General features: G+C 28.4%; 1 protein-coding gene across 1 annotated transcript; it reads right to left on the bottom strand.

Annotated features, from left to right (window-relative positions):
• Positions 1-25,699: 25,699 nt before the first annotated feature.
• LOC129976356 (thyrostimulin beta-5 subunit-like) lies at positions 25,700-63,812 on the bottom strand. Its single transcript, XM_056089883.1, has 3 exons — positions 63,608-63,812; positions 29,710-29,931; positions 25,700-26,702 (listed from the first exon to the last, which is right to left on the bottom strand). The coding sequence occupies exons 2-3, from the start codon at positions 29,929-29,931 to the stop codon at positions 26,442-26,444; spliced, it is 483 nt and encodes a 160-aa protein (XP_055945858.1). The 5' UTR covers positions 63,608-63,812; the 3' UTR covers positions 25,700-26,441.
• Positions 63,813-72,089: the final 8,277 nt, after the last annotated feature.

Genomic DNA, 72,089 nt, shown 5'->3' with positions numbered 1-72,089 from the left:
TTAACGTGATAAATCAAAAACGCAATGATTTAAATATATGAATTGCAATATGACTACAATTGTAGTTCTTTGTCAGATTTCGATTTCAATTGGTCAGGAAACACACACCCACCCACCCACACACCCACCCACCCACACACACACACACCCAAACACACACACACAAAACACACACACACACACACACACACACAAAACACATTCAATGTTCTGATTTATTGATCACTTAGTCGCAAAAAAAAAATCACCAAAGATCGCAAGAATAGTCTGTTTCTCAACAACTGTTCTCTAATTGCTAGGGAGTAATATTACACTATTTTAATTATGCTTATTAATGTGTATACGGTAAAGATTCGGGGAAGCCAGTTTTAATGGTTTCTTAAAATAGATGATTATGTTGAAAAATCGATTATTTATAAAAGTATTAAATATTTTTTTATTCAGTACTAGCCGCCTTTGGCGACCAGCCGGTTCGCCAATCTTAATGCTCGTTAAAATTTAATAATTAAATATTATATGTAATTCTTATTTAAATAGCTTCTTCATCAAATTTTGATAATCATATAATTCAATCATAATATTATAAAGGTCTTTAGTCATAACGTAATATGTATCTCTCTAATTTTCTGTTAGCTCCCATAGAATTTATACTTTAAATTAAAGTGGAAATGATAAATCTGCAATTAATATAATAATATTTTTTACTGAAACAAAGCATTTTTTTATAATATGATTACTGAAAACAGAGTCACTGAGCTTTTAAACTTTATGGGCACTAAGGAATATCTTTCTTAATTTATGTAATATCTCAAGAATTTGTCAAGAAAATTTTCTCCGATTCATCTATTAATTAACGATGTTTAATTTTAAATGCATCAAACATTAAGAAAATAAACAGAATCGTTTGAAATAATCAGCCGAAAAATGTTAAGCGTAGCCTCATTAGCGTGGGGAAAAGAAAAAAAATGACGCCTTACTTATTTGGCAGTGGGGAAATGAAGATTTGTTTGGCGGAAAAGTTAGTTTTTAATTAATAACTCTAATTCTAATTAAAAATTCAAAAAAGGGACCCCAGGTGCACATTCCCGACCTCCAAGGTATACATGTACCAAATTTAGTAGCTGTTGATGAACTGGTCTGACCTGTAGAGCGCCAACGCGCACACACACACACACACACACACACACACACACACACACACACACACACACACACACACACACACACACACACACACACACACACACACACACACACACACACACACACATTGTTTGGGAAATTAATTTGCGTTATGCTAAATTTATTATTTAGGTTTATTATTTGGGAAGTTGTTTGCAAATTGCATGCGTTAGTGCTATTTTACAAGTTTAAATCTGTTAATTTAAAAATATTGTATCATTATTTTAATGCTTCAAAATGCCACCCTCCCGAAATTGCATATCATTTATTAGTCGAATTTCAACATTTAAAAATTGAATTGAAGGAGAGTTTCTTGTTTAATTTATTAACTAGGAAACAAGATTTTATAAATTATTAATTGGAAGGATATTGCTTTACAAGTTTTTAGTCCCCAAAAATCCGCATTTTTTTCTAATTAAAAAAAAAACTCTTGGCCTATTAACTGGTATATTTTGGTTTCAAGGTTTATTTTTTCAATCTATTTCATGCAAAAATTAAAAAATATTACAATTTTGCTGCTTTTATTAAAACAATTTACCCTGTTCGTAGATCTTAGTGTAATAAGAAGTAACAGTATTTAGTGGATCACGAGAATGTATTTAGGTTCCATTAAATTTTTTCTTGACTTACAATACGTCATTTTAGGTTTAAAAATGTAAATGATAACTATAGTTGATATGCCGAATATGCTGTATATTGATATATCATTTCTAAATTGCGTTTCTCTTGTAATAACTAAAAGCGGCGTTCTCTTGTGCCTTCTGGTGGTAAACTCCGGAACTATTCCTTTTTAAAATCTTTTCTTATTATCTCTTATTATTCACAAAAAAAACTATAATTTTCGATATAATTAATAGAAAGAAACAGATGGACTTCCGTCATGCCGTTTGTCTTTTTTTTAACTTATTCTTGCAACGTTTATAATAACATATTTAAAGATTCATTAATTCAAGTTGCAATATAATATTTTCTAGAATAGATGAAGAAATAAAGGAAAAAAGAAATCTAAACGCTCATTATATCGTTCAAAATAACCACTTCCATCGTTTTGAAAAAGAAAGTGGTCTATAATTGTAAAATTTCAACAATTCATGATCTACTTGAAGGATATTCCGTCATTAGTGTATTTATAAGATGCTTGATATCCAAATAAAGCGATTAACAGTTATTACATTACGCAACGAAATGAAATCAGTTTATAGATTTCATATTTATAAATTTCAAAGAATGATGCGATTATTATGTGCGTCATTTAAGTAGATTTACGTCATTCGCCTTGCAACTTGGATTTCTCATAATTCTGATTTTGGATTATATTTCTAATTTGAGGGCAAATATAACTGTTAAATTTTAGCTTATGTTATCCCTTCATTATTTCAGAATTATATTCGCTATAAGTTTAAGGCAAATCGTAATCTTGCAAAATCTATTTATTTTGTAGTATCTTCATCTGGCTTTGAAAATTCTTATTTTATGAGTACTACAATGAATACGCCTTAGTGTTCGGTGAAAAAAAAACTTTCTCGAAACTTAATGCCTTAATGATAAATTTTAGAACTTAATAAAGAAAACAAAATGTGTGTGTGTTTTAAATTTAAAATACGGATGTCCAAATAAAAAAGACAAGCCACTAGGTGCATCTAAAAAATACTTCCAATAAATTTGCAAAATCGCCAATATACCCGACATTGCACTGAATTTAAATGCTTTCACATGTAATGTTTTGAATGTATTTTTAATTTATAAATTAACCTTTTATTAAATTGCACCAATTGACTGCTTGCCTTTGTCTACTTGTTATCGCTTGAAATTGAAGGTTAGATAAGGGGGGGGGGGAGGATAGATTGCACTTCCAAACTTTTGAAAAAATATTTTTATCTTGATATAATATATTTTAAGTTTAAATTTTAACTAATTTACTCTAATAAAATAAAAATATGGATATCACAAACATAGCTATAAATGCCTGAAATACATATAAAATTACTCCAAGTAAATTTAATTTAAATCATTTATAGTACAAATGACATCTAAGGAAAATTCCATATTTTTTTATTATGTTTATGTGTTTTTAATTTCATTACAATATTGCTTGAGTTTTTCATTAATTTATTTCCGCCCCCTTTTTTTTTACTGTTCTAAAGGAAAAACCACAGTTAAAATTTATTTATAAATTATTTTTTACTTTTTACACAAAGGGCGGGATAGCCTGGTTTGTAGGGCGTTGGGCGTGTCGCGTCCCTTGGGTTGTGAATTCGAACCACCCCGGCCGAAGACACTCCGTGTGTGTGTGGGGGGGGTCGAACTCGCAACCTAAGGGATGCGAATCTAACGACCTACCAAATGTTCGCAGACAAGCATAATTTCCCAAAATGCGTTTTTTGAAATCTGGGAGTTCTCTGAAAAGTTTTTGTCAGTTACTTTAATTTTCTTTGCATAATTCGTATGAGAGAATGTATTCGTATTGCATAATTCGTATGAGAGAATGCATTCGCATTGCATAATTCGTATGAGGAGGGGTCTCTCAAAACTTTCTCGCATTCTCTCTTATAAAGATGTTATCCCTGATAACACCTTGCACGTACAATAGTTACGAAATATTGACCTCTAGCATGCATTAAGAAATTTTACTGATTCAAGTGTGACATCCCTGGCTACTTTTTTTGGTTATTAATCTGAAATTAATAGCCGAAAATAGAATTTATATTTTGGACGTGTTATTCCTAACCATATTTAAACAAGAATTGGACCTGAAACTTCATTTGTAGTCAGAAAATCCCTCCCCAAATTTGATATATTTAAATCATTGCATTTGTGTTATCGTGTTTACATATTAACATAAGTACTGACCGACAGGTGATAAACACCTCGGTGGATTCTGTACAAATTTTGGTAGGTATCTACACTACAGATTGAAAATGTGTGTACCGAATTTCATTTATGTAGTTCTGTACATTTTCAATTTATTATATATGATTCTATTCAAGCAACCAGACTCTCACACTTCATCTGAAGGGATTTTGCTCAAAATTTAACAGAAATCTGCAATTTCTCTATAATAACAGTATACGAAATTTCAACTGTCTAGGTCAAAGCGTTTTTGAGGTATCTTTGCCACGGACGGACATACGGATATTTTCTAAAAATGTGTTTTTCGAACTCAGGGTGGTTTAGTCAAAACCTCGAGTTAGAATTTCTTGACCATATCTATACTTTCTCTACACTGCGTATACAAGAAAGTAAAAAGTAGAATTTTTTGATGATGTGAAATAATTTTTTTAGCTAACTTCATACATTGATGGTTAATTAGGATCTCTATACTTATTAAAATATTATATTGTCATCGAACCCAATAACTGTAAGGGATTTCAGAGCTCTACAACATGAGGAAATAACTAAAACACAGAATACAAAACTCCGTCCTTACAAATTTCAAACATACTAATTTAAGTAAAAGTTAAATGGTTATTCTTTTGGCTATCTTTTAGATATTCTAAATTTTATAAATTAATCAAAATGTGGAATTTTTTAAAGTTATAATAATTTCCATTTGTATATATAAAAATGGGAAATATACTTGTACACGAGAATATAACCCCCTGGGAATGGTTTTCCACAAACTTTAAATAAATTTTAATCTCTAATAAATATGTCATCTTGCCTTCAACGTCACAAAATCTTTATTTTTAATTTTGAAAGATTTGAAAAAAAAAGTTCTTTATTTGCAAAATGTTTTTTTTTAATTTTTTTATATATAATCTTATTATGAGCAAACAAAAATTAAACTTCTAATTTTTTTGACAAAATGAATAAATTTATATTTTTCTAGTCTTTGAAACGCATAAGCATATTTTCTGTATCTAAACACGTTGGGGTTGAAATTTTTTTCGAAAAACGCTGTAAATAAGTTAGATTTATGATTTTTTTGAGTAAAAAATTAATAATAAAAATATATGAAATCAAAATATACCAGTTAAGTAACAAAACATTTTTAAAAATTTGATAAAAGGGTTTGATAAAAAAATTCTTCAGTTTAGAGGTTCATTAAATGATCTGCTTAAAATTTTGCGGATAGACAAGAAATATATTGCCTATTTTCTTAACAAAAAAATTAGCTGTATTTCTATCCACCCTTTAAAATTTGGGTTTCGACTTGTAAATCATATGAAATTTTCATTTTTTTTTCGCATTGTAAAACATTAAAATAACTATAAAATATATCTAAATGTATATATTGTACTTCTAAGTGTATGACAAAAGATTTTTAAATATTAAAAGAAAGGAATTTTTTTCTCTTCTTTTTTGGCTAAAAGGAGATATTTCTGATAATTTAAGAAATATATCATCTACTTCAGGAGCTAAGTAATAAACTCTAATTTTATCCATTCTTTAAATGTTGGGGTCGACTGATAAATAATATGAAACTTTCCATTTTTTTGGCACTATGAACCATTGAAATAAATGTAGAATATTTTTAAAGAAATAGATTATTTATTCTCCAGTTCAAGAGCCGCAGAACATATTGAGAAAATATATATACAAAATTTGAACAAAATATATTTATTATATTTTAATTTACGGGGTTTTGGTAAGAAAATTTTAACAAAGCTAGCATTTAAAGATGTTAAATAACATTAAAACGTAAGTAAAAGTATAAGTAAAATTCAGTATAAGTCCTGAAAAAGAGACTTTGAAACAAAATTGAAACTTTGGAACCAAATTTGGATGAAAAAATATGTATTAGATTTTAATTTATGGGGTTTTGGTAAGAAAATTTTAACGAAGGTAGAATTTGAGAAAATAGTATTTATAGATGTAAAATAACATTAAAACGTAAGTTAAAGTATATGTAAAAATCATTATAAGTTCCTGAAAAAGAGACTTTGAAACAAAATTGAAACTTTAGAACCAAATGTGGAATAAAAATATGTATTAGATTTTAATTTATGGGGTTTTGTTAAATTTTTTTTAACAAAGCTTGAATTTGAGAAAATAGCATTTAAAGATTTTAAATAACATTAAAACGTAAGCAAAAGTATATGTAAAAATCAGTATAAGTTCCTGAAAAAGAGACTTTGAAACAAAATTGAAACTTTGGAACCAAATTTGGATGAAAAAATATGTATTAGATTTTAATTTATGGGGTTTTGGTAAGAAAATTTTAACAAAGCTAGAATTTGAGAAAATAGCATTTAAAGATTTTAAATAACATTAAAACGTAAGTAAAAGCATATGCAAAAATCAGTATAACTTCCTGAAAAAGAGACTTAGAAACAAAATTAAAACTTTTTTATAATACCAAATTTGGAACAAAAAATATATATTAGATTTTAATTTATGGGGTTTTGGTAAATTTTTTTAAAGACAGCTTGAATTTGAGAAAATAGCATTTAAAGATTTTAAATAACATTAAAACGTAAGTAAAAACATGCAAAAATCAGTATAAGTTCCTGAAAAAGAGGCTTTGAAACAAAATTGAAACTTTTTTTAATACCAAATTTGGACCAAAAATATATATTAGATTTTAATTTATGGGGTTTTGGTAAGAGAATATTAATAAATGTAGAATTTGAGAAAATAGCACTTACAGATGTTAAATAACATTAAAACGTAAGTAAAAGCACATGTAAAAATCGGTATAACTTCCTGAAAAAGAGAGAAACAAAATTGAAACTTTTTATAATACCAAATTTGTACAAAAAATATGTATTAGATTTTAATTTATGGGGTTTTGGTAAATTTTTTTAAAGAAAGCTTGAATTTAAGAAAATAGCATTTAAAGATATTAAATAACATTTAAACGCAAGTAAAAGCACAGGTAAAAATCAGTATAACTTCCTAAAAAAATGACTTAGAAACGAAATTGAAACTTTTTTATAATACCAAATTTGGACCGAAAATATGTATTAGATTTTAATTTATGGGCCTTTGGTAAGAAAGTTTTAACAAAGCTAGAATTTGTGAAAATAGCATTTAAAGATGTTAAATAACATTAAAACGTAAGTAAAAGCATATGTAAAAATAACTTCCTGAAAAAAAATGAGACTTAGAAACAAAATTGAAACTTTTTATAATAACAAATTAGGACAAAAATACGTATTAGATTTGAATTTATATTGTTTTTCGTAAGAAAATTCTACCAAAAATAGAATTTAAGAAAATAGCAATAAAACGTAAGTAAATGTATATATAAAAATCAGGGTAACTTCCTAAAATATGGATTTAGAAACAAAGTTCAAACTCTTTTTTTATATAGACAGTGTTTAAACATTAAGAATACTAGATAAAAAATAAAATGTCATGTTTTAGCAAAAAATGACTTTTTAACGTAGTCACATATCTTAACCGATACTCAAGTTGCAAAAGCAGTACAGAATCACCATAAAAGAACAATGAAATTAAATCATATTTGGAATATAAGGAACCTCAAAACGAGTTTTTCTGAAACGCATACATTCAACGGAGCTAGTGATATTTTCATTCCATTCTCAAAATTCCAACTCAGAACTGCAGGAAGGTTAATCCAATTCCCAAGAAGCTTACTTACATCCAAACTTGTTCTTGTTTTTATAACAGTTAATTAATGTAGGCTTCATTCGTGAGATGAAAACTTATAACCGTGAAATTCAATATTGGTAACAATGCAGATCGAATTACTCGCAGCAAAATCAAAACGAGTTGTTTTTAGATGATTCATCAGAAAAAAAAATCTTGGATACTCCCATTTTATCATCGTAATAAAATTACTTGAAGTTTATCCTTTTCTATTTTATTCCCAATGCAGTATATACGTACGCCCCCACAATGCTTTAATCTACTTTTTTGCAGCTGTCCGAAGAGTTCTAAATTGATTAATTGTATTAAAAGTTATCATGGAAGATGATAATCAAAATGTAACCATCTGCATGTTAATCCAAGAATAAATAGAATACATTCTTTGAGATGATAACCAGATTAATTTCAAAATGATGATTAATTTTCTTTTTTTATATTCAAGGCATGGAAGTTAAGATTATTCCTTTTTTTACATATTAATGTTACGATCACTTCCACATATAATACTTTATAATTCTTTCAATTTAATATTACGTAATTGCTTTCCTCATAAAGCTCTGTAAATAATAAAAGTAAATGTAGGTGTGTGTGTTGGCGGTCTAATGGACCGGAAAATCGATACAGAATTAACAAATTCAGCACCAATGTAATTTGAAGGGTGATAATAAATGATTCGAATGGAATATGTTGAAACTCTAATTAAAATTTTAATTCATTAAAATGTAAGCAATACTTTGAGGGGGAGGTGGCTCCCTTAACTCCAGGAATATTCATTGCCAATAATTGCTTTTTTACGGTTTTAAAATTAAAAAAATATATATATATTAACTCCATCAATTAAAATGACGAGCAGAATGTTTCTGATTTTTCTATATTTTAAAACTTTTTTTCTTCTTCCAAACGAATTGTCAAAATACAGTTTGCAAGTTGAAAGATATTACTCGAACACTAAGCTTTTCATGATACTAAGACGTCTCAGAATTTAACTGCATAATGAATGTTCACATAATAAACGGAACAATTGCGAGATCATTGAACTATTTTATCATATTTTTCACAATTTAATTCTTAAAAATACGTTATTAAAAGAAAAGTGAACAGCACATTATACATAAGACACATAATTGAATTTTTTTAACAATCAATATTTCCAGTGAAGCAATAGATCATCGGTTTATTTGTAGGTAATAAGGGTTTTATTTTAAAAATTTTGAATTTTATTTTTATAAATAATTAATAATAAACTAAATATTCAAAATGTTTAAAATATGTTTTCTAAAAAATTGTATGTGTTCTTATTCGGTATAATTAAAAGGACAGAAATTTTAGAATGCTATAAAATTCTTTATCTTTTGCAATGTTATTTTCGGATGATATTACAAAAATAAAAGATCTCACTTACTTTGAAGGAATTACAACTTCATTTCATATTTAAATGAAAAATAATTTCGAAATGCACATTCCAACCCTCAAAATTTGTGCCAAATTTGACATCCGTTAGGTCTGGCCTGTGGAATAATTAATATTTTTAAAAACTAAATGTTTGTTATTCTAGCAATAAACGCTATTTAAAAAAATTACGTTAGCTTTTTAAAAAAAAAATTCAAATAGTTTCCAATGGATAAAAATCAAATGATTTCATAATTCCACTAAAAACGCAACTGCGCATGTCTCTAATTTTCTATAGTTCTTGATGGAAGTGTCTTTACAAATTTATTCGGAGAACTCAAGCATAATATGTCGAGCCCAAATTTCAAATGATTTGCTTTGCTTAAATATTGAAATGATCTTTTATTTTATAAGGGTAAATAGCGAAGATGGCAATTATGTTTATATATTGAATATTTCTTATCTTAATAAATCAATTCTAAAATGCATTTTGCTTTCAATTGGTTTAAATAGTATAATTTTGTGGCCCCTGGTAATAATCTCTGAAGCTTTTATTGGCCAGACAATTTTTATCGTTTTATTAAGGCGCTCTAAATTTCATAACTTTCTCAAAAAATAGATATTTGACAATTCTGATTCAGCTGATGAAATTTAGATATGATAAAATAAAAAAAAATCATTGCTTTTTTCAGAGTCTATTTATAATTGTAATATCTAATTTGATTTTTAAAAATTCTAATATCTACTTATAATGACGATAAATATGTGTATGTATGCGTGCGTGTGTGTGTGTGTGTGTGTGTGTTGGTGCTCTATAAGACAAGACTAATTGACTTAGAGCTACCAAATTTGGAACAGATATGCTTTAGAGGGTTGAAATGTGCACTTCGGAGCGAGTAATCTGAAATTTTGGTTAGAATTTTGATTAATTAAAAATTAATGTATATTTTGAAGTGTTTTTGAGATAACCTTCGAAAAATTGAAGTCCAAAAATTAAAGATGCCATTTTAGTTGCTTTAAAATTCATTAGTATATATTTAATAAACCTTTAAAAATATTTTTAATTGTATTTCACAACGATATATTTGTTGTTCTGTATGAAATCCAAGTCGTTTTCCTTTTTTGAAGGAGGATTCTTTTTAATATTATGTTATTTACAAGATTAATGTAAAAGGGAAGTTACAATACCCGCTAAATTTAGAAAAGAGATAAATCGGACATTTATGCTTTTAATAATTCTGTGATATCATAAAACTGGTAATTTATAAAATTCATGTATTCAATAAACAGATCATATGTAAGACAATTAAAATATCACGGCTTTAACGTCGGATAAATCGACGGAGTCATGAACAAAAAATTTCATTTAAGCAATCTAACTGAAATTAAATATGTTCAATATCTCTGGTGAGCCAACTGGTCGCCAAAGGTTTGCCAAGTTGTGAGTACAATATCGTTTGATAAGAACTGAGATTTATAATTCATGATGCTACCTGAAGCGTACAGTGTTGTTGCGTCAGGTAGTAATAATGAGGTTATATGAAGCTTGTTTTTTAACAAAAGACATCGAAGCTCATTTTAATTTATAACGAAATGAGATCAGTTTATAGACTCCCTCTTTATTATTTAACTGTGACGCAAATGATCAAAACTGCGAAAGAAAACATGCGTCATTTGCTTCGAAGTCGGATTACTTATAATTCTAATGTTAACTTATATATTAATTTAATGGTAAAAATAATTTCAAATATCATTTGTTTGATGACCGGAAAATTCTATTATTATGCTTTCATGATTTCAGAATCATATTCTGCTAATGTTAAATGTTTGCTAACAGGTACAAAAATATCTACTTAATTTGTAATATATTCATCTGGGTTTGATATTTTGATATTTATAATTATTATAATGAGCTTTAAAGATATATTAACAAAGTTTTAAAACTCTTCAAAGTGAGATTCGTTAACAAGAAGTATATTCGTAAGAAAAATAAGTTTAGCAAAAGTGAAGTATCCATATAAATTTCGAGGGAAAAAAAAACTGTATCAGGTAATAAAAATATTATTAAAAATCTGGATGCTAAAAATATTGTAAAAATATTGAGGCTCTTGTAAAAAAAAATTTTATTTGAATCTTAACCATTTTTAAAATTAGTCGTCTTTGGCGACCAGCAGATTCACCTAGGATATTGGAGATATTTAATATCAGTTAAATAATTTAAATATAAATTTATAATATAGTGGAGTTGCCAGATATTAAAGACGTGTTACTTTAATTGTCTTACATGCATTCTGCTCACTGGGTACATGAAACTTTCAAATGGATACTAGTCTCGTGATATCATGATGATAATAAAAAGGTAAATGTGTGATTAATCTATTTTATAAATTTCTTGACATTGTAACCACTTTCTTATACATTTTGTAAACGACACAGATATTAAATAATCTCCTTCTTCTTTAGCTTCTAACAATAGAACAAAATTACGCGACTGAGAATTTGACGAAACAAAGAAAACGGTTCGAATTTTTGAGCAATAACTATGCCTATTGTTGAAAATCAGACAAAATGATATTTAAAAAAATTGATGAAATTCAGTGAAACTTTGCACGAATATTAACTGGATGTCATTGAAAAGACAGATATTCAAATTTTGAAACGGTACAAAATTTATTTTTGTGTAGTAATATTATCAAAGTTACAGAGGAAAAATGCCAAAATTCATCTTTTTTAATTAATTAAAATTTTAAAAAAACCGCTTCTGAATGGCAGGCACATTGCCACTCTACAAGATATACATGTACCAAATTTAGTTGCTGTAAGTTAAACGATCTGGTCTGTTGAGTGCCAATATACACACGCACGCACGCACACATTCATTATTATAAATATAGATGAATTTAAAGTTTTTATAATTGTAAGCGCTAATAAATATATTGGTCACAAAAGTCTAATATCTTTGGCTGTTCTTTTCATTCGGAAATCCGACATCAAATTTAATTATGCTATGCGATTGGTTGTTTCATCTTTTTCTTGTTGTTGTATGCATAATTGCTTTTTTTCTGCAAAAAAGCAGTAGATTGAAAAATTAGTTTTTTAAAATTCTTTATCAAAGTTTTTATTTTTAATCTTCAATTCATCTGGTATTTCAATTTCTTTAAAGATACTCACAACATGCTAGCATACGCACGGAATGTTCAGGATTTCGTTTTCAAATGATTTTCATTACGCATTGTATTGTTTTCTTTTTCTATTGTTTTTGTGCCTAACGCTTTTATGACTTTTGTTCTGACCTCATTGTTCTTATATTGATTAGTTTTCTTTTTTCGTTTATTAAAAAACCGTTTTCTTAAAGATTTGATAAATATATTTTATATACACCACTTTCCTGTTTTGCTCATTGTGTAGATGAATTATCTTTATTGCACACACGCACGCTCACACGCACACGCATGCACACATACAGCTATTATTACTCCTTGTCAATGAAGAGGAAGGTATTTATGATTTTGGAATTACTTAATAATTTTGAATTTAAAAATGTCAATTGTTTGATCCTAAGAAGAATATAAAGAAGTTATTCCGCCTTTATATAAAGATTCAGTGGATTTCAATGAAAAACTTGTGTCAAAATTCTGGTAAACAAACAATCATAATGAATTAAATTTGATTTGGAATTTTGTATTTAATATTCAAAGACAATCAACGCATTAGAAGATTAAATATTTTTTGAATTAAACGTGTACATGCATAAATATAAATTGCATAAAATGACTGATACGTACTTAAGATTTGCTCAACATATGAAATTCAATGGCTTTTCTTGCTTTTAGAATAAACATTTAAACTAAAATGTAAAATTTCTTTTCATTTACTATGCAATAATATATTTGTAATTTAAAACTAGCTGTAGTAGTTTCTCCAAAACTCTATATTCTCTTATAAAGGATTTATATAAGAAAACGCATAAGATGGTATTGAAGTACAAAGTGCACTAATTGAAAAATATGACATTAATATAGGATTTTTTGAATTGATCGTGTGAATTTCACAAGTTTCAGGTTTAGTGTAGTTTAGTTATATTAAAGTTCCGTTTTAAAGCAACACTAGGGCTATTTTGGGACGGACCTCGTCATTTTGAACCTCGGTCAGATGACGAGAACGACACATGAGCTGGCACGCCCCTCACCACACCAGCGGGAGGACCTTTCGCCCAGACCGTTTAATGAGCACCAGACCCGCTTATACGACAGTTCTTCGGTGGAATCGGGTCTTGAACCGGAAACCTTCGATTTCCGAAACCGAGGCCTTACCACCAGGCCACCGCGGTCGACTGCAAGGTTCAGGAGATTTATCTCTGGCATGAGATTAATAATATCAAAAATGGAATTTGTATTTTAGACACGTTTTTCTCAATCGATTGAAAACAAAATTTAATATAGAACTGCACTTGTAGCCACAAAATCACGTACTAAGTTTGGTATATTTAAATCATTAAGTATTTGAAATATTACTTTTACTTAATTATAAAATACAGACACACACACAGTCAACCCTTTGCTGGTGTTAGGTCAAACTTTGGCAAGTATCTACGCTATAGATGTTAAATCTGTGTACCTAGCCGGCGTCCTGGCATAGGGGTAGCGCATCTTCCCTGTGATCGGGTCGTCCCGCGTTCGAGTCCCGGTTTGGGCATGGTTTTTCTTCCTGTTCTATCTGTGAGATGTGCTCTCCTGTAAAAAGAGGTTGTGCAAGCGAATGAGTGACGCGTGAGTAGTCAAGTCGTACTCTTGGCCCAAGTTGGCTCTACGATAAAGGCAAGAGACGCTCCCCCTTAGGCTTAAATCGGCTGTCTTTGAACAGCGGGCTTGTCCGTGGCAAGTGCCATAAGAAACAACAACAACAATGTGCGTACCGAATTTAATCTATCTAGCTCTCTTTGATTTATTGATATCCTGTTAAAATATATCTGAACAATCGGACTTCTTTGGAACTGATTTTCAAAAAAAGAATCAGAATTTTGCAGAAATCTACAAATTTGATGTAAAGACCATGTACCAAATTTCATCCTTTTAGCTCAAATCAGTATTGAGTTATTTTCGTCAAAGTTAGACAGACAGACTGATATTTTTCGAACTTAGGGAGGTTTAAAACGTGTGTGTGTGGGGGATCTTTAAAATCTCGAGTTCCAATTTTTTGACGATTACCATATTTTTGCTAAACTACGTATATGAGAAAACAAAAACCTAATAGAATTACTTTTAAATAAATTTACAGTAAATTTGCCATGACGAGTATTGTTTATTTAAAATTTTATTGTAAGTTTTCATCATTTATGTCAGATCCTTAAAACGCATACAAACATGAGATAAGAATTTTACTCAAACCTTTTCTAATGTTTGAAGCACAAACAAAGAATTAAGAGATTTTAAAGCTGCTCTTTAAGTATTCGAGAAAAAGTTCAAAAAGTTAAGCATTTATTTGGGTTCCCCTGAATCTATTTTTAGATACGATTTTACCTATTTCCGTGTTTACGGCATTCGACTGGCTTCCTTCACCGGCGAATTTTCCCCCAAAAAAGAAACGATTTAAAAGAATAAAGTGACCTATTTGAGTCGACGGGATATTTTCGAAAATTTAGCGAGATTTCAACTGGATAAGGAAGCATTCACCTCAGGAGTTTCTTTTCTTACTTTTTCGTACACAAAGTAAACAAAGTGGAAGAATATTGTATTCGAAACTAAATTTTTAACGAATCTCCATGTTTCCTATCTCACAAAATATATCGTTGCGATGTGCAGGTACGGATAGCATCTTTATTAAATGTTAGAAAATATTTTGCGGTGACAACTCTTTTTAGTTTACATAATTGAAAAATACGTAAGAAAAATATTTGTTGTTTGAGAAACTTCTATTTTTTGAAAGGTTTACGGATTTCAATACTGTTTGAAAAAGGAAGAAAAAAAAAAAAAAAAAAAAAAAACACACCAACCAATAAATACCAATGGAAAGTAGTCACCCTGGAACTTTCTTGCATAGCTTCTTATAACGATAGTATGCTAAAACTCATCTCACCATAAAAGTTGCGGGCTTTGGACAAAGCCTTAAGTGACATGAAGGCTCAAACTTTTATCTTTTATTTGTTCGTTTTGCAATATAATAAATAAAGCATTTACTTATGCATTTTAAACACATACCATTTGCCAAAAATTGTTATGAAAGAGCTTATTACCCAGTGACTTTTTGATATTTTTTAGCAATTAATAGCTATGGTGTGGTTAATACACAAGTACTAAAAATCGAATCTGTATTTTGAATGTCTTTTATCGTCCATTTAAAACCAACATTTGATACATAATTATAATTGTACTTACAAGATCACGTATTATACAGTGGTTTCATACGCCCTATTTCATTCCTTGAAGCGTTTTTGAATCAGCCAATATGCATGCATTTGAAAGCATAGACCGGCAGAAAATGATCGTTTAAATGGATGTGTTTAAAATCTTATATGCCTACCTTTTACATGATCAATTTCAGTACCAAATCTTACACTTTCCTGCTTTGTCATTATCGTGTTTCCTTGTGCTTTATCACCAGACAAAGACATTTCCTATGATCTGTTTTTGTTTAAATTTTTTATAGAAATATGCAATTTGGTTCTAAATCCATATGCCTAATTTTATCCTCCCCCCGGGGGCATCTCGAATTGAGGATGAGATGCTTTCGGCATGGTGGTTGGATCTCGCCACCCTGGAGGGTACACAAATAGGTGGGGGGGGGGGGATCTGACACCTCCCATCGCTGAAGGGACGTACTTCCTTCGGGGAGGGTTGTACCGTGGCCGGTGACGGCCCTTAGGATTCAACCACAGTTCCCGCCAATGTTGCTGTTGCGGCGGTCCGGTCATTCAGTTTTTATGGTTTAAATCCGTGTGCCTTCGTGGCGGGTCGGAGAGTTAGATGGCTGATGTCTAATTTTATCCTTCTATCTGAAAAGATAAGTCATTATGATCACAGACAAACATAATTCTAAAAATGTGCTTCTCAAATTCAGAGGTCCGGAATGTATAGATTCATCAAAATCTAGAGTCCAAATTTGTTGACAATTACAATATTTTTTTTAAAAATATATTTCATTTATGAGAGAGTATAAAAATAATCAAAATGCAGGAACATTTCTATTATGTGTACAACTTTTGCTTCCAACGTTTTCCAGTGCAGGTTGCAGCGGTAAGTACTGGTCAAACTAAGCAGATTAAAAATGCCACACGATAATCTCAGACATCTCACAGCATGATGGCAGTATCATATTAGTGAATTTGCATCAGAAATTTATTATCGATAGAAAATGTTACTTTTTGATCCATACTCTCATCATTTCGATTTTTCGCTTCCATAGGAAGAAAACTGCATCTGAGGTACATTGAATATTCTCAAGTAATTAGCTCTTAGATATAGAAAATTTTATGAGTGGTTTCAACACCCCCAGGAGCATTAATTTTTGCGTCGAGAACTTGTATGACGGGGAAGGTAGAAACTTTTCAGGGATTCCGTACTAGAAACATTACTTGATGAAAACTCGAATCAAGCGCAAAAAGAATTGGCGGAATCATTGGAGTGCTTTTATAAGCCATATCGAAACGCATGGGAATGATTCTGGAGTTCTGGAGCAAGGGAATTGGGCTCCCTTTCTCCAGAATGTTGAAGTTGAGATATATTGAATAGCGTTACTTTGTTTGGGAACAGCTGCTTCAAAAACAGAATAAGAATGGGTTTCAACATGGTATTATGCTGAAAATTAGGTTTACTACAATAATCGTAAATTCAGAAAATCATAGTTAATGCCAGGCATCCTCTACATCGTCGGCCAGATTGGACATTACCAGTGTTATACTCTGTGTTTGATACTATCATCTCGATGTAATAAATTACGAGTAAATGAAACTGAGTGAAATCACCATAGGAGATCGGCGTCGAACACAAATGATTCTTTTGACCCTAGCATTGAAAGAGAAAAGGAGGCTTTTTTTGCCGAGGGACGACAAAGTTATTCCACAGCATGACAGCATTACTCAAAAATACTTGGAAATGCTAAAACAGAAGGTCTTACCCATCAGCCATACTCTTCAAATATTGCTCTCTCTGACTACCATTTGTTTCGATCGATGTCACACTGCCTGGCTGATCAACATTTACGTTCTTATGAGGTACCAAAAATGGTCGATCCTTGCAATGTTCCAAGACACGTGTCGTCTTTTTGGAATGGTACTCAACAACCGTTAAAACGATGTTGCTGTTTCTAATGGCACTTGTCATAGACAAACCTACTGACTTTTAGCAATTGCAATTAGACTTGAATCAGAGAACGATCACCCCTGATCCAGTACCTTCAGTGGTATTACGCTCGACATAGAGGGCATTGTGACTACTACCGATTTATATGTGTGCCAGCCACGACACATACGGAGAGTCTTCCACCGACGGGGTTCGATCTTGCAAACCAAGGGACGCAAATCCAGCGCCCTACCATCCTGGCCCGGGGGAGGTGTATTCGATATCGACTGACAATATTGGAATTATAAATAAGTTATCTTTTTTTTTAAATATAAATCTTCAGATGTTAGGGAAAAAATGATGCAAGCAAAGTTATACGCATAATAATTTTCCAAATCTCAATTTGTTAATTTTCTTTCAATCATATCTTTAATACAAAGTATTTATCTATATTTTAGAGCATACCTAGTTAGCACAATTCTCCTACAGTATAACTTCCATCAATTCGCATTGTTAAAGAAAATTCTTCTGTTAGAATTACTGTGAGAAATCTAATAAGATCGGTTACAGATAACGACACTTTATTCCTATAGGTAATAGACAGGCAGCGGAAACATGCTCAAATACAATATTTGATGAAATCAATATTATGCATGATGATATACTGAATATCTTGTATTACCGTGGCCCAAATAGTTAAAAGATGGGCATATATTTCCTCTAGGAAAAATGCTTTAAATAACGGGTAAAAAACAATTAATATTGTTTGATTCAATAAATAAATTTCCCAAAAGTTATACAATTTAACGTTTTATGTATTCTTCAGGTTTTATCAATCATATTTTGTAAAATATTTTTGGCATTGTAAAATTTTTAACAAAAAATAATACATTCTTCTGCGACCAAACTCGTTTGCAAATTGAAAGTATAGATTATTTTATTTTTAAGCTCAGAATTTCTCGTGTGTTTTAAGTGACATTAAGTTATTATTGCTTTCAAAATATTTTCAATATACAATTATTTTTTACTCGAATTTATTTTTATATTTTGTTTTTTTTTTAGTTCTATTCTTTACACACTTTAGTTCAAAGAACAACCTCTCATTTACAAAAATCGCATTTCATAAGCCTATGAATAATTTTTGCATACTATTTAGTAAAAAGTGTGTATTTTTTATTGGAGATTTTAAAACATTTCACTTTGGAAGAAAATTCGAGGAACTCAGCAATTCGTAAAAAAAAAAAGCAAATATTTATGTTTCAAAATACAAAGGATAATTATGTTTAATATTGTACACTAGAGGATAATTGTTTAAAGAATAATTATATAACACACTACTTGCTACAGTCAAGTGGGTAATATCTTCCGGTGGGCAGCAATATGTTTTTTTTTTTTTTTTTTTTTTTTTTTTGTAATTCGAGTTTATTTGGCAACAAATGTTTTATGTGACATATGATTTGTTTAACCCTTTAAAGGCCATTTTTTTTAGTCATATTATGTTTAGATATTTTTAGGCTTGAAATTAGAATAAGGAAAGGGATTCATTTAATTTATTAGATAAATTTAATCTGATTCATTAATTAATTTGGTTAATTAATAATTAAGTAACAAATCAAGACACATCATTTTGTGCGAGATAAAGAACTGAAGCCTCTAAGTTTCTGTCTTTCTAAAAAACACTGTCAGAACTGATGCCAACCTACATAATTTCATACAAAGATTGATAAATTTGGTGGGAAGCATACTTCCCACGGCCCTAGACAGGGTTAATGTTACCATTTTAGGTTATTTTGATATCTTTCATTTATGAGCGGTGTGGTGGGATGTAATTTATTAATTTACATTTGCAAAAGCCACAGTGATGTTAACAAATGAAGAAAGTTTGAAGGGTGCTTTCTTACCTTTTCTTTCGCAATATCATATACTTATATAATGCAAGCGACGCGTCTAATTAATCTAATTTATAATTTTAAAGATATTGCCATTTGTTTGTTTTGTTGTTTTTCTCATTAATTTGTGTGTTTTTGTAGTCAGAACTTTAATTAATTAAATTATTTTGACTATCGTCTGCGTTCTTGAGAAAAATGAATGTTTAATATTCTAATATGTTTTCCGAATTCTGAAGTTGGTATCACTTATTCCATTGTGGCTTTTTTTATGGATCTCAGAGTATTGCCGGGTTTACACTCGGCCAGCATACGTAGAAAGGCTGAAAAATGCTGTTCGGTCGATGATAAGTAATTGCCCCGACGTGACAACTACAAGCCGCTGTATTATATATATATTTTTCTTACTGCGCATGCGTTTGTAGAATTTGGCGGGTTTTTTTGGCGTGAAAAAATTGATAACTTATTATAGATTAATTCCGACTTTTTTTTTTTTTTGCTTTTTGTTCTTTATGATGCGAGGTTGTGTTTTTTAAAATTTTATTTGCCATTTTTTTCTGTAGTTTTTCCAAATTTAGATATGTTAACCTTTTTATTTTTTTATTTTACCATGTTTCTTTCTGTAAATATGCATCATTTTAAAGCGATATGCAGTAAAAAAGAAAAATTCAGGGAAGAAAAATCGTAGTTTGTAGATATGAAAAGGATATTTGAATCTATCTTATGAAATTGTGCCAAACATAAATCAGACATTTTCTGCACATGCTCTGCCTAATGACCATCTTATAATTGGCCGAGTGTAAACCCGTCATAAGAGTATATTATATTTTTTCTCACATTTTAATTTTTTTTTCCTATTTATAATTTGGAGATAAGTTTATATTTCCAAAATGGCAACGACTCCAAACCAAATTCAACTCATTTTCAAATCAAAAATCTTTCAAATTCTATATTATTAGTTAAAAAAAAATCTTTTCTTTAGTTTCATTTTTATTGTTCTTTATCTCAAATTTATTTTAATAAATTAGAATAATTAATGCTCATATTAAATTCATAGATTAATTTTTTAAAGATTTATAAATTCTCATAAAGTTTATTTCATTTAAAATTAAATGTCAGTTTTTTTAAAAGATTTATTTGCGCTCCTGATATTTTTCTTTTGATATTTATATTCTAATGGTATTTCTCTTCTCTTTTGTTGAGTTTTTTTTTGTTTTGTTTTCTCTTCTCTTAAGTTGATTGATATTCTACTAAAGAAATCTCCTTTTTCAGGTTTTATCAAAAGCAGATTTTGAAACCTAAATGAAATGACGCAACAAATGCCGTAATATTTTTTTCTAACAAACGATATGACATATTCTTATTTATATTTATAATTTTAAAAATATTGTTTCCAATAGTTTTCTTTTTATTAACTTTCATTATTTTGCAATGTGAACTATAAATTTAAATTATTTTAAATATCGTCTGCGCTTTAAGAAAAATGAATGTCTAATATTTTAATTGTTTTTTTTATTTCTGAAAATGGCAATATTTATTCAGATATTTTTTCTTTTAATGTTTGTATTCTAATAATGTTTCTATTCTGAATTTTTTTTTTTTTTTTTTTTTTTTTTTTTTTGCAATTCAGTGTCTGGATAAAGTTGATTGATATTTTACTAGAGAAACGTTCCTTTTTCAGGTGCCTGCATTTTTCAAAGTTTCAGAATTCAAAGTCTAAATGAAATGATGCAACTAATGTTTCAATATGACAGGTATTATTTAATTATAATATAGAAATATTAATTTTGTTTTCAGTATTGTTTTCTATAAAATGATATAAAATTCTTTCAACCAGTTAAAAGTGACAAAGTGTTTGGGTTCTCATTATTGGCTTGATTTCTAAAAAATAAGACCTGAATTATCTATAACCATCATGGGAAATAAATAACAAAATAATTAATTTTATTTGCATTTCAATCCATGGAATTCCAAAATTATTTTTCAATTATAAGTGATTATAATTAAAGATACATAGATGAGATTTTCTCATAGTTGAAAAAAAGAAATTATAAAGCTTTGGAAATAATTGTAATTTGTAACAAGCGTTATATGTAAGTAAAAACTGGCAAGTCACAAACAGTTTCCTGCTTATTAACACACACACACACACACACACACACACACACACACACACACACACACACACACACACACACACACACACACACAATGACTAAGCGTATCATTGCAAATCGTTGCATGAAATTATGTTTATAGACACACACAGACACACACACACACACACACACACACACACACACACACACACACACACACACACACACACACAGACACACACACACACAGACACACACACACACACACACACACACACACACACACACACACACACACACACACACACACACACACACACAATGACTAAGCGTGTCATTGCAAATCGTTGCATGAAATTATGTTTTCGAACGTAATTTTGGAAGATCGAATCCATTAATAAGCTAGTATGTTGTATGTTTACATTAGTATGTAAATGGATTAGATATTTTTCGGGATCCATAGTGTGAAGTGGATGATAGAATACATGTCTCATAGAGTAGTGATATAAAGCCAATGTAAACTATGTAAATTAAACTAAATTTCCCTGTAATACTTTGCATAAATTTTGCTTTTTTTCTGATTAAGAGATTATAACCGCTTGTATTCTAAAGTACTTAAAAATATTTTGAAGAGCATATATGTTATCGCATATTGGGCATAGTCATATCACTGACTCTCCGACCCGCCAGAAGGCACATCAGTTATAAATACTGAATAACCGGAACGCCGCAATAGCAACACTGGCCGGAACGGTGGTTGAGTCCTAAGAGCAATCACCGGCTACGGCACAACCCTTCCCTAAGGAAGTAACTCTCGTCATCAATGGGAGAAGCCAGACCCCAATCTTTTCGTGTACCCTCCAGAGTAGCGAGATCCAACCACCACGCTGGAAGCATCCATCCTCATTTCGAGGTGCCCCCTGGGGGATATATTTTGGGCATAGAACGATCGGATATGCTCTAGCGCTTACAAATTCAAAACTCAACTCATTATTAAATTTAAAATGAAAGACAAAGACGGCTGTTTTGCAGTTTATTGAACAATAAAACGAAATACATTTCATTCACAAAATGACAAGGAAGGATCACTGGATTAGATTATCAATACAAAGCAAATGGTGCTTAAGACATTCGTCGGCTCATCTGATCCGGCGTTTGACGATTAGCATCGGGGATAGCAACATTTGATTGTCTTACGAAATCAGAAAAAAAAGTTGGGACTTAAAACTTTGGTTGGAGCACACCGACCACTTTTTAATGTCCTACATTTTTTTATTAATTTCATAATGATGTAAGTGTAACATTTATAATTCACAGCATATTAATGTAAGTAGCACAATTTACGAAAGCACTGACATATTTTTACAAATATATATGAGTAAAGTGAAATCAAACTAGTTATTATGTTATTTGATTTCCTCGAGTTCAAGAGAAAGAATATTTTACATTTCTTAACCAATAATTCATTTTGGGGAATTATTTAATATTGTTAAGTCATGCTTCTTTTTGACTATGCAATTAGGTAAATTGGATTTACATGCAATGAGCTATGAAGAATTCAATGTATTTCAGCACAATTATTATGTATAATTATGGTAAATATCAAGTAACTTTTCTTAGAACTTGCAAAATTTATCCTTATGAACTATCCGTTTTCCGTATTAACTTCAGGAAGCTAATTAAACTCTAAAAAAAGGAGATATGATTTTTCAACAATTGCTGCATTGAGTTCGCTATTAAAATATTTAGGTGATACAGATTTTATCCAACCATTTCGAATATTACCTGTGACCACTTTTTTCTATTGATTTTATTTGTTTTTGGATTAAATGTGAGAATACTTCTTTTCCCTTTTTATTATATTTTCCCGAAATTTTTTTAAAAATAAATATAAAAAAGGAAATATAATGATATTTTTGACGGTATTAATACGAAAAATTATTGGTAGCCCTAGATCAAAATTTTAATTGTCAATAGATGTTTTAACTGTCAGAGCCATGCTTTGCCTAAAGTAGCGGTTTGAGAATGCTCAGAGTTACTGTACTCCAATTAGGAGAATAGCCATCAGACTAGCAATCGCAATTTACACTGCAGCAATGTACATTTCTATTACTTATGTTTTATCGTACCGTCAGAGATGATATGATATAACATGAGTAGAATCAGCTTAATTCAAAAGAAAGTGTGTTATTTTGTTTCATAGCTTTGCTGTTGAAGTAATTCATCGGACTACTGTACCCTATTCAGAAGTACAGCTGTCAGATTAGTAATCAAAATTTTCACTCTAGCAATGTACAGTTCTGTCTCTCATGTCCTGTCTTTCCAATAGGGGTATAATATAAGTAGCGTAAGCATATTGCTGTGGATAGTGTGTTACCTCTTCTAATAGCTCTGTTCCTGAATGTAAGAATACATTTTATACATTTACAAAATAACAGTTATCTTATCCAATATATAAATTCCGGCAATTGCAAAATTATCTGGTAATTGCGACCCATGCCATAACAATACATTCTAGTGCCTTGAAAAAAATTGGTTATGTATCATTTTCATTATTTTTGTGTGAATTGCAGTTTTTTTCCCTTACTAAATCCTGTATTTTGATAACGCAATACTTTATTTATTTATTTATTATTTGACAAAAACACGGTTTAAATTCAAAAGTTGTGCTTTTCATGAAAACTATTCAGGCTGTATCTTAAATAAATCCTTTTATTTCTGATTCATCTTCTCGATTTTTTTAAATGCTTAACAGGGAATCCTGGGGACATATCGAAAGAAATTTCTCCGAATCTTGCATATATGAAAAATTACCTTGCACAGTAAACAGCTAAAAACCGATAAAACTTCTAAATTTTCAAACTTGTATTTTTCGATCCTTGTGCGAAAAAAACATATAATATTAAAAACAAGAAATTCATAAACAGCACCCAAATATGGATGATCAATTTTTATGAAGCAGAAGGCGCCACTTAATGTAACAGCATATAAAGATAGAATATGTTACAACTTTGAACAAATGATGTAATATATGTCGATATTTATTTTAGAATGATGAGATATTGCATTTTAAAAATTTAATGAAATCTACATAATTTTTAGCTTTCATTATTCAAATAAAACAAGATATTTGTAAAATGTTAATGGCCGAAGCGAATGAAGTTTGGAGAAATGTCTTGAGGCAGACCTTCAATGGATTCAAATACCCACAAATTACAGTGAGCTCCATTACTTTATTAATTTCCTCTTCTTCTACCAGTAAATAGTTTTAAAAGTGACGAATTATCATTGAGGTTAATTCATGTTCATATTAAAAGCTTCAGGTGGCTTGTGTTCAGTCAATTCTTTAAGTACCATTCATAACTATTTTATTAAGCATAGAATAACTATTCATAACTATTTTATTAGCAAACATAACTATTTTATTATTTGAAGTATTTTTTGCCTCTCTGTTTATATTCTTGTTTTCATAATAAAGATTTAATTAAATTTTATACCTATATTTATTATCATTTAAAATTACTTGATTTTATTTAATATTATTTTTAATTACTGTTAATTAAAATTTAATTAATTTTATTTAATATTATTTTAATTTTAAAATGATTTAGTGTTAGGAATTAATAGGATTTAATTATTAAAGTACCGCATTGTAAACTACACTATCATTTTTTCCAATTTACTGAACATTTAATTATTTCATGATATAGTTTTTTTCTTTTTTTTATAAGTTATATTATTATTTTCTCTTTTTATAAGTTATATATTACTAAATATATCGAGGATAACTTAAGGCTTAAAAGTATGACGTAAATTTGAAAATTTCACTTCACATTTTAGCAGTCATAAGTAAAATAGCTCAAAATCGTTAATTAGATGTTTATAAAACAGATTAAACTGACAATCATGCTTCGGTTTTGTATTTTATTAACAGAAGATGAAGTTGATTTGGCTTAGTGGAAATTTTGATAGCTTGTTTTACTCTCTAGACTTTACTTTTGTTTATATATATATTATTATAATCCTAACATCCTTTAATTTATATGAGGTTAAGTTAGTAATTATTTAAAATTTCAAATATCGATATATATATATATATTAATTTCAATTATTTAGATATTTAAATTAAAAATTATATTAAAAATTACTAGACAAATATTTGTTTCTAATAAATTTAAAAATTATATTAAAAAAGACTAGTATTTGTTTCTAATAAATTTAAAGTTTATAAATAATGACTTTTATATTTCAAATGTTAAAAAATAATACAAAAACTTAAACACAGTTTTAAATATTAGATAATTCATTAATATTTTGCTTGTTAGGATGACACGTGGAGTTATATTTCTCATTTTGCTATGACATAAATTGATTCCATTCTACAATCTCAGTCATTGTATCTGTGATTCCGAAATCATCTTTAACTTTTACGATCTCTATTGACTGTAGAGGTCATGGATTAGTCCTCTGTATTCTTAATTATAATTTGTGTTCTTAAGGAGAACTAACAGCAAGTGGAAAACCACTCAATGCTAAGTGTTAGTCTTTAAATAGAATTATATTAGTCTAAAACTTAATATCACATTCCATTAAGCGGCGGCTTCTATGAACCAATAAAAATTGTCAAATTACCCAGAAAACATAGCATTAAATTAAATAATATACCTATTTCAGATAGATTTTATCAGTGATTGATTATGACAATTAATGAGTCTTTATTTTCAAGCTACACTATTACGAACAAGTATCTTAAAGCATCGTACATAAAAGATCAATTTACATAGTTACAGAATATTCTAAAAAAAGGAATAATCTTTAAAGCGACGTCACAAAAATTTATTTTTGCACCAGTTACCAAAATGAATGAGCTTCAATCAAGTAACTTAAAAAATAGGATTCCTCAAAATCTTTCGCTTTAAAATCGAACATTCGAGTGACGTCGCAGCCAGTTCTGTATTCTAAACATTCTACTTTCTACTACAATTATTGTCATTACAAAATTCTTTTATATCAGGATCCTGGATCATAATGCCCATCGATAGCCAATCAGCTGGTTAGTCTGTGACGTCATCTCTTGAACCGGCAGGCAGCAGAGTCTTCTGGCTTGAAGTGTGACCTTTCCAATCACAGAACGTATCGGATGAGTTGCAGACGCCACAAGAACAGGTAGCTGCGTCGTAGTATTCGTAAATCCGTAATTCGTCATCGGTATCAGGGGGATCGCAGTGGCGTAGGCGCACTTTTCGCAAGATTTTCTGATCGTGCATGCAGACGGGATGAATGGAGATCTTGTAGGGAAACCTCCAATCTGGGATCTAAAAACATAGAAAAAAATTTCATGAATGCTGCTCATAATTATGCAATATGTTCTATAATCCACTGTAGTTTAATAATCGGACTATTGTTTGTTTGTTGTTTGTTTCTTATGGCACTTGCCACTGACAAGCCCGCTGTTACGAAGACAGCGATTTAAGCCTGAGGGGGACGTCTCTTATATTTTATAGCAGCGCCAACTAGGGCCAAGAGTACGACTTTGCCACTCACGCATCATTCATTTGCTTGCACAACCCCTTTTTACAGGGGGGCACATTCACACATCTCACAGATAGAACAACAGAAGAACAACCATGCCCAAACCGGAACTCGAACCCGGGACGCCCAGATCACGGGGAAGACGCGCTACCCCTATGCCAGGACGCTGGCCGGACTATTGTACATTATATTGCAACACTGGGCCAAGATAGCCTGATTGGTAGGGATTCGCGTCCCTCGAAGATTCTCCGTGTGTGTAGTGGCTGGCGCACGTATAAATCTGTCGGGGTCGCAAAGTACTTCATGTCGAGAGTAATACCACTAAGGGTACTGGATCAGGGGTGATCGCTCTCTGATTCAGGTCTAAATTACGATCTGTGGATGAGTGAATGAAATGCATGAATGAAGTCGCCCTGTAGAAAAGATTCTGACATTTGTGTAGCTAAGTCGTACTCTACTGAAAAAACAAGAGACGCACCCTTGGCTTAAAATCACGGACTTCTAAAGTCATTGGCCTTGTCTATGACAAGTGCCATTAGAAAGAACAACATATTGAAACACTAATGCATAAACGGACTGCCAGTGTAAAACTTCGTTGATTTTGTAGATTTTATATCCACATGTGGTAGAAGAAGAGCAATATTTAAGGCTCCTATCACCTTCGAAAATCTCAACAATTCGATGTTCTCTGTATTCTTATCGTGACCATTTTGTAGAAACCATCAATCTGATTTTCACGATCCAAATCTGAAAAGGGATTCGACAAATCCATCCTTGAAATCAAATTGAGAAAAGAGCAACATTGATTCATTGGATAATCAACTTCAGGAAACTTTAAATTATAAATACTATTTACCAAGCCTTTGCTGTTTAAGAGTCTTAAAATTAGAATGTTTTTAACTAAACTGGTCAGATTATATCAAAATTCTGTTAACGATTGAACTTATTCATCTTTCTCATTATCTTAAGTACATATTCAACTATGGAACAATATGATTACCATCCTTACTGCAATTTTTTAAAGAAAATACCCAAAACAGGTAATACTTCTCTTAAAAATCAAGATTAAGTGATCAATCCCACGAGGAAGGTTGGAAACTGAATATTAGGGAAATGCCATCAATTGCAAGAAGGGTTTACTCTAGAATGCAGGAACTAAGTTAAAACTCAAGTAGCAACTGCATACCCCAGGAGTAATTTTCACCTTTTTCATCTTACATTTGTGTAATGGTGATTTAACTTTTAAGTAGCTAGTTTTTAGAATTAAAAAGAATATATAGGAAAGGGATAAATTCATATACAAACATTTATATTTTCAAGGATATTACACACAATATAATCAGTACTACTTGAAAATAAAGGAAAACATTCCACTTTTTTTCTATTAAGAACATTTGATGTGTGAAACTTTCATATCATTACAAGCATTTAATATGCGATCAAATTCCTTCAGATTTGAAGCGTTATTTAAGTACTTACAATGTTATGTTAAGAGCACCATAATAGGACAACTTATAGATTAAATCGTGGTCTCTTTATGATAGGTGAGATTTATATACAACAGTTTTAAAATGATCAAATATTCAGATCAGGATTTTTAAAAATCAGCATTGATGTCATTTTAACTAAGTAGCTATGTCAAAAGGGATTACAAATATATTTCTACAAGACTCAATGATTTTCCAGTGATTGGCATTCAGTTTAGATTGAAGACATCTACTATTCTCGAAGTTTTTCAGCAATTGACATTCGGTGTAATTCAAAGACGTTTACCAATCTTGAGTATTTTTCTGTGATTGGTATTCAGTCTAATTTGAAGCCGCTCACAGCTCCCAAGTTTTTACGGTGATTAGCATTCAGTCTAATTGCAAAACGTTTACCACACCTGACTTTTTTAGGTGATTGGTATTCAGTTTAGTTCGAAGACATTTATCTCTCCCAAGTTTTTTCGGTAATTTGCATTCAGTCTAATTTAAAGACATTTATCTTTCCCAAGGTTTTCGTGATTGGTATGCAGTCTAATTTAAAGACATTTATCTTTCCCAAGTTTTTCGGTGATTGGCGTTCAGTCTAATTTAAAGACATTTATCTTTCCCAAGTTTTTCGGTGATTGGCATTCAGTCTAATTTAAAGACATTTATCTCTCCCAAGTTTTTCGGTGATTGGTATTCAGTCTAATTTAAAGACATTTATCTTTCCCAAGTTTTTCGGTGATTGGCATTCAGTCTAATTTAAAGACATTTATCTTTCCCAAGTTTTTCGGTGATTGGTATGCAGTCTAATTTAAAGACATTTATCTCTCCCAAGTTTTTCGGTGATTGGCATTCAGTCTAATTTAAAGACATTTATCTTTCCCAAGTTTTTCGGTGATTGGTATGCAGTCTAATTTAAAGACATTTATCTCTCCCAAGTTTTTCGGTGATTGGCATTCAGTCTAATTTGAAGACATTTATCTTTGCCAAGTTTTCTCGGCGATTGGCATTCAATCTAATTTGAAGACATTTATCTTTCACAAGTTTTTTCGTTGATTAAGATTCATTCTAATTTAAAGATATTTATCCTTCCCAAGTTTTCTCGGCGATTGGCATTCAGTCTAATTTGAAGATATTTACCATTCCCAAGTTTTCTAGGAGACTGGCATTCAATCTAATTTGAAGACATTTATCTTTCCCAAGTTTTTTCGGTGATTGGTACTCAGTCTAATTTGAAGACATTTATCTTTCCCGATATTTTTCCGATGATTAGTATTCAATATAGTAATACGCAAGGATTCAAAAGAAATATTCTCACCTCAAAAGAATCGCACCTGCCCCAGCAAGAAGTGGTCCGGATGACGTCCCAGCACCGCCTCCCGAAATCGTCGGATCGGCTCGCCCTCAGCGTGTACTCTCTTCGCAGACACTGAAGGACATTCTTGAAGGTGGAGTACGGGTCGCTGCTATCTACGCTAGCCTCCACAAGCACGATGAACACCACGACACACAGAAGTCGCTCCGGATACCGTATGAGCATCTGCAGGAAGAAAAAGAAATAATCCGTTGCTGTAATTAAGTTTTATTAGCAAAAATAGACTCATAAGCATCTAATCTCTAGAAACCCGACAATCAATTATATCGAGTTTAATTTATTATTTCTTAAGGCATTTGAAATAGAAAATCAGAAGGGGCAGTTTCTCCGAATCTTTCCTTCCTATTCTCTGATATCCCCCCTCCCCATCCTCTAAATAAAACTGTGACCTTGGGTAAGATCGTAAATGCCATGAATGCTAAAATTATTTCCAAAATCCTTCACAAATGTTGTGCACGGTTAATACAGAAGTATCCGAAAATTGATTCTGTATTTTGGATTGGATTATATATTTGGATCAAAACGCGAAATACAAATGCAATTGCAATAAAATAAAAATACATACCAAATTTTGTGCACTTAAATCATGCGTTTTTGAATTACCGCGCTAAGATCATCGTTATTATGCGTTTAAAGTATAGGTTCGAGCAGAGATTATTCTCCAAATTGATTGGAAACAGTCTAAACTAACATTAATTAAATAAGCTATAGATGTTAAATTTGTCCATCAAATTTCATCTATCTAGCTCTATTCGTTTTATAGTTATTTATTAACATTTATTCGGACAGATTAACGGACAAATTTCCTCTGAAAGAAATTCGTTGAAATTCTAATAAAAAAATCTACTTGTTTGCTCTAAATCAAATTTCTATAAATCAAATTTCATCTATGTTTTCGATTTATTGTAATCAAAAGAGGACAAATAAAATTCCAAACATATGTTTTTTAGGATTCATGGAGTTGCGAGGCACAGAGACTCATCAAATTTTCGAATTCAAATTTTTTAATGATCAAAATATTTTCTCTTTACATGCTTCGTATACCATAAAGCTAAAAGCTATTTCATGAATTAAAAAGTAACAGAGAAGTATTTCTTTCTCCTGACCTCATTTAGAATTCACTTAAAGTAGCAATTAAACAATGATTACAGACTCTTTGCATAAATGAAAAACAAAAACTTGAAAAAACATGTCTTTTCTCAAAGGTGTTTTGTATGAACACTTGATTTCCGAAGAAATTTTGCACCTTTTTTTCCCAATTTTTCAACCGGCCTGCGGTGTCCTGGTGGTAAGGTATCGGCTTCGGAACCGCAGGGTTTGAGATTCGTGATCCGATTCCACAGAAGAACCGTCGTATAAGCAGGTCTGGTACATGTTAAACCGTTCGGGGCAAATGTCCACCCGCTGATGTGGTGTGGAGAGGGGAGTGCCAGATCAGGTGTCGTCCTCGTCATCTGACCGCGGTTCAAAATGACGAGGTCCGTCCCAAAATAGTCCTAGTGTTGCTTTAAAACGGGACATTAATAACTAAACTCAATTTTTCAACCTCTTAATTTTTTTCTACCTAAAAATAAGTGCTTTTGCGAATGGGGCACATTTTATCCATGACTTGAAAGAGAATATTGAACATGAAATTCAACAAATTAACTTCCGAAGATTGAGAAGCAAGGCGTCAAACGTGGCAAACCGCATTCGTGCATTCATCCGAGAAAAAAGATCACGTTTGATCGTCTCGCATGGCAAGGTATTCTCTTCTTTCGGTTTTTAGTTTTAGAATAGTTTCCTTTTTTTATTTAGTTCATGCTTTATTTGATTCCTGTATTTATTCCATTGATTTTGAAATTATATGGAGGTTGATGTGGATTAAAATTATGTGAATGAAATTTTTCTAAACGGATGTAATTTAAAACGCAAATGTTTTTTTTTCTATTGATATATTGATGAAGATGAATTTACCATTCATTTTAATACATGGGTACTCACTGATACATACGAATATTCGTATGGCTAAATAAATTATTCCTTTTGTTTGCTTTTATCTGTATTATTACGAATATGTAATATTGGTTCCCTGTGCAGTAAATCTGTTTTGTAAGGAAGTTGGTTTTATAGATATATTAATAACTGTTGCATGCGTGTAAAGTCAATGCTTTCCAGGCTCGGCGATTATTTTGCGACAGCTTGTCGAATTTGGTAACTTTGGCGACAAAAAACGAAGAATTGAGCATATTTGAGAATTCTTCAGAATTCGAATTCCAGCGTTTATTTTGAACATTTTCTATCTTGTCACAAGAACTGTAAAAAGCCGAAATGCACAGACGAGAGTGAGCCAGTAATAGTGAATTGAACTCTTTCTTGTTGATCTTCAGGGAGTTATCTTTGAGTATTTTGCGATGTTTAGGCTGCTTATTAACGATTTTTGTTTGTTTGTGAGCTGCTTCTTTGTGTACTCTTTGGGTATGATCTGTTATCTGTTTCGTTTTATATCTATTTCTGTTTTCGTATAGAATAAAGCATCGTTAAAAGTTATTGAGATCGTTGGACTTTTCACTATAAACCCACTGGACGGATTCTTCAGTAAAAATATTTTACTAAGATACATCTACGACATCGTAACACCTTAATAAAATCCATAGCTAAACTGGCTCGACGTATTTAACGTTTATTATATGGAAAATAATTGACTTTATATGGAATAAAAACTTTTGTAAATTGCAAATTTTCAAAAAGAAAATGGATAATAATTGACTTCATAAAAAATGTTTATAAATTGTAAATGTTGTAAATTTTCTTTTGTAAATAATGCTTTCACACATCACGATAGATTTCTTTAAGAAAATGGATAATTTTTTGTACTAAAAAAAAGAGGAAACTGCTGATAATCTACTGAATTGGGCAGTGCAACAATCACGGATAACTAATATTCACTTATAATCAGATCATGATCTAACTTTCAAAAGATTTTTCTGGGAACCATTTTTATTTATAGCAGGGTATTTATATAATTGAATTTGCGAAATGATAAACAATAGATTTCTATATTTACAATTCTTTAATCTACTATGTTTTTAAAGAAAATTCTTTTTTCTTTCGGTAAAAACACCAAATTTTTTACTTATGACTGGAGTTTCTTAACAAGAGTTTCATAATTTAACAAATAATTTTCAAAATGGGCTGTTATCACTTTATTACGCGTAAAAAAGTATTATTCCAAGCACAATTTATTCATTAACATTGAGTTTTTTTGTTTTTGTTTCAAATTCTGTTGTCACGAGCATAAAAAAAAAATGTAAATAATCAACTCCAGTTTTAAAAAAACTAAACTGATTGGATGATTACATGATTCTTCTGTCATCCCAGAATTCTTTTTGCTTCCAGCTGTTTTATGGCAGACGATTTTTCTATCATCAAATAATTCTCCAAGAGTTGATATTCATTTTTCTTTTTCTTTATTGTTTAGTTTTTTACTTATTTGTTCTGGTAAAAATTTAACTTTTCCAGTTGAAACCTATCAATTTCTACATGAAATTATCATAATGGTTGAATACTCTATTTTAAAACCATTTTCACCATTTAAAAATTACTCGAAATCGATAAATTTACAAAACGTTACAGCCATTTTGGAGAAAATCTTCATTTCTAGATATAAAAATTCTCAGATGCAAATTAAAACTCCTTTTCTTTATGTTCCATTATTGAGTCAACTTACATACAAAATTTGGCAAAGCTTTGAATGAAATAATACTTACTACCCGATAACATAAGATTGACGCAAATTAGTAGTCTTATTTTTTTCCTTGCATCCCTTATTCATATTAGTCTCCTTATACTGCCGTTCCTTATGAAAATTCGTCACCTTATCCTTATATTTGCATTCTTTATGTAGTTTAGTAGCCGTATATTTGAATTCCTTATATTTATTAGTTTAGAAGAATTAATTTGATGCAAAAAGTTAAATTCTTAGATCCCAACACTAATCAACGAATATTTATGGTTTATATCAGTGAACGTTTTATTTCACTCACTTATCCTTTAAAAGGTGAGATGCTATATTTGTCGTAATCATTATTACCGAAATTTTCAAACATTTATTGACTTAAATACTAAAAAGATAGAATTATGCTAAAAACAAATAAACAATAAAAAACAATTAAGAAATAATAATATAATTCTAGAACTTAACTTCTACCAATTTCATTCTATTCTGTTTAGGATTCTGTTCTAAAAATTTACCCTCTCATCTGATCTAAGTCAATAAAAATGAATCTGAAGATTCCTTTTCCCTTATTGATGAAATAATTGGATTTAATGCCGTTAGAAGGATTTACTCTCATTTAGAAAATGTCGAAAATAGTAAGGTGCATTTTTTTGTCGCGAGTTTTCGGAAATGCTAATCCCACTCTTAATTCTTCATTTATCAGAGAATTTGTAATTTTTGTTTCTCGTGTTATTTTGATAGTATTTGAAACATTTCTGCGTCGTTAAACATGCTTAAGTTATGTTTTGTCTCTTTATGTTTCAATGCAGTTGTTAATTATTCGATTTTGTCAGATATACTTCATATTAACGTTACAAGAAACAGTAATTTTTATGCTTTGCTAAAAAATCGTTTTCATTAAAGTTTGAATTTAAATTTATGACACATTTTTATTTTACTTTGATGCCAAAAAAGTATCCGTAAAAATTTTTGTATCAATGAGTTGCGCCATTAAATACAATTGCAATCTATTCTTTCATAAATAAAAAGAATAATGCCATTTAAATAAATAAATAAAATGAAAAGTTATTTATCTTATCACTGAATGAAGAAATAAAAACCGGAGCAAACGATTATACGTGTCAAGAGATTAATATATTACACTTTTTAATTTAATGGTTTGACTGCGATATTAATTCACCATTTTATTTCATTAAACTATTAATTCTTAAGCATTCAATTTTTTCAAGTACTGTATTGTTAAAAATATGGCAAAATATTTTTTAATGTTGAAATGTGACAAAAATGGTTTCAAAATTTCTGATAAGTTTTTTTCAATTAACTCTTTTATACTTTAAAATAAATTATGAGAAATTTAAAAATGAATTGAAAAATTTATCAATAATTTTATTAAAATTATGATTAATAATTAAATAGATTTTACTAAAAAGGGCAGAAACAAAAACTGAAAATCTAACTTTGATTGAGTCCTGATCTCTATTCTAAAGATATAATTAAATAAGAAAAATAATGAATATTATAAATTGCAGAAAGCCAATTATTTCATATAATTTCTCATGTTTATAAACTAAAATAAATATTCACAAAATTTTGGCAGCGACAAAAAAATGCCTGTAAGTTGAAGTATCAAACATATTTTTAAAAATTCATGAAAAAAAAAATGTTGAAGCCGATATATTGTTTAATTTTACCAATAAAACTAATCGAAGCATTAAGAAGTTAAAAAGCAGCAAATTCAAGAAAACGCAAACAAAACTTACTGACAGAATAACATATGTAAAACATGCAATGATTAGGAAAACACTTTAATGTTTTTTTTTTCTATTTTTCAAGAAAATATAACCAAGTTGAATTCAAAATGATGATGATTCAATTAGATGATGTTCGGTCCAATTGAAATCCAAGTAGGAAAAATTCGAATCCAAATAGTATGTGTTTTCTAACTCATTATTTGATTATAAAACTTAAAATTGGAACAATGATGGTTTAACTACCAAAGAGGAAATAATTTACTGGAACATATTTTCTTGTATACCAATGGCCTAGAATACATTAAAGTTACTTAATGCTAGTTTACAGCCTTCAGAATTCAATATATCCAAATGTTTATTTGAAGATACGAAATAAGAATTCGACAGCAAAAAAATGCAATTTCTTTTTCCTTTTTAACATTTTACAAAATAGATAAACTCTATTTAAATATAATCATATATATTTATTTTACATTATTTATAAATTTATGATTCATGTGAGATTTAATTATTTATTTCCTTTCTTTCTATTACTGCTCGTCATTTCTAATATCAATGAAGGAATTCTGTCAGGCATTAATAGTTGGGACAGCAACCCACACAATTCAATATGAGAAGCATTCAATTATCATGGTAAAATCCGTAATTATGTTATTACAGAAATATTCGAAAAATGGAGTACACATGAAATATCCAAAAGACTCAATAAGAAATAATAATGTTTCACTTTACAGGAAATTACAAGTAATAAAACATATCCTAAGCAGATTCAAGAGCAGTGCTTATTGCAAACAGTAGCACACCAGCAGCAAATAGGTAGCAAACAATAGTAATAGTAGAAATTGCTCGGGGAAACTCGTATGACAGAGAATTCGTTTAACTACTCACTTTTCTCGACTCATCTGCTACTCTTACAACTGACTCGATTTCGTTTCGTCACTGTATTTTATAACTCCCATGACAGGGCATCAAATGATTTGGAGCAATTCCAAGAAATTGAGTCTTAACGGTGTTTGTGCCAAAATTTCAGAATTATCGACATTCTCCATGTATTTGTTATAATTATTTTGAAACAATTCTTTTATCGTGATGAAATGAACACAAGTGATTAAAGAATATTCCAAACTTCAGTCCGAAACATCGAAATATGACAATATTTTATATTCATTTTCCTTTAATTTTTAGAATTTACTCTTCATTGCTTAGGAGAGTAAATGGTCAAACAAAAATACACCGGGTGATTAAAAAAACACTAGCCCGATATAGGTGACCATAACTTTCATAACATTCACAAAGATGGAATAAAATTTTAGTTCAAAGTATTTTGAGGCATGCGCTCAAGAACCGCATGGAAAACAACAGTTACGGTTGCAAATGGTTACGGTTACGGTTATGACAAAATTTCAAAATTTTCAAATGGCAACACCAACTTTTTTTTATTGGAATGTGTTTATGATCTTCCACAGTGTGATTCATCTTTGGCATATTTTGCACCCTCTTCAAACAATTACTTTTACTTGCTTTTCGTTTTATTTCAAATATTTTTATCAGAAGAATTGCTTTGCGTAAACAAGTTTAAATACGTAATCTTATTCAATTACATTCACAGTTCGGAAATTTGACAATTTTTTTTCAATTTTTGTCACAAGAATTCCTTTTTTACACAAACAAATTTCATTGCGTATTCTTCAAGCAATTACATGTGCAATTCGGAAATTTGACAAATTCAAAATTCGTATCTCTTTCAAAAACAAGATTATTTTCAGGAGATAAAATGGAAAATTTTTTTAGCTGATGTTAGATTTTTATAGAAATCGAATAAATATTTGATAAAAATATTTTTAAGACCATATATATTATACATGCATTTTAAATAAAGTATCCCGCATAATTTTTACCACAGTAGTAAATTGCGACCATTTCACTGCATTATGTATTTACTGCCCAAAATTCTGTATAACATTTTTTTTCCAAAAGAAAATAACAATTGTTATCGAGTGTTGATTCTCGTATAGAATTCCGTATAACTATCCTTAGAAAATAGACGACGTCGTAATACGGCAAATAAAATCCTAGAAAGTTACGGCGATCCAAGGGTTGGAACGCTGTAATCGAATTGTAAACATCGTGTTTACGAGTCCCGGCAACCATTAATGATAGTTATTTCAGCTTCTTGGCGAGTATTACACTTCAACGGAATGATTACACAAGTGGTAGGTGAAACAATTAGGAGGCCTCTGGTCGCTTTTCATGCAACATGCTTTTGTATAGAAAGGAAATGTCAAGTTCATTATAACTGCACTGCGCCCTTTCAAATAATATTTTATATGTAATTGGAAATGGGTAACATATCATAAATGTTTTGCTTCAAAATTATGAATACTTTGTATTCACTTTATCATAGAAAACTCAAAAAAATTGTTTACATTAAATATCTAACTGAAGATATGTTAATACTAAAAATAAAAACGCCAGACTCTTGACAAATTATATTTAATATTTGTCTGTCTGTAAGCGTTTGTTCATGTGAATGTGATGACTTAAAACTGCAGCAATGCAGATAGGTGAAATTTGGTAAGGGATTTTATTACTAGAATAGTAAATTATTTCGGATGAAGAAATTGGATGTCTCTTGTTGTCGAATAACTTACAAAAATTCCAGTCATTAAATCTTTTATTAGGGGCATTTTGTCAAGTCTTTTGTATTTAGCTCTCTCCTAATGTAAAAAGTTATCACTCATTTAATGTATTTTATGCATTTTTAATGTTTCAAAACTTAATATGTAATTTTTTTTCTATTCTTTTTTTGTACCAATATGCATTTTCTCTTGAGGGTTCTTTATTGTTTGCAAGGGTCCAATATCATCAAATGTAGTTTGTTTTTTCATGCTAGGTGGGGTTGCTCTTCGGCGGCTCCATCAAGTTTCCCGCATGGCCTCTGGCTAGATATGGCTTCTATTAGGGTCATTTTGTCAAATCTTTTGTATTTTGTATTTGTTGTCTCTCCTAATGTAAAAAGTTAACACTCATCTAATGTAAATTAAAACGGAGTCTGTAGTATATAGATAGAACTATAGAATGCCGTCAAATTTTCACAAAGAAATGGTAAAAATAACTTTCAATGGAATAATTAGCACATTCTATATTAACTTATTTTTCACATAATAAGCATTGTTCTGATCTGACCCATGACGCTTACCCCAGAGGGTGTGACCTTGAAGGTCGCCGGGGAGAGAACCATTATTTATTTATTGAAAGGCTTACAATCATTGCCAGAATATGGGCAGTAAATAAGGGCATACATTATAGTTCATTTGACTAAAATAAAATATTTAAATTAAATAGTAAGCAAATTAATTCTGGATTCAAGAGACTAAATTGAAAAGCTGTGTTGTAACTTATGGCACTTTAAAGCCAAAAATGGGTGGTCTACCGTTTAAAGCAGAACATCGATTTAAGCCGAATGAGTGTCTCTTGTTTTCTCAGTAGCCCCAACTAGGGCCAAGAGTACGACTTAGCTACTCATACGTTACAACCCTTTTTACGGGGCGGGCTTCATTCATGCCTTTCATTCACTCATCCACAGATTGTAATTTAGACCTGAATCAGGGAACGATCACCTCTGAACCAGTATCCCCAGTAGTATTATTCTCTACATGGAGAACTTTGTGAACACGGCAGATTTGTACGTGTGCTAGCCACACACAGTGAGAATCTTCGGTCAGCGGGGTTCGAACTCGTATCCCAAGGGATGCGAATCCAACACCCTGCCGATCGGGCTATCCCAGCCAAATTTAAAAGTATATAGAGATAAATAAAAAATAATTAATTAATTAAAAAGTTAATCATGAAAATAATTTCGCACTGTCCAAAGGATAAAAGGTATAATATACTGTACAGCAATATAAAACAACGTAACCAATATCTAAAACACAATATGAAGCCATTTTAAAAAGTGAGTAATAAGTGAATGACACAAATACAAAGGGAAAATACAAAGCAGATCCAGAAAAAAATAAGACACATGCAAAAAAAAAAAAAAAAAGCACCACTAGAAGATAAATCAAGAATATTAGCAGAAACGTATAAAAAATAATAAGCGTTGGACCTATTCATATCTTTTAGTGACATCAAGGAGGTTTCTGACGTCTCTATTATAAAATGTTTTAAAAAAATATCGAAATTCGCTTTTATTTGCCAAAAGAGGCCGAAAGAATCAATCAGTTATTGTATTAAAAATTGACTGACGAAAGCAAAATACCACGAGAAAACTGCACAGAAGAAAAGAATGAATTACAGAAGACACCACAAGAAAGGAATAAACAGAAAATAACTATAAAACCGTACACAACGTGGAAGATACGACCTTGGATTGAGAGAGTCACAGCAAGATAATTCGTCTTCTAGATTTTACTTGCAAATATAACATGCATTTTTTTTTCAAAATTTTGAACTTTAATTTTCAACCATTCAACATTTTCTTCTTTACTATTGATTGATCAATTCTTAATATATTACCCAGTAAGAATTTTCTTGTAAAAGATATGTGAGAATTTCGCTCACTTGTCAATATATCTGATGCTTTTGCTTTTAACTCTATAGGGCAAAGCCTTAAGAAAAATGATTATTAAGTCAACTATAAAATAAAAAGTCCTTTTTCACAGATTCTATCGTTCCATGGAGCATCAGATTTCCTAAAAATACACGAGCCTCGCTAATCTGGCTGCTTTAAAATTGAAACAATTCTGATATGAACACTGTACGTATTGATAAGTGAGGTTATTAACTGCATTTATGCTAGTCATTGACTATCATATGTGTAGCTCAAAAAAGAATTCTTTTAGCTTCTATTGTAAGTCTGCTAAGAAATTCTATTAACTCAGACTTGATACACTCTCAATTATGCAGAATTCTTCATATCAATTGTAGTTGTTGGCTGTACTAATAATGGCTCTGCAGATCATAAGCTTTAACCGAACCATTAACTTGACAAAGAGCTCTTAAAGTGTCTATTGTAGAGCCAGGGAATATTCAAATATAGAGAAAAATAACCTCTAATTTATAATTGCACTAAGCGAAAGCGTCAACGGCATTTAAAAATTCTGCTATAGCAACCACATAAATTTTTCTAAATCGGAGCAATGGACCCAGTACTTCCATTATTTATCGCTATATTTAATTATTTATGAAATAAAAAGGTAACAACAAAAATTTTATTCTCTCTCTCTCTCTCTCTATATATATATATATATATATATATATATGTATATATATATATATATATATATATATATATATATATATATATATATATATATATATATATATATATATATATATATATATATATATATATATGTATATATATATATATATATATATATATATATATATATATATATATATATGTATGTATATATATATATATATAGATATATAGATATATATAAAATCACTGAAGAAAATGCATTGGTTCCATATCGAAAATAGAGATATTTGAAAATCGCTTATTTATGTTTATTACATCTATGAAAATAATTATGGGTTAGGTAATCAGAATTTAAAATATTTTTTAATCAAGAAATTTTATTCATGGCTAAGTTCATTTAAAATTTGATAAGACACTTGGTATTGTGCTTCAGAAGTTAATACGACTTTCAAATATATCTGGCATGTGTTTAATATATTACTTATAAAGGAAAATGTTCTTCGAAAGAAAATTAATAATTTTTAAAAAAAATCTAATTTCTTCTATTTTTGTCTTTTTTTATAATTTAAATTTTTTTCATATTCTTCTGTTTAATATAATTTAAGTTATTTAAAAATCTATTTTATATATTTTCAATATAAACTATTAACTGGTAAGTATAAAATATGAGATCTACGTCACTTTTAAGTGAAATCCAAAGCGATTATTTTTAGCATAAGGAGCTAAAAATCAGAATTGCTTAGGATGATCCAGAGTGTCTTAACAGTTTATATAAAAGAGAAAAAGATTACGTTATTTTAACTGACTTATTAAAAATAGAATTTAGACAGTAGTTTTTTTTAATAGGGGCTATAGACTTTAAGATAAAATTTTATACAGTTGCGGCAAACTGACGATAGTTTTTCATCTAATGTTAACAGTGGAAATTTGGAACTGTACCTCCAATCTATCTTCTAAAATATTCTAAGAGAATTGAAATTTTTGCAGCATTAGAACAGAAGAAAATAAAAAGTTTATGCTATTCGTATAATTTTAAAATGTTTATATGTATATCAGTTTATTTATCTGTATTTTATCTATAGTGATAACCAGACCTATTATAAAAAATAAATGTTAAAACTTTGGACTTAGAATAACACATTCTTTCATCAATATTAGAAAACATCCTTGAAATAAATCACTTTAAATCTCATCAAAATTTTTAATATAATTAAATTTTTAGAAGAGTAACGTTTTTCTTAGGTACTTTTGTTATCTACGAATATATTTGTTTTATCTTTAAAATAAACTACCACCATTTGTGATCTATTAAAACTTTATTAATAAGAGAAATCGGCATACATATATGGCGTCTAGAATTTCGGATAATTATTTTTAAACATTAAGGGAATCTGAGGTTTGTAGAAGAGTATTTTAACTTTTATCTAAGATTAAAAAAAATACCAATTCTTTTTCAAAAAGGATTTTGTTTCCAAGTTAAGCATTGAGATTTTATTTTATCTGCATTAATTTCATGCACATAAATTTGAATCGTTATTTGAATTTCTGAATTAATATTAAAAAAAGAATGGAATTAATGTAATGAATGCAACATTTTTTTCTTTACTTGAATTATTTTTCATCCACTCAAATGCTTCCGCACGAAATAATTCCTTTTTTTATCGAAGAAAAACCGATATATCGTTCCCATTAATATGAGGAATTATTTATTGGTTTTTGGGTATTTCTGTATTTGTTGCTTTTTTAGATTGCTATGAAAAGGGAAAGAGAAGGTTTGTATAAAAAAATAAAATGATATGCATATTAGTAAATCTGTCTAAGGCACGTAGTTAGAATATTTTCCTATTTTGGAAGTAGATTGAAAACTGGAGACATGAGCTAAATCATGTTATACTATATATAAACATGGGAAACAGGATTATACAAAAGTCCAGATGTATGTTCATTTCATCCCGAAATGGAAGCGCCACAGCTGCACTTCGTCAATGGATATACGGAGTCAATATAAGGCTTGCTTTAAAATTAGTTCATTTTGTAATTTTGGCACATTTAAAAGGCCAAGGGAACTGAACAATACTCATATATATATTAGAATAGTAATTGTTTAATAAGAGTTCAAAACTTATATAAATATACATAATTCATTTTTGAAAAATTGGTCATGAGAGGAGTGCTTATGAACCTTCTATAAAATTATTAACAAAAAACCTATTGGGCTGGAAAAGCATGGAATAGTGTGTTTTATGGCACAGGCAATAAAATGCTATATTCGGTTTTACAGGCATTCTGTGCCAAATGCAAGGTTATGCTTGATATACAACGCACGGGAAGAGCATAGAATATTGTGTTTTATGGCATAACCACATAAAATTCTATATTCGATTCTGCTGGTATTCTGTGCCAAATGTAAGGTTATGCTTAATATACAATGTATTGGAAGAAAATGTAATACTGCGTTCTGGGGCATAGGACACATAAAACATATTCGATGCTGTGGCATTCTGTGCCAAATGCGAGTTTATACTGTATATACAAAGTCTAGGAATTGTTCTTACTCTTCCATTAGTAGATTTATTATTATTCTAACAAAGATTTCAATTTCTCCTGGCGACATTTGAGGAGCTGAAATTGTATCTTATATTGAAGTTGACCCACATTTGGAGTCAATTTGCCAAATATATTTGAAAAACTATTTGATTGGGAGGGAATGGAATATTGTGTTTCATGGCGTTGTATTCATAAAACACCATATTCAGTTCTGTTGGTATGTTGCGCCAAATGTAAAACTATGCCGATATTTAAGGTCAAGGAATTGTTCTTAGTCTTCCGTTAGTAAATTCATAACTGCTTCAACCAATATGTTAGTTATAATTTCTCTTATTATTTAAGGAACTGAACTTGTACCTTATATTGAAACTGACCTATACTTGGAGTCAATTCGACAAATAGATTTGTAAAATTACCTACTCGATTGGGAGGGAAAGGAATATTGCTTTTCATGGCATTGGATTCATAAAACACCATATTCAGTTCTGTTGGTATATTGCGCCAAATGTAAAACTATGCCGATATTTAAGGTCAAGGAATTGTTCTTAGTCTTCCGTTAGTAAATTCATAACTGCTTCAACCAATATGTTAGTTATAATTTCTCTTAATATTTAAGGAACTGAACTTGTACCTTATATTGAAACTGACCTATAATTGGAGTCAATTCTACAAATAGATTTGTAAAATTACCTACTCGATTGAGAGGGAAAGGAATATTGCTTTTCATGGCATTGCATTCATAAAACACCATATTCAGTTCTGTTGGTATGTTGCGCCAAATGTAAAACTATGCCGATATTTAAGGTCAAGGAATTGTTCTTAGTCTTCCGTTAGTAAATTCATAACTGCTTCAACCAATATGTTAGTTATAATTTCTCTTAATATTTAAGGAACTGAACTTGTACCTTATATTGAAACTGACCTATACTTGGAGTCAATTCGACAAATAGATTTGTAAAATTACCTACTCGATTGGGAGGGAAAGGAATATTGCTTTTCATGGCATTGGATTCATAAAACACCATATTCAGTTCTGTTGGTATGTTGCGCCAAATGTAAAACTATGCCGATATTTAAGGTCAAGGAATTGTTCTTAGTCTTCCGTTAGTAAATTCATAACTGCTTCAACCAATATGTTAGTTATAATTTCTCTTAATATTTAAGGAACTGAACTTGTACCTTATATTGAAATTGACCTATACTTGGAGTCAATTCGACAAATAGATTTGTAAAATTACCTACTCGATTGGGAGGGAAAGGAATATTGCTTTTCATGGCATTGGATTCATAAAACACCATATTCAGTTTTGCTGGTATGTTGCGCCAAATGTAATACTATGCCGATATGCAAGGTCAATGAATTATTCTTAGTGTTCTGTTAGTAAAGTCATAATTACTTCAACCAATATGTTAGCTATAATTTTTCTTGCAACATTTTAGAAGCTGAATTTGTACCTTAAATTGAAGTTGACCCATATTTATTATTGGTAGAGGTATGCTGCTGGTATGTTGCGCCAAATGTAATACTATTCCGATATGCAAGGTCAATGAATTATTCTTAGTGTTCTGTTAGTAAAGTCATAATTACTTCAACCAATATGTTAGCTATAATTTTTCTTGCAACATTTTAGAAGCTGAATTTGTACCTTAAATTGAAGTTGACCCATATTTATTATTGGTAGAGGCAAAGGTTATTCTAAACATTACTAATGAACTAGGTATTGTTCGTCCACCTTATTTTCTTGGCTAATCGTATGTTCAGGATGCCATTTAACAGAGTATTTTCTCAGGCAAGAAGGTTCACTTCCAGATATTTAGTTACTTTTTCATATTAGTGTGATAGAAAATGGCAACATGGTATTTTGGTTTCAGAGCAGTTTTCAATATTATACCATCTCTAAATCAGCCAAGTGGCGAAGCAAAACTCGATGACTTTTGTCTTGTTTTTATTGCAAGTAGATAGAATCTGGATAAGTATTCCAGAAGTGCTCAGGATAGCATAAAATGCTGATGAGATTGCAATTTTCCTTTGCAATCTGGAATGGGGTTATTTAGATAGATAAATCCAGTTTGTACACTGGACAATTTCAACAATCTTTAATGGAGATTCTAGCAATTCTTTTTTATTATTATCATCTGGTCGACTTTAGATAAAATAATTTTTCTTTAAAAAAATGTAAATAAAATTCAAATATAGTAAAAAATTATCTATACTTATAATAAAGCTCAATGTGTGTGTGTGTGTGTGTGTGTTGGCGCTCTACAGGCCAGACCGTTTGACACACAGCTACCAAATTTGGTACATGTATACCTTGGAGGTTGGGAATGTGCACCTGGGGTTTCTTTTTTCGAATTTTTAATTAGAATTTTAATTATTAATTAAAAACTAACTTTCACGCCAAAAAAATCTTCCATTTTCCCCACCGCCAACTTTTCCGCCAAAAAAATCTTCCATTATCCCCAGCGCCAAACGAGAAAGGCTTCAGTTTTTTTTTCTCCCAACAGTAATGAGGCTAGGGTTAAAATTTTTCGGCAGATTATTTCAATCGGTTCTGTTTATTTTCTTAATGTTTGATGCATTTAAAATTAAACATTGTTAATGAATCAATCTTTCAGATTCATTCTGAAGTACTTTTGAATTAAAATAAAACAGAATAAAGGAAATTAAAAATTTCTAATCCGCATAGCGTTACCCCAACTGGCGTAGAAAAAATCACGTATTTGCGTTACGTAACCGGCGAAGAAAATTCACGCATGCGCATTCTGTTCTGATTGTTGCCATGACAACGTTATCAATGGATGATTTAAATTATTTTTGGGTTAGTTGCATGCTTTTGTAAGTAAATTGTATTTATGTTAGTTATATAATTTTTGTATATACTTATAGTTTTAAGTACATCGTTTTTTAAGTAGTTTTTTTAAAACCTGTTTTCAACCGTTTATTTTAATCGATTCGTTTTATTTTCTTAGTGTTTGATGCATTTAAATTTAAACATTGTTAATGAATCGATCTGCTCATAATGAATCTAAGAAAATTTTGTTGACAAACTCTTGAGATATTACATAAATTAAAAAAGATATTCTTTAGTGCTCATAAAGTTTAAACTCTGAGTGACTCTATTTTCAGTAATCAGATTATAAAAAAATGCTTTGTTTCAGTAAAAAATATTATTATATTAATTGAAGATAAATTCTTTCCACTTTAATTTAAAGCATAAATTCTACCGTTTTCAACCGTTTATTTTAAACGATTCGTTTTATTTTCTTAGTGTTTGATGCATTTAAAATTAAACATTGTTAATGAATCGATCTGCTCATAATGAATCTAAGAAAATTTTGTTGACCAACTCTTAAGATATTACATAAATTTAAAAAGATATTCTTTAGTGCCCATAAAGTTTAAACGCTGAGTGACTCTATTTTCAGTAATCAGATTATAAAAAAATGCTTTGTTTCAGTAAAAAATATTATTATATTAATTGAAGATAAATTCTTTCCACTTTAATTTAAAGCATAAATTCTACGGGTGCTAACAGAAAATGAGAGAGATACATATTACGTTATGACTGAAGGCCTTTATAATATTATGAATGAATTATATGATAATGAAAATTTGAAGTTTTAAAATATTTTGATGAAGAAGCTATTAAAGTAGAAATTGCATAAAATATTTAATTATTAAAATTTTAACGAACATTAAGATTGGCGAACCGGCTGGTCGCCAAAGGCGGCTAGTAATTAATAAAACAATCCTTTCACAATTTTAATTTTATTTCAGTTCAAATGTTTTCGTTAATCTAAGTATAATTTTCAAAATTTGTTATGCAATGGCTCATGCATTAGATTGTTACTATTTAATTACTATTTAAAGCTCAATAGTTGATTTATCTGTGGAGCTGATGTTTCCTAATAACTTTTAATTCAAAATATATGTAAACTGACATTTTCAAATTATTTCATACTTAAGTTCAAAGGAAGCATTGCGTATTCTGTATTATTTGTGTAATATTTTATGAATTCGTAAACTTGATTATGGAACGATGGCAAGATCAAGTAATAAAATAAATAATGCCCCTTTGATCTGACAATAATATCCTTCCATGGTATTTTGAACAAGTAATTCAGTTTTTACTTTCTAATATACGAAGTGTAAGAAAAGCTTTGTAATCATTAAAAAAATGAATTCAACAGTTTGACTAATCTCTATATTTTAGACTCCCTGAATCCGAAAATGACATTTTTTTTTCTTTTTGTTTGTCTGCCAATGATCCGTCTATGATTGATCGAAAATGCTTTGAGCTGGACGGATGTAATTTAGTACAGGGATTTTAAACCAAATTTTAAGATTTCTGTGAAATTTTGAAAAAAAAAACCTCTATTGAGTGGAAGTTTGTCTATCTGCTCGAGTGCAAACGAGCTTGATAACTACAAAATTTAAAGAGCTAGATAGATCAAATTTGATTGATACCTTGAACTTTATAACATACATTCTGAAATATTTTGGTAATAAATAGTATTTCAGACGGCTATAGGAATTACAGATTTAAAAAAAGTTAAAACAATTTATATGTAGCGACTGGATTGAAGTGTGTTTATTGATTTTCATGGTTTTAACAAATTATTTAGAAAGCCGGTCTTCATAATCTCTCAATTTTAATTTAAGAAAGGGTAGACAATTTAAGGGCATCTAAGGACTGAGATAGCCGACAACAATACAAAAACCATTCATAATTAAAACAGCGTGAAAAATAAAAAGTTAGGATTTATTTCTTTTCATGATGTTAAACTTTAAATGCCCTATTTTTTTTAAAAAAAAAAGATTTTAAAATGTCCTTTGATCTTAATTTCTTGAATAAATCACCCAAAAATGTTTTTAAAAGTTTTTAAGTTTTTTTAATTTGTTTTATGAAATAGGTTTATTAAGTAAAAACACGGTGAACTTTAATAAAATAATAGACTTAAGTACCCCATTTTCAAGCAGAAAATTTTATTCAACAATTTAGAACAAAATATGATAATCTCAATCGTACAAAGGAAGGAAAAAAAGGACATGCAGTCACAAGAGAAAAATACTTATTTTTAATTTTGTTTTCATTATCCTTGCTTTGTATGTACTGTAAATTGATTTAACAACATTTTTGATACTTATCATATTGATTATTATTCAAATTTATTCTCTTAATATCTTAAATGACAAAATTGAGCGTAATTCTTCGGCTACACTCGGTATTTAAGAGTAAAATTTCTAACAGAAATTTGATTTATGTATGATGTCATTTTGAATTTAATAACCATTTGTGATTAATATCAATTGCACTACTATTACAGTTGTTTATTTATCTGTCTTCGTGTGTGTGTATTTGTGTATTGTGGCTCTAATGAGGTGTGTTTATGTGTGTCTGTTCAATACTTTTCAGGCAAGACCATTTGACATTTTTTGTAAGACAGGAATTTAGAGATCTCGAATCGTTCATAAAGCATTTTTTGTCAGAATACTAATTATTAAAAAAAAAAAAAGATAAAGCTAATTTCAAAAATATTCTTTGTATAAGAAGGAAATAAATTAAAATATTAAAACATATCTCGGATATTTTTAATTATGTTTTAATTGTAGATACTTTTTAATGTATCTTGAGTTTATTCATAGTAACAAATTGAAAATATTTTATATATTACCATTACTTACAGACACACATATTCCGGTCATTACCAATTCATAAGAAGTTGAAATATCGTTCATCAAACCCAGCTCTTTAGTATATAACTAAATTACTTTTAGTTCAGGCCAGTTCTGTTTAACAAAATTAAATTGATAGTTTCTATTTCAGTATTCCATCTCATATATATTAGATTAAGAATTCAGGAATCCAAAGAATACTAGTTTACTTATCACTTTCGTGTACATAATTATTTGACAAATTGTAAAAAAAAAGAGGAAAATAGAAAATAAAATATGAGTTTAATAAAATCATGAAATGAACAAAAACAATTGCACTAGTATCAAGATTTTTTTTAAAAATTAAAATAGTAAAAATAATGCAAATAATAATTCCTTTAACAGGAACATAAAGCAATTAATATATGTCTTATAATATATATAATGCTATATTTAGTAAAGAATTTTGAATAACATTTTTAAAAAATTAACACTGTCTGCATATCTTACTGATAAAAGAACAATAAATATAATTTTTTTTTGTATTAAAATGTAAATATTTTAAAACTGCCGATTTGGAAAATATTTAAAAATGAAAGTTGTCAACAAAATGTATAACCCAAATTTCATTAGTTAAATGATTTCTTTGCAAGTAAAATGTTATATAGAAAGAACGGCTCACTAATTAGTTTTATGATCACAAATGTATTTCTTTTATTATTAATACCTAAACAATGTGTATCATGAAAATAAAAGAATGTAGAAATAAAAAAAGGAAAATTTTGATTTTATACAAAATAATGCTATATATTTAATATATAACAAATAATAATAATATGACATAATAATATGAAACAAAATGGACATATACCATACATAAATCAAAAATGTATTCTACCCATCACAAGTATAGAAAAATAAAAATTCAAGTGTCTTGATTACGAATTTTAAAATAAAATGTGTTTAATATTATATTATATAAAAAGTATTTTAAATAAATAAATAAACACATTACCCTGCTAAATACGAATGGTTTTAAAAAACAGTAAAGTTAAAAATAAAAATTCAGAACAGTTAATTAAACATTTTTTTATACAAAAGCTCATTGCTAAATTCGGAACTGATTTTGGAAGTTTTAAAGAGTTTAAACTACATTATTATAATTTAAACTTTTTACAAATTTTTTATCAAAGATTTAACTATTTTTAATGCTTTATTTTTTAAACAAATTCCGCACACTTTTGCATAATAAAAAAAATCAATGATTGGAGCTTCCATTTTTTTTATAAATATAGGATAATAAGCTATGATTTAAAAAAAAATTAAAGAGAGGAAAGTAAAATAGATCCATGTCTTACATGGAATATAATACGTAATAAATTTATTTTAGATTGCAAGTTTCTTATTCTCCAACTGATCCAACATTCCTTTGCGAATGAGTTCTCATATTTTAGTTAACAATTTAAAAGTTTTTCTCAGTTATGAGTAAACTGTTGACGTATTTAAAATTAAGATTTAGGAACTAAGTGCGTCACAAATCTTTATTTAAGAAAAGTCTTGAAGAAAAGAATGACATAAGAGATAATTAATGTAACTAGAATCAGATGACCGAACCTCCGGAATTATTTGATTTTAAGCAAAATGACAAAGAACAAAATGTACGCTTGACATGGGTGAGAGAAGTTAATAACGAACTTCGGACGGTAAGACAAATACCAAGATAAACGACTAATCGTGTGTAAAGTTCTAAGAACACGAAACAATACGTTTTCCCTATGGTATCTAAATTATACTTAATCTTGAAGGATTCTATTTTTAGCAATGTTAAAGGGGAATCTTGGCTAAAAATGTACCTCGGATTCATGAAATATTCAACCTGGAACCAGTTGATTAGAAATTTCCGAAACGGTCCTGACCGGAGAGGAAATGATAGTATTGCGTGGCAGGCAAAACTCATAATGGAAAGGTAGAAATTAAAACAAAAGAGTTCTTTACTGGAATAAATGGAAAAATTGTAGCGTATTTTGTTTCATTTATAGAATACCACCATTGGGCCATTTGGTTAAAGAAAAGCAGTTATTTATAAGTTTGAACCATTCGCGGTTTTTCCATATTAAAATAGATAGCGTATTTTTAATGTTAACATAGATAATATTAGTAATAGAATTGTTCAAAAGTAAAAGTGTGAAACAGTTAATAATAAATAAATACTTTTTGTTCTGTTATTTCTGAGCAAAATGTTTCTCACCGGAATAAAAGGAAAACTCAGAAAGTATTATTTCAGTTGCAGAATACCATTAGCATAAGAAATAACATTGAACACTGGGCCTTTATTCTTAATTTCCTAGAAATAATTTACTGCTCAAAAAACGAAAGGAGGAATTCTCCTTCAGAAAAATACTAAACAATGAAGTACTTCGATTGCTCATTTATTTCTCAACAGAAAAATACATAAATTACATTATCTCTGTTATTTCTGATAAGTGTTCGAAGAGTGTTTCTAAAGTTACTACAATAAATGGAAAAATTGATGCGTGATTTTTTTTTCACTTATAGAATACCACTATTGGATCATTTGGCAAAAAAAAGCAGTTATTTCGAAGATTGAATGAACCATGAATTTCTCAAAAATAAAAGGGAAAAATAGTTAGAAATTTTTATATCGGATAGTAAATAAATCCCGTTATTTCGGTTATTTCTGAGCAACATTTTTCTCATTGAAATGAAAGTAAAAATTTTTAAAAAAAATTCAGTTACAGAATATTGTTTTTTTTTTTTTGTTTTTTCAGTTATTGAATAACGCTGAACAATGATCTTTTAACACACTGAAACGTAAGGCTTTTATTTTCTTAAAATAATTTATTGCTAAAAAAAATCTCTTGAGAGATCTTGACTTCTATCTAAGTGCTTTGAGCTATTACATTTGTTTATCACAGCTTGTATCCTGTTTCTAATGCAAATTCTGCCCTTGTGTACGCTACGATTGTGATTTATTACTTCTTTATTTGTTTTTCTTATAGAATAAAAAATTGTTATTTGTTACTGGACTTGCTGAACTTTGCATCGTATAAAACATAAACGGATTTCGTATATTTTCCATGTCAGTATTTTTAACTTAATAAGATGTATATTTTTAAGTTTAATATTAATTATTTTTACTTTTAAATCCAATGAGAATTAATAAGCTACCTTAGAAGTTATGCCAATTTTGTCATGATTTAGTGAAATGCCAGCAGAAAATTTAATGAAATTTTGTATTTTTATTTCATATAAATTTTGTAAGCATATTTCCTTTGATTTTTTATATTGACAAGAGACGGTATTTCATTTGGAACAATTAAAAAAACAATTGAAATTTTGTAGACAGATACGGATCTTGATTGCTCTGTTTAATGATTGTCTTTTTATTTATTTATTAAAAGGTTTTAAGAATATGCATAAAAATGTAGATTTGGAAACACATGTAGCATATTAGTAACATTTAGGCAATCTTTATTAAAGTGTTAGGTAACATATTTTAATTAAAATAATTTACATCACGTTTAAATGAAGAAAACTAACTGACTGCATGATTCTATTGGGAATAATAATAATCTATGGAATGTTATTTCAGGAAAAATTGAAAGTAAATTAATTCCATTTTGCCATTTGAAACAAAAAATCATTACTATAATAAACTTCGACTCTTAACACAAAGGGAGTTTAAATTTAACAAGTAATAATCACAACGTTGGATGTTTAATATATTTTGGGAAAGATATCCATAAATTAAAATAATAATCATTTCGATAGGTTATCAGATATTTATATAACGAAAACAAATTGTGCAAATGTTATTACAAAGATGATATTAACTTCTTTTGATTTATATAATAAACATAACATCTGCTATATATATTGAATATATGAAAATATTCTTAAATATTCCAGATTTGAAGAATTTTATAAATGCATTCTGATATTAAATTCTTAGAAGCAATATTTCACATTTTTACTTTCTTTTATACAAAGTATGAAAAATAACCCATTGAAATTATAAAAAGTTTGATATCGAGACTTTGGAAAATATTTCAATTTTTAAACTTTCCATATTTTTCCGTTTATGAAGTATAAAAACAAATAATACCTTTCAACATTTTATAATTGCTATAACACTTTGAAATAATATTATTTAAATTGATTTGTTTCATATTTGCCAAGATGGAATTTTGTAATCGTTTTCCATTATTTTCATTAAAAGCTGGAGGAGAAAAATTTTGTATACCTTATGTGTTCTCGATGATAATATAACAATTTATAATTTCATGAAATTCATTATGGGTAAATTATTAATTTCATGACATTTTGTTTTCATACGTATAACACCATGTGGTGGTGAGCTTCAGAAACACTGTGATTTCATTATTAAAAAAAATAATAAATATATTTTACATAAGAAAAATGCAAATTTAACAGTGTAAGTAAAATATTTTTAAAACTTTCATTTAATTAAATTTATTAATCTATAACCTTTTTGAATTGAATGCAGACTGATGATGTAAAACTAGATTGCAAGATATAATAATATCTAAAATATTTCTGAAAAATAAGTAATTTAAGTTATTCTAAAACTTTATTCATTAAAATTCAACATTTCTAACAAAAAAACAAAATAAAATTTTCTACAGCATAAAAATAACTACAGAATAATGAAAATCTCCATCGTCAAACCATTTTAATAAGATGTCTATAATGTATTAAAATAAAGTCGTAACTATTAACTAAATTTAAAGATTAGGAGAACTCCGAATTTTCATCTATTAAGAAAATTATTACGACTCATTAAATTATGCAACTTCTTCGTAATAAATAATGAATCATTAATAGGAGAAAGTATTCTGTAGGCTGAAGGAGTCAAATTTCTTCTTAGTTAATTCAAACTTAATTTATTCATTAAGAAATGAATTATTTTATGTGTTTTGAAATGATTTTAATACATGTATATATATATGTATATGTAGCTTTTAATCTGCAAAGTAATTTTGTGAAGTGAAACTTAATATTTGATAATAGCTTCAGCAAAATAAAAATTTGTTTACCTGAGCTGTAATTTACAATAAATTCAAGTAATATTTAAGTTCAATTCATTTACAGAGCCTGTATATGATCTGTACTATTATTTTCAATCTATGGTTTTAAACTTTTGCAGTATTCTGAAATAAAATCTTCTTAGATTCTTCTTGTTCTCAGAACGAAATATTTTAAAAGAGATATTCTGTTATGATATTTTCATGTTTATTTTTATTTCATAGTTACTGAAATACTGAATGTATAGTTTGTAATTCAATTTAATGCAAAGTTTTGTCTTCAATATTTATACAATCCTAGTTTTAACAAATTATTTGGCTGTTGAAATTATGTAATAAAAATTATTATCATGAAAGCTCTGTTTTGTTTGTCATTCTTGTTTGTCATTCAGATCTGTTTTGTTTGTCATTCTAAACAATTAAATGGCTTATTATAACGATTCATTGGCATGACAGGAGGTATCTATTTTATTTTGGAAAAATAAATAAAAAAATTAAAATAATAAATTCTTTTCTGTTATTTTTTTTTGTCGTATTTCATTTTTATGCAATAAAATATTAAAGGAAGAATGTTAAGCGAATTTAGCAGCGTTTTTATAATTAAAACAATAAAAACGTTATCTATTCATTAAATATAACAATGCTAATTTAATTTAAATTTTTATTTAAACCAAATATTGTAGAATACCGAAGCTGTGCCGCTTATTTGAAGTAGTAATTTTTTTACAATTTAAAACGTTTTATTTTTTAAATTAAAAAAAGTATTATTGGGTATTATTATTAATAAAAATAAATGAAGGTTTAGTCTAAACAAATAGTGATATAAAAAATTAAAAAAAGTGCTTTTTTATCACGTCACAGTAAATTATCATTAAATGAATATTTATCTCAAACTTTAAATATATGTCATATTTAAATTTGACAAAAATTTTAAACGCATTTCCATATTATTATCATGTGAGAACATGATGTTGTTTTGGTTAGAGGGTTTTGAAGCTCGTAATCGCATAGGTAATGATTATTGAAGCTCTTAATCGCGTACGCAATGAATAAAGAATAAATAGCAATTTTCATCGTCATCTTTTAATCGCATATATATTTTACCTGCTTTTCCTGCTTTTACCAGTATTGCTTTATTATTACGTATGCTTCTATGACAACAGATGCGTTTTCAAAAGGTTGACAAGGTTGACGTAAAACTATGACATCATAGCTGTTATTTCATCTCAAAATCGGTCGAACTCCAATATATATATATATATATATATATATATATATATATATATATATATATATATATATATATATATATATATATATATATATCGCGTTGAGACCGATAGAGAAGTTTCGTGATTGTTTCAAACCGGTTTAAACTGGTAAATGACTGAAATTAATTAAGACAGATAATGACTTAAAAAATAAAAATGTTCTCACATGATAACTTGAAATTTGCGATCGTAGATTTCATTTTCATTTTTTTTTATTCTTCAGGAAAAATTATTTTGATATATATTTTATATTTTATTTTGCTTTTTTAAAAATCACAGATTTACTATTAATTTTCGAAAGTCTTTGATACACAATAATATTTATAATGAATTCTGATTTGAGTGGACCTCTTCTTGCAAATATGAGACATATACAAAGTTTATAACACCGCTTATCTGAGATTTACAAAACGTAATTTAAATATTAAAAAAGAAACCCGAGACACAATTTAAGGGTATAATTTTGCAGATATTTATTTTTTAATGTAGAAATGGATAACTTTGAAACTTAATCATTATAATGAACAATAAGAATGGTTGGTATCAATTAAAATAATAAATGACAAAAAGATATATAAAAAGACATTTTTTAGATTTAATATAAAATCTCAGAAATGCTACAAAAAATTAATTCATTATCAGGCGTGAACTACATTTCCTAACATGTAGTCAATAACAGTGAACAGAAAAACTTATGAAATATCTGTTGACTTTATGCAATAATCATCTACATCCAATTTTCTTCGAAATCCTTTTGAATCGTTTTCTAATTAGTCTCGTTAAAATATTTTTTCACGTGTTCTGTCAAATTGCATCAATTTTCAGACAGTCTCCGTTTACTTTAATAATTATAAAAAAATCAGATAAAATGTCCGACAAAAGATTTCAAACGCAATTTAATACAGATAATAATGCCATTCAAAACTCACAGATTATTCTTTTTGATTTATCCGAATAACTGTCTATTTATAATTTAATTAACAAACAAAAAAAAAAACCCTTTAAAATGAGTAGAAATTGCGTACAGTGAATGGAATTGGTGATTAGCTTTTTAAATCGAACGTTTTGTGCAAAAGTAAATTGTAGCAATTATACATGTCTGAAGAATTTTTATAAAGATTTTTCTAAATCAGTTTCTTACTTTTTTCCAATAATGATTTAATGAATAAACGCATAAGGGGGCGAAATTATACTTAAAGATTAAGCCCTGAATAATGCTTAACAAAAAGAAATTCAACTGGTTATTTTCATTTGTTAAATTTTAAATATATAGAGTTGAGTTAATATTCCTGATTGTTTTTCCTCTTAACATATTTTTGAAAACTTTTATTTTGATTTATTCTCTAAAGGGTTTGTCGTTTACACATTTTGTCCTTACATTACAAACAGGACGTATGTTTTCTGGAACATTTCTTTAATCAACATTTCTCACAAAACAAACATAAAACAAGAAAGACAAAGCTAGGCATTAACGCGCGCACACCTCTATAGAACAGCATCTCATTTCATTATCATAACAATCGCAATACACTATGAGATGCGCGTCAGGCATCGCCATCCATTATCCAAAAGAGAAGATAGAGTAATGCCACTGTTACAATATTTTATAAAGGAATTTTACGAACTTCCTATACTGCTAGATTTTTGAAATCTTGCAATTTTAGGAGGAAAATATAGCATTTTATTATTTTCAGAATTTAATTTCTATCCCACATGCACTAAAATTTTATTAAATTTCGATAGTTTTTTTTATAAATTATTCCAATTTTACATTCATATTTTGAGTTTGATTAATGTAGAAATTCATTATACAGAAAATTTTTAAGGGGAAAACAATTCAATTTGATAAAATATGAATCAGAGCAATTTCACCAAACTTTTATCTAACTTGATTTGTTTCATATATATGAAGACTGAATTTTATACTTGATTTTTCCTTCATTTTCAGATTAGTTATAAAGTCTCGAAATTTCTTACATTTGTGCTCTAATTTGTATTTTATTATTTTTATATTTTCTTAACTTCATCAACTGTTAATCGGTTATGTAAATCAAATTTAGTTTTCATGAAAAATATACTAACATAAATTGACTTCCAGATTCTAAAATACATAATAATGAAATGATAAATAAAATACAAGAAATCAGTAAAATAATTATTTTCTTTCTTTCAATGTATCGATGAAAATATGCTTTAAAAACTATCTATATAATATTTTTATTATTAAAAATATTTTTGGAAATCTTAAAATATTAATTATATAGCTTCCTTTCAAGATATATCTTCAATTAACTTGTGTATTATTTTTGAAATTGCTGATTTAAAATACTACAAAAATATTTTTTTATAAACTATGATTCTTACAAAGTTATCAGTATTTTAATTGAATATACTTGTATATTTACCTGCTTTTATTTAATTATTAACAAAATTTGTAGAAAAGGAACCTTTTTAAAAATATGACTTTTAAATTCACCTGCATTAATTGTATCAGTCTATATAATTAAAAAAATTCTGATAAAATTGATATGTATGACTTTTTAGATTTTCCAATTTTTGAACGAATTTAACTACGAAAAACAAGCGGAAACTTCATAACTATACATACGTAATACCTGAAAATAAAATCTTTAAAAATTCTTAAGTTTGAAATACATAAATAAATTTTAAATCTCTAAAACAAATTTCCATAAGTAAAGACCGAAAAACATCATGCAGTACTAGATAATTTTAAAAATTAATTAAAATCAGTGATGATAAAAGGGAAATATATTTTTTAATGTCTGCGAAACATCATAAAATGCAGTTTTTCTGGACTAAATTATCAATAATGTCTTATGCACCAAATCAGTTTATGCCAGTATACCAATTTAGTATATGACAAACAATGCACAGTTTCAGATTAATCTAATATTTAATGCTAATAGTATAATAACAGTTTTTATATGCTAACGGTTTAAAATTTGTACAGAAATAATTTCAAATAACAATACATTGCAAGCTGTTCTTGGCATGCATGGCAGGGCCATCTGATAGTTAATCTCCTGAGCCCTTAGTTATATCCTACTCTGTCATCCTTATTTCTGGATAGTATAATTTACATCATTTTAATACTGTGTCAACGAGCAAGAAAGGGATTTAAAAGATATTTAGTTTTATATATTTTTAATAGCAGACGATCGCTTATTTTATTTTTATTCGTAGTGTTAAAAAAATATATCTCAGAGGTCAAATATTTTTGTAACAATTAAAGATAGTGATGAAAAGTGATATTAAAATATAACTGGTTTTGATTAATTATAGAATTATAATTAGATTTTTGTATAACCTAGAGAAGTCAGACTTATTCCTTTAAAGTATGGAATCATCCTCTAATTAAAATTTTAACGCATTTAACCACGGTAATTGAATACAAGCGTATTGTGAATCAATAGATATCAAATGTTTGACTCTTTCTTTGGGGTTCTCAGTTCCTGCTATCTCTCTTTCTCCTTTCAAAATCATTAAAACCGCTTATTGATTTCATATTTTTATATTCATTTTGATTCTTTGTGTTTTAATTTGTGCAGTGAAAGGTCCATCAAATGAATTCCTCATATTTCTAAAAATAAATATATAAAGTTTTAAATATTTTTCGCTTGCAATTTATTAAATAGATGTGCAAAACCATTTAGTAAAAATATTATTACGTTTAAAGAAATATAAATGCAATATATTTATATAATTTATTTAATGATATGAAATTACATTTTATTTTATATAATTGAAGTATATGATTTTTCAATAAGTTAAATAGTTTTTATTGAATTGTCTTTGTGGTCATTACTTAAAGCACACTAATTAAGCATGTTATTCGAATATAAATCTCATTTTCACTCTAACGAGTGCCTATTAGATAATATAAGAAGATTATCTAGATCATATTCATATTATTAACCCTCATAAATGATGAAAACAAATGTATAAATATGAGTAAAATCGAGGCAATAATTATTAATATATTAATAGAAGCTAGACTATTTTGAAATTTTCTTTTGAAAGTAAATGAAATGAGAGAATTATTTTTCAAATTTTTATTAATTCAAGTCAACTAAAAATTAAAAAAATCGACAGCTTATCATTTGTCTTAAGATTATATCAATATTAAATTAGATATATCTTTTTAATACCCAAAAAAATTAAATTTAGAAGTACTACCCTCCCCCTCCCGAAAAAAAAAAGATAAAAAATCACAAAATTATTAGTTTTGAAGGAAAAAAAATTGACAGATCTGCAATTATACAATACTTAATTATTATCTTGGATATAAAATCACATCTTCGAATCGATGTGATTTCTGTTTTTACCAAGCAATAATCCATGCTCTGATATTCCTTAGAATGTTTCCAAACAGAGAAGGAAGAATTTTGTATTATCGATTCTATCTTTCACCATTTTCTGAAGTACCTACTTTACATAGTAGATCAACAGATGGTTTTATTTTTATCTGTTTATTACAACTTCCTTCCTTCCCCCCAAAACGAACAGATTATTTTGAAAAAGGGAAGAAAATAATTTTGGAAGATTTTGAATCTACAACGAAACTTATGTTAAAACTCGCCAATCGATTCATAACCACTTCCTCACAACCCTCCCCCTCTGGGGTATTTTTCTAAAATTATGACTGCATGTCATCATCGACTGATAATTCTATATCGAAAAGATAATTCTATGAATAATTGGAACAGAATATCACAACTCGAGTAAATGAGCCTCTTCTCTAAAATGAACAAACTTCCGCTGTTCCAAAAACATCTGGTTTATTTGTTTCACCATTATTTGTTTAGATTTCCTAAGAGATTGTTTTTTTAATAAAAGTTTCCCGCTCGTACTGTGAAATGTTATTGATAAACTCCGGATAATTATTCGTTTGCTAGCAAACGATTATTTTATTTTCGACTTGAAAGTTAAACATCGCTTTTTATGTTTTTTAATGGGGTAAAACTTGGTAAGCAATAAAACTTAAACAAAAGTTTTTGTGAAGTTTTTAAAATTAAATTTAATTTACTAGAAATAATCATAGAATATTCTTAATTTAATAGTATTTTTCAAAGATACGAACTGATAATAAAAAAAAGAATCTCTAATGGAACGAATGCATTTACGAGACAAATCATTTATTCAATAAAGAATTAAAAATCAATTTAGAAACGTTTATCGGAATTAAAAAAAGAAAAAAGGAAATTAAAGTCTTAACATAATTTATCAGCGGAAAATCCACGAAATTTTTATTAAAAAGTACGATAAATGATTTTATTTAAAAAATTTAGATTTTCTTTACTATTTTTTGTTTGTTTCTGATATAATTTTTTGTACCTTAAAATAACTTGAAGGAACAAATTGCTGAAATTCAATTTTTTTAATGTACTCCCGATTCGCGAATCAGCTTTTCAGAAAAATGGAGCTTCTTAAAGCATATTTCGATCTGAATCGGATTACTGGTCCATTAAGATATGAAATTTAAATTTACTATAAAACATATTTTTATTGTAGCGTAGAATATGAGTACATCACAAATATAATTTTTAATCCTTCAAATAATGGTAATTTTTTTGTCTATATTCGTTAGATTTTTTTTCCATGGTCTTCTTGGCCATATAGTTTTTATTTATTTTATTTTTACATTTTGAATAATAATTCATTTTTCTAATTAATCCTCTTTCTGTTATTATTTTCAAGTTTATTGGAACTTTTAATACGTATTTACTTCATAAGAAGTAACAGAGATATAATCCCACCTAAATTAAATAATTTTGCAGACTAATAATTTTTTTAAGAATACGTGAATTGAAGAAAAGTATGTTTTTCATACATATAGAAAGAATAATATATATTAGGACTTTCTACTTTTTATCTCAATCTCTTACAAACTCAATCCTGAGTGAGACTTTACAGAAGTTTTTAATAATTTCAAAATTTATAACTATGAATTTCAGTTTATTTGACGAGTAAAGAAAATTTATATGCTCTAGAAATCATGTTTAAAGCCAACACTAGTAATTAAATGCGGCGAAATATTTATTTAAAAACCAAAAGTTCAAACACAGATTTTTATAATCATAAAAGATGTAAAAAAAAGTGATATTGTAGTAGGAAAGGCCCGCGTTTAAAAATATAAGGAAATACAAATCATATTGATCTTTTTTTCTATGGTATACGAGATGTGAAAATTTCTTTAATTTCTTTTGACAACACAAAATAGTTCTATCAAGAGTTCTTACATTTCACAAGAATAACTAACAAAGAAACAATTAATCATTTTATCAAACTTCATTAATTTAAATGTATTTTTCTTTTTAAAACATAGATTCAATCGAAATAAGTTCAAATAAATAAAAAGGAGAATATTTCAAACATTCGGTTCTATTATATACAGAACTTGCTGTTTTTTTGGAAGAAAAGTATATAATTTTCATAGTTTAAGTCTTTGATTTCTGCCAACCATCGTTTCATTATACTTTTGTACTTTAAATGTAATATATATATATATATATATATATAAAGAAAATTATAATTTCTTTTCCTAACTTCTATGTAAGTAACGAATTTTCTTTCGTTTATTTCTTTAAATAAAATGATACTGGTAAATCAATCTTCACGCATCGAATGCATGAAGTACTCTTTAATTAAGTACTTGTAAAATAATTTCGATACTTCTAAATCAATTGAAATTCAGATAAAAATTTAAACAATTGAGGCCATTATTTATGAAATTAAGTCTCTTTTAATATAACAACTAAAATTTAAACATTAAATATCAATTAAAAAATAAACAACGTATTTCATTTTTATCATTCAATTGCTATTGCTATTTGATGCTAAATTATTTTTGCACTTATTCCACAGTATGAAAATGGAAAAAAAATTATAAAAAATATTCAATATAAATCGTCTGCAACGAAATAATTAACGTCGAACATTTCTATAATATATAAATATCCTATAATAAAATATACCTGTATGATACAGATAAAAAATATCTTGAGCATGGGTTTATTACCTTATTTAAATTACATATTCATAAAGTAAAAAAATATAAGTTAATTAGAATTTATTAAAAAGTAATATAAAATGATGAAGCATTAGTTTGAATAATATTACTCATTGACAATATAACTGAAAGGTTAAACAACTTTTTAATACAAATTAACCTTTTAATTATGTAAACATTCTTAATATTAAGCTTGAAATAATGACTGAATTTGCTAAAATATACATTTGACTTCAACAGAAGCTATTTCAAAATCAATTTGCGAATCAATTCACAAGAATGGATATTATTTATCATTCTGTAGAATTTGCTCTTCGTTTATCGAATATGTTATTTACTTGTTGTTAATAATAGAGAAAAGCATTAAAATAGAAAACTAAATTTTTAACTTTGAAAATCAAACAGATCATGATATATATCAGGTAAATCAAATAATTTTTTAAAAGAACATTTTATAAAAAAAACCATAAAATATATAAATTTTAATTGTATTTTGAGTGGGGATATGATTGCCCAGGAATTGCTTTATGTAAATTAATTCGTTAAAAAAATTAAATAAAAAGGAAATTTTTAAAATCAATTTAAGTAGAATTTTGTTAATTATAAAACATAAAATTAAATTCGAAAATTTTAAGAATAAATCAAATGGATTAAATTAATTAATTATTTAATTGCATCCACTTCGATGCTTCGAAATGTATGATTAGAATACGGTTTTATGACATATTAATGTATTAATAATTTCCATTTTCCACAAATGTTATCAAAATCTGGTAATATGTAGTTCTTTTCCAACATTTAAAAAATTTATATTAAATAAGAATAATTGTTAAAATAAATAAATTGTTTAAATAGGAATTGTTAAATTTATTAAATAGGAAATTATATTTTATTTAAATGTATTGATTTATTGAAATAAAGACCGAATGAAAAATTTAAACGCATTTTAGCTACTCTTTGTAATTTAATTTTAATAGCATGTAAGTTTTCTGATTGAATATACGAAAAATATATTAATACGAATAATCAGCAACATTAGTAACATGATATTTTCTTTAAAGCAAAAATATAAAAACATTTTTTGATAATTACAGTTATTATGGTTTTCTTTTCCTCTAAAAAAGAATAAACATTATAAGTAAATTTTTATTGCTATTAATAGTATTTTTAAGTTAACTAACGAATTTTCATAATTTTGTTTTTATTTTGAATAGCTATCATTATAGTTATTTTTTATAGAATTTCGGATTTTAATCTGTTCTGATTTCTTAATAATTCCATAAATAAAATAATTTATGTGTAAATAAAAACTATACATGCAGAGTTTTGCATTATTATTTGCATTTCTAGAACCATTTAAGATGATTAAAATTGTTCTCATAACGTAATTTAAGAAAATATTAAAATAAACAATATTTTTTTTTCATTTTTCATAGCTTTTATTTCGTTAAATAAGTTTAGTTTTAAGTAAAATGAACAAAATTATTAAGATTTGTAGTTATAGAAAGTCGATCATTTCATTAATTTACTATTTATTACAGGTAAAAATCAAATCAAATAAAATATATACTTAAAAATGAGTTATATACTTACTTCACTAAAATCTTTAAAAGTTCTTTAAAGCACCAGTGAACGAATTTTCGAAATGCTGTAGAATATACAGAATCGCGCTAATGCTAAACGTTACAGTTATTAAATACTTTGCAAAGCATAACACCTTCGGAGCTTCGACGAAAAATTCGAAGTTGTCTAAGGGACTTTCGATCGTCTCATGCTTTCCGCGGCTGAAGAGTGCACAGTGCCTTTCCTCCCATTGGTCGGAGACCCACTCCCACGCCTGTGACGTTGTTTCAAACGAAGTCAATGTGGTCAACGCAGTTAGAAGACTGGGAACTCTTTTATTACGCGATTTTCTTTTGTTTTCTTTGGATTAAATAAAAAGCGGAGGTGTGCCGCGGCTCCAGAACTAAGTTCCGCACACTTCGTCATTATCTCTGTTTCATTTTATCAAATTATTTTGCTTTTAGAAAATGAGAGTGTGTGGGGGAAAGTGCTTATGTAAAATCTCACAAATGCATATTTGGAAAAAGACTTAAAAGCAAATCTCGGATTTTTAAAATGTGAATGAATGTTCTTCGTGAAATACAACTTTTAATGGGATTATCTAGTATTAAAATCTTATCTGAAATAAAAATACAGAAGCATTAATTATCAGGTGCTTTTGTCAAAATGGAGTCCATTTGTAAAATCTAAATGAGCACCGAATCTTTCATTTGGTTTGGGGGTGGTATTTGTTATCTATTGTTAGAATCATAAAAGAAGTTTTTATTTTTTTTTCTAAGATTGCTTAATTAAAAATTAGAAATAAAAAAAACAATTCTAAAATTTTTTTTTCTCACAGTTAATACTATTTTTTTTAATTATGACACAATTTTTATTTTAAAAAGAAGATTGTTTTATACTTGATTAAAATATAGAATAATAATGATTATATATGCTAATATAAGTAATAGTAATTTGTAAAATTACTTCTGTGCATTCTAGCTTAAAGGTAAGAAAGATAATTTTACAGATATTTTTACGGTTGCTGAGTGGATGCCAAGTTAATGGCTCCCTGATCTTGGTGATCATTTGGCGACAAAAATGAAGTTTCTCGAATATTTGAGAATTTTGTCAATACTTCCATTAGGACTCGGATATCGGTATTTTTTCCAGAAATTTCGAAGCCTTGTAACTGGAGCTATAAAAGTAGAGGCACACATATGATATTCATGAGTTGAAACAAGATAGGAAGTCGACTATTAAATTCTGTATATGGAATGCTGATCTCAAGCACTTTCTCTGAGTGTTTTCTGCTGTTGCAATTTTTTATTACCAATTTGCCCTCGTGTGCTTTTTATCTCTACAAATTCTGTTTTTAAGCACGCTTCATCTGTCTTTTGCTACCTGTATTTCACTTTTATGTTTAGAATAAAGCCTCTTTATCTGTTACCGAGTCTGTTGGATTTTTTCAACTAGCATTCGCAGACAGAATTTTTTTCTCTAATAATATTTTTTGAGATTCTATTTTTCATTTATTTCTTGAAATACTAAACTTCTAAAGTTTCTTTATATTTGCTAAATACTTGCTATTAAAAAGTACTTGTTTTATGTCTTCAGAATCTCATTATCACTTTGCAAATCACCTAATTAAATTTTGACATATACCCGCAATGCCCTTTGGTAGAGAATTTCGAAGAAAAAAAAATGATTCCGTGGTTTTATTATTTATATTCATGAGCATTTATTCAATTGTTATTCATATTAAAAAATGAATAAAGTAAAAATTATATTATTTAGCTCACTTATAATAATGCATTTTTAAGATTATTTTGATTAATTTTTTTATTTATTATTTTTATCATGAAATGAATATCTTAAATACAGATTAGTTTCATTAAAAATAAACTCAAGGTTTAAGGCTTTATCTGATACAGTTTCAAATGGAAATTGTAAAAAATATTACTGGAAATTATTTTTGAAAAATTTAACTTGATTTTAAATTTCAATTGAAAAGAAAATTATTGAAAATTTATGGTACATATTTTTAAAATGAAGTTTAAATTAATTCATTCATCACAAAATTTCCCAAGAGATCTTCACAGCATTATTGGCATAACGGAATTTTCTACATTTATTTAAATCCGAAATTTTTTATACTGATAATCATTTGTCTTTTTTTAAAGATTACATTTCTTTCTAAAGTAAATGAAATTATAAAGGCATTGGATTTCAACAGGTAAATACTCCTGCATTCTTGTCAAGAAGATATTAGAAGATAACTTTGATTTTTTCATAAAATTAAATATAGAATTTTTTGGATGAAAATAGATAAAGGCTTTTTATTTCTCTAATATTTTGCAATTGAAAAATAAATATTAAACATTTAAATTAGCTTTATCGAGAAGATATTAATTAATCTTCAAGTTTATACTTTCCTAAGTCTGAAAAATAAGTTTTTGAAATTATGTATATCTGTCCGTTCGTAAATATTATAACTAAACAAGTGGGAGTGTTCTTCTCTCTACTTTTGAGTATGTATATTTAGAGTATATAGTACCGTCTTTTTTGTATATCGTTAAAGGTAGGGAAAAGGGGCAGTAAATCATCAAAGGTAATGATAAAGTCCGCAAGCAGAAATTCGGCTTCTTCTATCTTACTTGTGTTTCCACAGAATATGTCGTGGTTTGTATTCCGGATTGTAATGTAAAATAGAGTATGAATTTTGGAAATCTTTTCATAACGTTATTGCAAATTTTAATACTAAGCAACAATTTTTGCTGTAAAATCTAAAACCGGAGGCTAAATGCCATGTATCTAATTTGTTTTGATCTTTGAATTATTTTGTTTATATACATGTGAGATTTTGGTTAATAGACATTCACTTCCATTGTCGCATTCATTCCAAAATTCAATGCAACATTCATTTCTCATGAGAAATCTGTTTCAAATTCCATCTTTCAACTGTTTGCATGCTCGAAATTTTGAATTTACGAACACTCAGGCAGACAGACAGACTTTAGATAGATTGTGCGCAAAATTTTACTGAAATCTACAAATTTTTACTAGTATCAAATTTGATTCATTTATCAAAATGTTTTTAGAATTATTAAGTTCAAAGACAAACAGAAATAATTATAAAAAACTGAAATTTGCGATAGCATATAAGAATATAATTTTTTTTTCTTTCATCATATTCACACATGACTCACATTTCGCAATCACCATGCAAGAAAAGCGATAGTTTTTGATCATCTGAAAATCAATAGATTTCCCAAATTTTTTCACTAGGCCAGAATTTTTTTCATGAAAAACCAATTTAAACAGTTTTGAAATAATCACGTGACTATCAGATTACAAATGCAATATTTAGAAAAACGATGGTTTTTCCCATCTGAAAATCGTTTGAGCTTCAAAGCTTTTTCTCGACTATGGACCGGACTCTATGCCTAGAAAATGAATTAAATGAATTAAAATGTGTAATTTTGTTTTAAAATTGCTTAAATTTACTCAATTTTAATATATAAAACATAATATATTTATTAATATATATTATTTAATATATAAGAAATAAAATATTATTATTAAGAATATAAATATTATTATAAGAAATATAATATATATTATTTAATATATAAGAAAATAAAATGCCAGTCAGTAGTATTTGTATAAGACACATACTAAAAATTGTGTTGTTTATACTCAAACTTTCTATCTAGTTTCAATCTTCATTTTCATCGTTTTCGTTATTGCTGTCAAACGATGTTCTGTTTAATATTTTAAATTTTTCTTACGCAAACAAATTAAATTCTGATATAAATGTATTTACATAATAAATTAATTATAATATAAAAATAAAATAAGAAAATTCGAATAAATAAACTTTTGAAGATTTATATTGATACGTGTTTTCTATCATAGCATATTTTAATCGAAACATTTACGTTTAAAATGTTTGTAATAAAAATAAATCTTAGTTTAAATATTTTTTTAATTGAATAACACAATAAAACTTGACAATTTTATTTAAAAGTGCTTTGTTAATAATGATTTTAATATTTAAAAGTGAATTAATTTCTAATTAACACTACAATTTTCTTTTTAGTAAAAGCATGTTCATTTTAATTAATTCATTCATTTTTACAATCAAGTGATTGTATGCATTTAGTAATTTAATCGTTTTCTAAATAATTACATCTTAAAGCTTAAATTATAATAAATAAAACTTGAAATTTTTCCCGAAATTGTAGATAATTTTATTTTAAAATGGTAAGTCTTACTTTCGAAGTCAGTGAAATATATATTTTGAAGAAATATTAATAATATCTAAAGTTTTAACACTGAATATATAATTTAATTACACAAACGGTTTTCTTTTAGAAGCTAATGTTTCAAATTATTCAAATAAAAGAAATCATAAAAACGTCCATCATCATACAATAATATTATTAATATTAAAACAAATATATTAAAAAATTAAAGAATTTTTGAATAATATTCAAATTTGTTTTATTATGTAAATAAAACGAATTTGGAGACTAGATTTTATTTTAAGGATGTTTTCAATCTTGCCTTGCTAAATTTAATTTGGAAATAATAAGCTGTAAAATTATATCTTGCTTTGTTATACGAAAAGCCTGTTTACCAGAAATAGAAAACGATATTAGTTCATAATAAATCTATACTTATAATAAAGTTCAATGTGTTTGTGTGTGTGTGTTGGTGCTCTACAGGCTAGACCGTTCGTCCAACAGCTACGAAATTTGGCACGTGTATACCTTGGAAGCCGGGAATGTGCACCTCGGGGTTATTTTTTCGAATTTTTAATTAAAATTTTATTTATTTAAAAAATAAGCGAAATTTTGGAGTATTTCTGCTATAACTTCCGAAATTATTACCGCACAAAAAAGATTTTTACATCAAGTTAAAGATCAAAAATTTATCTTTTAAATGATACCAATGTTTTAACCTTCAAATTAAATTTCTATTTTTTATTAATTTTTAAATAAATATTTTAATTATATTTTTCAACAATTTTTTTCTTACAAAATAAAAATAAAATTTAAGCTGCACGAGCACGTTTCGCATTCATGGGAGAAAAATTAGCTTTTATCAAAGTGTTGCCATCACATTGATTAAAGCTCCAATTAAAAATGAATTAAATCTTTTTGGAAATGAAATCTGCAAAAATATAATTTTCGGCACGTGTCTGTAGGAAATGAAACAAATATGAAATATTATTTTTTCAAAAAAATAAATTCAAGAAAAATTATTTTATGATCTTTTACACTCTCTATATTATTAATCCAATAAATCAGTTTTATTTTAAGGCAAATTTTGTTTTATATGAACAGGATATCCATTCAAATCAGGGCCACACAGCTAATTTGTAAACTTTTAGTAATAGACACAGATCTTCTAAAATGGTCTAAATGGAAAATGATTATATTTTATGTAACTTGATCCAATAAATGCTCTAATAAATAACGAATTTTTGATTTTACATAAAGCTTCTGCTGTGGAAATCCCGTTTAACAAAATGTTCTTGAAACACTAATATTTTAAATAAAAAGAGTTAATTTCCAATCAACTAAATCAATCACTTAAACTGATTGATTTATGAAAATTTGAATACCACTATTTAATAAAAAAGGATAATTTTAGATTTTTCATCGATCGTTTCAAAGAAAATACGCCAAACAGCGCGCAGGTTTCTCAAGATTAATTGGCCTAAGATTATGAAAATGTTGAGTTTTTCTAAATTTTTAGCATTTAAAACTTCATAAATCAGTCTTAGTTGATCGTGGAAAATAGAAACATTCATTCATTTATTTAAAATTTGGTGTGTCCAGAATATTTCTCAGAAAATGATACCTTACTGCATTAAATTTAGACTTCATAATTTTTGAAATATATTTATAGGCTGGAACAAAATATTATTATTGATTTCATTTCAATCCTTTTGAAAGCAAAACTAAAAACTGAATTTTATGCTGAATCTGAGAAATTTTTGTTGAATTATTCTTTGAGATATTACATAAATTATGAAAAATATTTTGTAGTTCACATAAGACTTAAATACCGAGCGATTCTGTTTGCATTACTCATATTCAATAATAATAATAATTAATAAATAAATAACAATAAAAATGATGAATAAAATAAAACGCTTGGTTTCATTAAAAAATATCTTTATATTAATTGCAATCTCAGCATTTCCACTTTAAATTAAAGTTGAAGTTTTACCAGAAATGACAACAAATTAGGAAAATATATATTGTAAATTGAACGAAACGATATAAACAACAGTATAAGTTTGGTCTGACTATCAAAATTTGAAAATTAAAAGTGTTTTTTTTTTAGAAGCTATTAAGAGACAAGTTACTTAAAATATTTAATTGAAAAATAGTGCGAGCGGTAATACTGGTGAACCGGCTGGTCACCAAAGGCGGCTAGTATACTATAAATCATAAATAAAATAAGATGCCATAAATGATTTATTTTAAATTACAGAAAAGAAGAATTTAAACTCATGTATGGCAACTTTCTTGCTTTTTTCTCCCTATAGCATTGTCTTTGAAACATTTCATTTTGATGTCATAATCCATTAAAATCCTCTTCCACAGAAGAGGTCTCCCCCAAATTTTCTCGCATACTTTCTGTTAAAGGTATCATCCACGTTTCCTTTACATATAAAAATATGTAACTTGAGCAAGACAAGAAAAACGGCACTTGTTACTTTCTCATACAAGTAGTATAGAGAAAATTTAGCAATCATAAAAAGATTCGAGCTCGAGATTTGACGTATCTCCCCTTTTCTCCCTCCCTGTGTTCGAAAAAAACATTTTTAGAAAATGCCCGCCCGTCTGTGACAAAGATTACTCAAAAGCACTTTGGACTAAACAGATGAAATTTTATGTACGGTCTTTATACCAAATGGTTAGATTTCTATCACATTTTGAACAAAATCGGTTTACAGGAAATCGGTCTCCGGCTGTTGGAATATATTTAAACAAAACTATAAAACGGAGGTAGCTAGAAGGACACAGGTATTAATTATACTTTTCTGGTGTAGACTCCTATAACATTTCAGCCAAATATAATCAGGAGTTGACCATCTTTCGATCTAAACTTTCCGAAACATAAAAACAGGGTAGTTACAAAATGTATTGAGTTAAATATATTAAATTTAGTTTCGGATTTTGTGACTGCAATAGAAGTGTAGTCTTAAACAAATTTTTGCTTCAGTCGATTGGAAGAAACGAATCTAAAATATGGGTTCGATTTTCGGCTGTTATTAATCGTATTCCAGAGATTAATCACTAAATAAATCTGTTGTGTTGTGACTTATGGCACTTTACAAGCCCGCTGAGAGTTATCTGTTAGAAATTTAAGCTGAGTGAGCGCCTCTTGTTTTTTCAGTAGCGTCTACTAGTGCCAAGAGTATAACTTAGTTGTGTTGTGAATTATGGCACTTTACAAGCCCGCTGACAGTTATCTGTCAGAAATTTAAGCCGAGTGAGCGCCACTTGTTTTTTCAGTAGCGCCTACTAGGAACAAGAGTACGACATAGTTGTGTTGTGACTTATGACACTTTACAAGCCTGCTGACAGTTATCTGTCAGAAATTTAAGCCGAGTGAGCTCCTCTTGTTTTTTCAGTAGCGCCTACTAGTGCCAAGAGTATAACTTAACTGTGTTGTGAATTATGGCACTTTACAAGCCCGCTGACAGTTATCTGTCAGAAATTTAAGCCGAGTGAGCGCCACTTGTTTTTTCAGTAGCGCCTACTAGTGCCAAGAGTATAACTTAACTGTGTTGTGAATTAAGGCACTTTACAAGCCCGCTGACAGTTATCTGTCAGAAATTTAAGCCGAGTGAGCGCCTCTTGTTTTTTTAGTAGCGCCTACTAGTGCCAAGAGTATAACTTAACTGTGTTGTGAATTAAGGCACTTTACAAGCCCGCTGACAGTTATCTGTCAGAAATTTAAGCCGAGTGAGCGCCACTTGTTTTTTCAGTAGCGCCTACTAGGGCCAAGAGTACGACTTGGCTACTTCATGCGTCACTTCGCTTGCACAATCCCTTTTTACAAGGCAGCACATTTACACAACTCACGAATAAGACACAGAAAAAGAACAACCATGCTCAAACCGGGACTTGAACCCAAAACGCCCAGATCACGGTTAGGGCGCGCTACCCCTATGCCAGGATGCCGGCTCAGAGTAACTCTTCAAGGATGATACGATAGATTCTGTAAAAATCCTAAATTCGCACCAAAAGTTAATGTTTCGAAACAATTGGATGCCAGTGCCATGCAAGGCATTCTCTCGTATAACCTTTATTAGAGTATATGCAGAAACGTTTAGGATAGACCACCCCTGCTTGTGTATTAATTGCACGGCACTAAAAAAATATTTATGAAATATCAAATTGTGGTATGAAACCAGAATGTGATCAGTAAAACTCTTTTTTATCGATTAATCACTGACACGGTATTTAATTACAAGCGTCAGAAAATCCAATGTGTATTCCGAACA

The sequence above is a fragment of the Argiope bruennichi genome, chromosome 7 (assembly GCF_947563725.1).
Source record: "Argiope bruennichi chromosome 7, qqArgBrue1.1, whole genome shotgun sequence".
Taxonomy (NCBI): domain Eukaryota; kingdom Metazoa; phylum Arthropoda; class Arachnida; order Araneae; family Araneidae; genus Argiope; species Argiope bruennichi.
Note: the sequence above shows the minus strand (reverse complement) of the source record. Positions and strands in the feature narration are given on the sequence as shown.

What these genes read in the sequence shown, in the direction of transcription:
- LOC129976356 (XM_056089883.1), bottom strand. Translation starts at nt 29,931, where the DNA reads ATGCTCATACGGTATCCGGAGCGACTTCTGTGTGTCGTGGTGTTCATC. An exon ending in GCAGGTGCGATTCTTTTGAG is followed by an intron (nt 26,703 to 29,709) that starts GTGAGAATATTT and finishes CTATGTTTTTAG; the next exon opens with ATCCCAGATTGGAGGTTTCC.